This window comes from Gossypium arboreum, chromosome 11 (assembly GCF_025698485.1).
Source record: "Gossypium arboreum isolate Shixiya-1 chromosome 11, ASM2569848v2, whole genome shotgun sequence".
NCBI classification, from domain to species: domain Eukaryota; kingdom Viridiplantae; phylum Streptophyta; class Magnoliopsida; order Malvales; family Malvaceae; genus Gossypium; species Gossypium arboreum.
The window spans coordinates 125,617,642-125,678,589 of record NC_069080.1 but is presented as its reverse complement, the minus strand read 5'-3'; the positions used below and the strand labels follow the sequence as shown (position 1 = coordinate 125,678,589).

The window sequence follows — 60,948 nt, the reverse complement described above, 5'->3', positions numbered from 1 at the left end:
ATTCATTCACCATCCCTTAAGGCTCAAGAAATCAAGGCCATAAACATGAGATTTGAAAATTTATTGAAATATTACGTAAAACTTAGTACAAAAGAGTAACATAACATACCATGACTTATTGAGGTGTTAAGATTGATATAACACCTCAAGCATAATATGACACATAAAAGTGACACAAACATACACTATCGATTATTGAGTTGTTAGGGTTTAAATAACATCTTAAACACAATATAACATAGAAGAGCAACACAAAAACAAAATGGACCGCTAGATGATATAGGTTCTTAATTCCTCAATAAGAGACTGAGATTGGATCAATGAGCAAAGAAGTTATCCCATCTTTTGTATTTTTTCCAACATGTGTGTACCCATCTTCATTCTTGTAAAGGAAATCGATGACCTTTGTAAGATTGAGAATTCGTGTAAGAACTGGCCCTGGAACAACTTTGGATATCTCACTAAATATCAATTCCTGGTTTATATTTTTCCAAGCATTCTCCACTTGCTTCTTCAGTTCACTACATGTTTCTTTTTCTGAAACTGCATGTTCTCTCATGTAGCATTCAACAGCCAACGCACAATGCCCTCTCTCTTGCTTAAACTATATATTTATATGAGTTTTATTCATTAAATATAAATGTTTGAAAATACTCTTGCAAAATTTGGAAAGAAAGTACCTTGTGTGAAGCAACATCATACATAAGACGAGCTACAATGGTAGAAGCATAAATGATTTTAGGGTTGTTAGATGCCCAATTAAAAATCTCAAGTGTCACAAAATCTCCCATTCCAATAAAAGATGTGACTGTTGACATGATATAACCAGCAGATACAACTGCATTTCTCATATACTCCTCCATTGTTGGTACATAGTTTTCATTATACCATTTTGCCTTCACAAAGTAAGATTCGCACAGTTGTTTAAACTATGAAGAAGAAGAAGAAGTCATTACCTTTATATCATAATAAAATTTCAAGTTTAGAGTACATAAGTACCAACTTATAATCCTTCAAAAATAATTTTTTTTTATAAAATGGTATATATATATTTAGGGATAACAAAATAACCCAAACCCATATGTTTGGATCCAATCCTATAAAGCATATTTTCTTTTAATTAAAATTTTAGAGTTCGTGCAGAGATAAGGTTTTGGTTAAACTTGCATCTTCGTTCTATCTTAAAAAATTACCAAAAATACCTACTTCTTTTTAATTTCATAACCAATTTTATATATTTTAATTATATTTTTTGAACTTCTATAATGTTTTAACTTTTTTTATTTTCTTAGTTAGATATTTTAAATTTTTATATGATTTTATAATAAGCATTTCATTTGATATTGTAAAATGTAATATAACATAAAAATTATTTAATATTTTGGGATGAGTTGGGTAAAGTTGAGAAACTTTCTTTTTGTTGGATATAAAATTTCAAATAAAATCATGTTTGGGATGGTGTAAAGGCAAGAGGTATAAAAATTGAATGGGTTAAGGTGAATAGTACTTCTACTCTTTCCATCATTGCCAACTCTACTTATATTTGACATTTTCCTCATATAATATATGTCAACAATTGAAAGCTAAGCATCAGGTGCCTTCTGGATTACTTCAGCCGATTATGATACCAGAATGGAAATGGGACCAAGTCACGATAGACTTTGTATCGGGTTTACAGTTGACACCGAGCAAGAAGGATGCAATCTGGGTTATTATTGATAGATTGTCAAAATCTGCTCATTTTATTTCGGTCCGTACAGATTACTCACTTGATAAGCTAGCGGAATTGTATATTTCTTAGATTGTGCGGTTGCATGGAGTACCTGTTTCTATTGTATGGGATAGGGATCCGAGATTTACATTTCAGTTTTAGAATAAACTGCAAGATGCGCTAGGTACTAGACTACATTTTAGCACTGTTTTTCATCCCCAGACAGACGGTCAATCTGAACGTGTTATTCAGGTACTTGAGGATATGTTGAGATGTTGCATCCTCAAGTTTAAAGGTTCATGGGATCGATATTTGCCTTAGGTTGAATTTGTATACATCAATAGTTTTCAGTTGAGTATTAAGATGGCACCTTACGAAGCTTTGTACGATTGTAAATGTCGTACACCTTTGTATTGGAATGAGCTCAGTGAAATCAAGATTCACGAGGTCGATTTAATCAAGGAAATGGAGTAGAAAGTGAAAGTGATTCGTTAAAGTTTAAAAGCAGCATTAGATCGTCAAAAATCGTATACGAATTTGAAACGTAAAGATATAGAATTTCAAATCGGTGATAAAGTGTTTTTAAAGGTTTCACCGTGGAAGAAAGTGATCAGATTCGATCGTAAAGGCAAACTAAGTTCGAGATTCATCGGACAATTTGAGGTTATTGAACGTATCGAACCAGTTGCGTATAGATTGTTGTTGCCACCTGAACTAGAGAAGATTCACAATGTCTTTCACGTTTCGATGCTTCGACGATACGGATCCGACCCTTCACACGTAATTAGTCCATCTGAGATTGAGATTCAATCTGATTTGAGTTATGAAGAGGAGCCGATCCACATTCTAGCTCACGAGGTGAAAGAATTGAGAAATAAGAAAATTTCATTGGTGAAAGTGCTTTGGCATAAACATGGAGTCGAGGAAGCAACGTGGGAACTTGAGGATACGATGAAAGAACGTTATCCAAATCTATTTACCGGTAAGATTTTCGGGGACGAAAATCCCTAAATAGGGAGAGAGTTGTAATAGCCTGATTTTGACCTTAATCAGATAGGTGGTTTCGGACCACGAATCTGAGTGAGAAAAATAATTAAATATTATTTTTTGTGTTCTGAATACGTGAATTAGTTGTGTGAAAATTTTCGTTTTTAAATTTCAACGTTTAAGTATCTGATCCGATAAATAGGACTTAATCGCGTAAAGCAAATACTTTGTGGTTGATTGTGTAATGGTCAAATTATGAATGTTTAATTTTATGGAGTGGTTAAGTTGCAATTGTGCCATTTAGTTTAGTGTGGGACGGCATTAGCTATTGAAAACAATTAAATTAATTGATATTTATATGGCATATTAGTTAATGGTTAAATAAATGAATTCATATTAAAATAAAATAGAAAGCCACTTTGCATGTTCATCTTCAAGCCGTGATTAACAAAGAAAAAAAAAAAAAGAAACAAGCTTCATATATTCGGTCATTTCCCAAGCAAATTAAGGTCAGTTTTCAACTTAGTTTTCATTAAATTTTGTGATTTTGAGTTGGTTGTTAAGTTACATTTAAAGCCGAAGTGTTAATTTTTGAATTTATAGCTATATGTTCATTCGGCCATGAAGGGATGTTGTTAGATTTTGTTTTGGAAGTTAGAAATTTAAAGTATGTGTGGTGGATGAACGTCTTTTAGGTTGTGATTTTAATTGCTTTTGTGATTTAAGGCTAAATTGTGAATTATTTTGTTTTAGAGGGGCTAATGTAAAAATTTCGTAATTATATGATTTTATTTGTTTAGTAAGTTAAATGGATAAATTGATTAAATGAGTTCAATTTATCTTTAAATTAAGCTCAAGATCAAAAGAGGCCTAACTCGGATCGGGGAAAAGCGAGGCTAGCTGAGTAGCCAAAACGATCGTACGAAATTATTGAGGTAAGTTCTTAAGTCACAAAATGAACTTGATTATAAGTAGAAATAAATTTAATTGTTGAATCGAAAAATATGATGTCATATAAGCAAATGCCGAATGAAGATTTGAGGATAATTTGTTCAAATGATAGTTTTATAAGTTGTTGATTGTGGCTTAAATCTTTGAACTTTCTGTCTATGTTAATTATGTTAGCCGAATGTATAAGACATTAAGGAAACATATTGGTTGTGGTTCATTGATGTTTTGGGGTATGTAAGAGTATCAAAATTTGCATGAACAAATGAGTAATATAATGTGATATCTAAGTGTTTGTATGAATTACATATGTTTGAGCTATATAGGCTCGTGCCTGGCAGGCCTATGGCCGGTGAAAAATAAATTAGGCTAATGGCCTAATAAGTTACTACTATGGAATGTATTCAGGCTTATGCCTAGCAAGCATATTGCTGGTGAACATATATCAGACTTTGGTCTAGCAGGCCTTGTGTCGGTGTGAGATTCAGGTTTATACCTAGCAGGTTAATGCCGGTGAATTAAATTCAATTTGATGAGGAATTTAAGTAAGTAAAAATTCGACCCTATGGTTTTATATGTGTTCGGTCACATTGTAGTTTATAAAAGGTGTTACTTTGGATATGGATCATTTAGTCATGATGATATGAAAAATGTGATGTTTATTTGAATTTGTATATTTGCTTGTATAGGTGAAAATCTATATGTGATGCAAAAGCCTTTCTTCTTAATATTTGGCTATTTATGTGTATGCAAAAGGTGACATAGCGTAAGTATTGACAAATTTAGGAGTTGAATATTTGACTATAGATGCATAAGGGAGTGATTTGTTAAGCTATCTTTCGCATTGATGGAAAATGGTTATGAATTATAAAAATATTCGGCCAATTGAGGTATATGCATAATCTATGAAATGAAGTTATGTGTTATAAGAGATATTCATTAATAGTATAGCTTTGAGGATAATTAAGTTGAGTATTGCGATATGTGACTTGTGACATTTGTTCTATTTAAATTATGTGAGTTGTTTATTCGGTATTATATTGATTATAGAGTTGGACTTTGAACTAGGATTCTAGATGCAAGAACAAATTGGGTAAATGAATGGAAATCACATTCAGCAAGGACATAACAATTTCTAATAATCCAATTTCAATTCTTATATCTATCATTTATTCAAACTTAGTACAAAACATAGCTTAAGGACTTACTAAGCATATGAAACGCTTACTTTAAATTTTATGTTTCTCTGTTTTATAGATTCTTGAAATCAATTGAAAGCTCGGGAATCGTCAGCATCTCATCACACTATCGACTAATTTAGTATTTTATGTTTTAAGCTAAACTTATGGCATGTATAGGCTGAATAACATTTTGAGATGTTATATTTTGTTCCAGTACTTGTAAAAGCCATGCGAATATGGCTTGTCTATTTAGTTAAGTGCGATTTCAGGTTTTGATCACTTTTATGGATGTTATAATTTTGAAGTTGGATGTTTAATCTATGTCTTATTTTTTTAAAAAATGAGAATCTAATTTTACATGTTCTTATGTATTTAGCCGGATAGATGGTTATTGAATAGGTTTTGGTTGCGTATCTCGTTACTTTAGATTTAGTTGGTGCATTAATGCAATAGTTAAAACTAGTTGCACTGTATTATGCATATATGTTATTTGTAGTGTAGTTATGCAAGATGAATTATGTTTGATACTTTGATATATATATATATATATATATATATATATATATATGAAACGATTATGTGTATAGAATGATTGAAAATAGATGAAATGAACCTTAGTATTAAGCACTAATTGCATTCGGCTAAACTCGTGTAATTGATCCAAATGATAAATTTGATTAAGTTTTTTTTTTGAACAGATGCTTTTATATGTAAAAGAGTTAGAGAAGGTTATATTTCTATTAAATGAGTTCTTATGGTGGCTTTTAAGTTGTGAACTATTTGGTAATACCTTGTAATCCTTCCGGCAACGGTTACGGGTTCGGGTGTTACACCTAATTCAATTTATTTTTGCCTAATTTATGAAGACTTAAACATTAAATAATTTCACATGTTTTTATATATACCAAACTAACATTGTAACGCCCCAATTTTCGGGAATTCTGTGAATGTTGACAAAATTTCATGCTTTGATTTTGTCATTTGTGAGTGAAATTATGAAATAGGACCTATGTGAAAATGTTTGAAAATGCTATAGGCTAAATTGAAGTGGCCAAATAAATAGGAGTGCAAAATAGGAGGATTTGCATGACAAACCTCCCATTTTACATGAAGTGGCCAACCATCATGTTGTTGTAGACAAAATGTACACTTGATATCCATAATTTATGGTACAAATTGATACAAATTGATAATAGGTTAGGTAAATGTTCCATGATAATGGGTTAGGTAAATGTTTCATGATAATAGGTTAGGTAAATGTTCCATGATAATGGGTTAGGTAAATGTTTCATGATAATGGGTTAGGTAAATGTTTCATGATAAGAATATCATGTCTTTTGTATTAAAGAATTAAATGGATGAAATATGAAGTTTTATTAAAAGAAAAAGGGGTGAAAAGAACAAAGTTTTGTCTATCTTTGTTCATCATAGCTGAAAGTTAGAGAAGAGAAAGGAGAGGAGAAAGCTCTTGAGTATTCGGTCATTAGGAGAAGGAAAATTTAAGGTAAGTTCTTGGTACCTTGCTTCTATTTTGAGGTTCATGAGTTCTTCTTGATTCTACCTTAACTCTTGAAGTATATTTTGATTTTAGTTGTGTTGTGAGCATTTAGTCATGAATTAAAATGAAGGAAATGGTTGTTGTTTCATGTTCTTTTGATGAAAAATGGAAGATAGGTGAAGTTGAGCCAAACAAATGAGCATGCATGTGCCTTAGATGTTAAAGGAAAAATCAGCTAACATGTTGTGCTTTAAAATGATGAAATGGAGATTATACTTAAGTAAAATCATAGATATGTGATGATTGATTGGTGATATACATGTTTAAATAACATGCATGCAAGGTATGTGTGAAAGAGTGATTTGGTAATAAATCTGCTTGGGACAGCAGCAGTAACGTGACTTTGGAAAATCACCATAAATTGTGGGAGATGAATTAGAAGCTGAATAAATTATGTAATTAAAGCTTACTGAGTCTAGTTTCTAATGAAATAAACAAGAACATATTTTGAATTCTATACAATGATAAAGTTGATTCGTAATGAAGAGTGGTCAGATTAGTCAAACAGTGAAACATGGGAAACTTTGAGAAAAATCTGGTATTGATTGGCTAAACCAAAAATTCTGAAAATTTTATGGATAGAATATATATGCATCTATTTTCAGGGGAAATTAACGGAACTTGATTTGGAGTTTCGTAGCTCCAGTTATAAATGATTTAGTGACTGTTGCTCAGGAAGACAGCTTGTAGTGAAATTATGATTATGTGGTAAACATTGACAAAAATTTGTTAATGAGTTGCTTATTGATTTCTTATAAGCTTACTATGATCTGTAGGTGTGGTTGGCCGAATATTGTAAGGGGTTAATACGTAGTTTGTATTTGAATAGTTAGATTAACGTGTTAGTAATCCAATTGTAGGCGGTTCGTGTGTGGATCTCGTCAGCATATCGTCGCAAACAGGTGTGTAACTAACACCCTCTTTCTTAGTCTGGATCGGCAAAAGTCGAAAAGCCGAAATGCCGAAATGCCGAAAACCGGTATTTTGTAGATTTGCGAGTGTGCGAATGCTCGTAAGGTAAATCGATTAATGTTTTTGGTAAGCTGCAAAATTTGGACCGCAAAGTGCATGATTTCGTACATCGATATTTTTGGGCTTAATGGGCCAAAATTGGAATGATGGGCCAACGGCCCAATTCGTAAGAACCCTCGATGCGTGATTCGTTAGTACGTGAAAAGTAGGAATATGCATGAAAAACCCTAAAATAGATAAATTATGAAATACCTTTAAAAGTGGAAAATTTACGCTTTTACCCTAGTAGATAAATTACCGAAATACCTCTAGGGTTAAATTGACCTAAATGCATGTTTGATGTTGTTATTTATCGCATGCCATGTTGTTATTATCTGATGCATGGACCGGGATATTGACGGAGGAAGTACTGAAAGTGGCTTGTCCACGTCTTGGAGGCTTTGCCTCAATTTATCGTTAACTCGAGCAAAGAAGGTCAAGAATGTGGAGTGTTAATGGTGGGTTGAGCTATTCCCCACATGGAGTGTATGGCTGGTACGGGTGGAGTGTAGTGGTTGGTGGGTTGAGTAGTCTCCCAAATGGGCTTGCATATGTTTATTGATGTTGCATGTATTTTGAAATGGGCCTATGGGCCATCTTTATTATCTGAATAAGGGCTAAGGCCCGCTTTATTGTAATCTGAAAAGGGCTCGCCCAAGACCACTCATACCCAAATGGGCTTGCATATGTTATTGATGTTGCATGTATTTTGAAATGGGCCTATGGGCCATACTGTTATCTGAATAAGGGCTAAGGCCCGTTTATTGTAATCTGAAAAGGGCTCGCCCAGACCACTGCTACCAAAATGGGCTTGCATATGTTATTGATGTTGCATGTATTTTGAAATGGGCCTATGGGCCATATTATTATCTGAATAAGGGCTAAGGCCCGGTTTATTGTAATTTGAAAAGGGCTCGCCTAGTACCACTTTACTGAATGGGCTTAGGCCCAATAGGCTTGAGTGACTTGGGCTTTGAATGGGTTTTCCTTACACACCGAGTTTCCCCAAACTCACCCTTTTATTTTCATCCACGCAGAAATCCCCAACCATAGTGGGCTTGGAGTCGTGAGGGAATTCGAGTGGCCACCCGCTCGAAAGTTTGATTTTCTTCGGTGAACTGGACATCCTTTTAATTACGTTTGAGGTTTTGGGCTTTTAAATGTAATAAGGCCGCTTATTTATTTTTGATGGTTTTAATATGTATTACTAAGATAGGTAATACTTATTTTAACTGTTGAAATTGGATAGCTTTAGGCGCTTTTCAAAAACAACAGTTGATTTCAAAATAAAACGACAACAAGCAAAGCTTCCGAATGAAAGTATTTTCCAAAATTAATCACTTTTCCTAAAAATGACTTAATCGAATCGGTTTCTAGAAATATCCATGACGTTAAGGTGTGGCAATGGCGGTATGCATGTCTAGGATTGGATCCGAGGGAGCTTGGTATTAAGCAATCCGATGGACTCACCACCTCTTTTCTCGATTTCCTACCGGTGCACACTTCCATTCACTTTAACCCTTAATGAATTAATCTTTGAACATCAAGTACGATTTTCGGACTTAGAATGGAAATTTTTTACGTTTTTGATGTGGCATGCCGGATCCAGCTATAACTTCTGGGCCGGGTTAGGGGTGCTACAAACATTATATTTATAACCTCATTTACAAACAATTCATAAAATAACTATTATTTAGACACCCTTGGTACATGCCAACACATTTCAAAAGGATAAACATCACCATGTTTGAGTTCGAGATCGTTGTTGGATGTTGAATCGGTGATCAAAATTAAATACTTAACCTACGCACGGAAAACAAAACCATACGCTGAAATATAAACATATATTAATATTTAAGTATTACAACAACTATATCATATTTCATTTGTTTCACAAATATCTCAATTCTCATACTTGCTATATAAATAGCTTTTCACAATTTATTTCACATTTCATTATACACTTGCATTATCCATTCCTTTTTCATTTCATGAGTATATAACTCATATATTCCATATATTTGCAACATATTTCACATTCTATTTTCAATTCACTATTTCACTTCCATTTCTCATACCATGTCATTTCAATATCAATTATAAAACCTTATTATTCATTTACCCCTATTAACACTGTTGAAACCATTTTATTTTGAAAAATGGGGATCGACATTTAAAAATGAAATATGGAGTCGCCACCGATTCATTTTATTTTAGATGTGATCGGATCATCTTGTAAAATATTTTATTAAAATATCGATTTTGGTCTACGAAATTCAAGAAAAATAGGTTCGGGAGTCGGTTATGTACGAGGAAGGATTAGCACCCTCGTAACGCCCAAAATTGGTACCTAATTGATTAATTAATGTCCTAATGTCAAAAATTTGAAAAGATTTTAAAATACAACTCCTTTTAAAAAAATATTTTAATAACTCGAATTGGATGTTAGGATTCTCTTATCTCGAAGGAATAAAATGTCATATCCAGCACGTTAGGATACAACATTTCAATCCCTCGATACCAAGATCATCTTATGATTTCCAAAACTTATGCATTGAAATTTAAAAGGATATTTGGTTATTTGGTTAACAGAAAATTGAAACTCAGCACGTTAGGGCACGATTTCTCGAATTTCCAAATACGAAATATTGCCTTGTTTTGAGAAGCTTTCAAATAAGCGATTATAAAAACCGACTCAAAATATATTTGTTTGGTTTACTTAAGGATAAAAGACAATCGATATTGGGCAAAAGTTGGAATTATAATCACGATGCAATAACAAGTAATAAAAGCATAATTACAAGCATGGAATAATAATACATGGCAATAATAATATACAAATGAATAATAATCATATGAAAATACGAAGGAGCCAAATTAAAGCACATACGATGGCAACACCTCATACACTATACAAATATTAACATTAATACTCGAAGGTTAATGAATTAAAATACAATTTTAAAAGAAATACCAAGTAAATTAACACAATGTAACAAATTTTAAAATAAATAAAGAATAAATAATATGAAAGAAGGAAATTTGAAATCATCAATATACTGAACAATGATTTCATGTAAAAATTTTAAAAGCAAGTAATATGTGTGAAAGTTTAAAATAGATACAAGTAAGAAGTAGAAATAAAAAAGTAATATATTAAATAGTAATACATGAATGAATTTTGAGATAAATATAAGGTAAGCAGAAAATCAAAATACATAATATACAAAATAATAGAAATCTATCTAAATAAATAATATACATAAAATAAAAACTTATTATAAATATATATAGAAATAATAATATATAAAAATATTGGAAATAAACAAATATACTTAAAAGAGATAAATTATATATAAACATAAATAGATTTAAAAGAAAATATATAAACATAAATAGATTTAAAAGGAAATATACACATAAAATACTACTAAATCAACAATATATACAAAAATAATGTATAACATAAAATGTATAAAATTATTTAAAATAAATATCAAATAAATTTTTAAAACAAAAAGATATGTATAAAGGAAAATTTTAAAATAAGAAATTTATATAATAGAACAATTTTAAAACATTATACAAATGAAAGAAATAGCAAATTAAAACAATATAGAAGTAATAAAATAGTTTAAAAACCATGTTAAGATAATTTTAAAAATGAATAATAAAATTAAAAAATAAAATAATTACAAAGAGTAAAAACATAAAAAAACTCAATTGAAATAAAACAAAATAAAATGGATAATCCATAAATAAATAAATCATTAAAATAGAATTAGGATTAAAACACAATACGCACAAACGAGTGGGGATTAAAAACGTAATTATCCCAAGCTCTTGAACGCAGCGTTTAAATAAGGATTAAATTGAAATGACGCACAAATCCCAGGGCAAATTTAAAAAACAAATAAAACATAATCGTGACTGAATTAAAGGTCAGCACAAGAGGGGAGGGACTCATCGCGAAAATATCCCTTTACCGTAGAAACACGTGGATCTTGAGGGCATCAAATCGGATGAGGTAGGAGAAGGTCTATACGACGTCGTTTTAAGGCCACTGAATTAGGCCTTAAACGACGTCGTTTCATGTCGCTTATAAAAGGGAAAAAAAAACCTAAAAATGAAACACTTAATCGTTTCAAAAAAAATGAAAGAAAACCCTAAATGCTCTCCTTCCATTCGTTCTTGCCATCTGACCACCATTTCACCATTGTAATCGGTGGATGGTGACGTGCGGAGATCCCTTTATCTCTGTTAAAGCCAAGACTCGAGGCCCATTTCAACCCCAAAATCTCATCTCAAACTCTGATTTCGACGAAGGAGATAAGGACTCCGATGGCGCATTCATGAAGGTAAACCCCTCTCTTTTCCTTTTTATTTTCTCATGTGAAAGAACTACATGCAGGACCAAAGAGAAAAAAAAATCAAAAAGCGAAGAAATGGAATCTGAGGTCACCTTCTAAATGTTTGATTGCTTTTTGATTTCGTATTCAATATGCGTCCGTTCTTTTTTTAGTATACAATCGGCCTCCTTTTTTATAGCCGAATAGAAATTAAAAATATAAATACAAATTTTCCCCATTTTTTTCTGCTATTGCTTTGCTGTATTCTGTTAATCCTTTCTTCTCGCAGGTTCGACTGACGTGGAAGTGTACGGAGGCTGTACGAAGGCAGCGCATGGGGTGTACGGAGGTTGCTTGGTGATTACTGCGGCGCTTAACAAAAAGGGAAACTCTAGGGTTTCTGCTTCTGAAAAAATTTGGGCCATTGGGCTTGTTTTCGTTACTGGGCCACTGTAATTTGGTCTGTTTGAGGATTTTGGTTTTAATTTTTAGGGCCTGGTATATTTCTGGGCTAAGTTTTATTATTTGGGCTTGTAAGAAATGGACTTTAGTCTAATAAATTTGGACCTTTTATTGTTTTTTTTTTATTTTGGTTTTTAATTTTTGGGTTTATTTATTTACTGTAAATAATTCTAAGGGCTCGGGTAAAATGGGCCTTCTACAAACACGACTCAGACTCGAATGGATATACGGATCCAATTAAAACATACCAGTTTGGCGCTCAGTGTCTCATCAGATAATTCAAAGTAATAAATTGACACCCAATGTCTCACCAGCTAAACCAAAGTAATTTGGCACCCAGTGCCTCATTGAATTAATCCGAGGTAGTAAATTGACACCTAGTGTCTCATCGACTCAAAGTCAAATAAATCCCTGAACTCTTCCAATCCTATGGCATGTCATCTATATCCTACTCAGCCCGATATAGTTAATAGGGTTTAATTTCATAATTCAAAAACAATCAATATCCAATATCAATTTTTCATATAATCACATATACATATAAATTCAATTCAATACCAAAATGCCAAATACTCACCTCAATCACTTACCATAAACATTTAATTAAAATACAACAATTAATAAGTAAGTTCGAATCATAGAAATACAAACCGAAAATTCTGAGCTATTCCTCGTCGACTTTATTTTTTCCCATTTTAGTCGAGGATTCCGGTACAACGTTAGCTATGGAATTAAAACAATTAAAATTCATCAATACAACACAATTCAATCTCATATTTAATATTCCAATTTTTACTTAATATTTTCCAAAATTCCAATTTAGTCCCTAAACTGAAACTAACTTTATTTCTTTACATTTAATTCTTTATTTTTATACAACTTCCAATTTAGACTAAATTTAACTCCTATTTTTACTTAAATCCCTAAAATTTGAATTTTCACAATTTAGTCCCTAATACTCAAAATTTACAATTTATTCTACGCTTTAATCATTTTCATTTCTAACTTAAAATCTATCAATTTAATCCCTAATTCTAAAATTATTCAACATAGACAACACTTAAAAACTCAATAATTTCTAAAATTTCGACATGAGTCGAGTAGTATTTAATATTGGGATTCCAAAAACATAAAAATTATAAGAAAAATGGATAAAATTGACTAACCAATTGAACTTTGAACAATTGAAATCCCTAGCTTTGTGTCTTTATCCTTCCTTCTTTCTCTTTTTCTTTTTCTTTCTTTCCTTTCTGTTTTCGTTTTTCGGCTTGGCTTTCTTTTCTTTTCTTTTTTATTCATTCTTTTATTACTTTTTTATATAATATATATAAATACTTAATACTTAATGTTTTTATATTATATATATATATATATATATATATATATATATATATTAACTTAAATTTTATAAATATCTATCTTATGGCGCCTCATTTATAAGCAATGACATAATTATTTCTTTGGTCCCTTTTAATTTTTTAATTTATAATTAACTTTTATCCTATAAACAATTTAGTTCTTTTACCTAATTACTCTTATTCAAGCAAATTCACCTAACCAAAATCTAATTAACCACACAACTAGCTTTCTAAATATTTTTAATAAATTTTTACGAGTCCGATTTACGGTAACGGAGTCTCAGAAATGCATTTTTCGACACCCGTGACTATCGGGTCATTACATAAAATCTAATGCGTATAATATTTTTTGGCTAAAATATGTCATAAGTCCTTATACTTTTCATGAACTTTTAATTTAGTTTCTATCTTTTTATTTTTAGGAATTTAGTTTCTCTACTTTTCTTATTTAAAATTTTAGGTTCAACTATTGATACTTTTAAAATTATTTTGTTAAATTCAAATTTATTACTACCTATATATTTCAGTTACATAGCTACCAAGTGAGTTTTTTTAATTTATTTCAAAAGTCATACCAAAAATTAACCATAAAAAGTTAACAATGTTAACAATTGAATCTGAATTTTGAAATTTAAAAAGTAAAGGAACCGAATTCCTAAAAAATAAAAGTGTAGGGCCTAAATTCTAATTTATGAAGAGTACAGAGACTTATGTAATATTTAACCTAATTTTTATTGAAAGTTTAAAGGAAAAGGTTTAAAATCTGTTGTTGTTGGCGTCTCATATTTTAAGTATTTTCTTGTCGACTTTTTATCATTAGAAAATCAAGCAGTTTGATGATTCTGGATTGAAACGAACTACAAATTCTTACATCAAGAGGTTCGACAAATTAGTATGGTTCATTTTTTCAACAATCCTTAAATAGTGGTATCCAACGTGTCTAGAATTTAAATGGTTTAAATATGCTAAAGTTGTATGTATTCTTTTAAAATTTAAATTTAACTTTTATATTTTAATTTTATGACATTGAATCCTGTAGATTTATTTTATTTAAAATTTTAGTGCCTCCATCTAATTTTTCCGTTAAAGTATCAAAGATAAAATAATTTTTTAGCCCTCAATATTTATAATTTTTGTTAAGGTTAAAAAGTTATTTTACTTTTGACACCGTTAACTTTCATGACAAAATTAAATGAAAGAACTAAAATTTTAAATAAAAAATATAGAGACTTAATGTCTCAAAATTAAAATATAGAGATTAAATTTTAAATTTTAAAAGAATCAGAAACCTTTCACATATTTAAGCCAATTTAAATTCCATACTTTTTTTTTTACCAGATTTGGTTTTAAAAAACTAAGTCATACCACAATGAACATCGAAACTGTGCTCTCTTAGCAGGCGAAATCGAACAGCAGTAGTGTAAAGATCATCACCATTAATCTCAATATGATTGCAATGATGATGGTATATAATTTGCAAGGTCTCTTCTATCTCTTTCTCGAAATGGTAAGTCACACCTAAGCGTTGGACTGCATCCTTTTGGAACGATTTATCCATGTTTGCCACTAACATTCTCCTCACTTCTTGCTTCAATTCTTCGTACTCTTGTTGAGTTCCAGCATCCATATCCTATTCACATGTAAAGCTTTATATTAATTTTAAATTATTCACGCGCATCTATCCGACACACTGAAATGAGAACAGATGTATGTCTCTTCAATTACGAAAATAGTTTTTAAAAATTGAATACATTTGTATGAAATACATATTAGCACATACATCAAATGGAGGTATATGATGTCACACAAACACAAATTGAAAATGATTATCATACGTCCGAACATATCATTTGAGAAGGAGAAGAGAGGAAAATGTCCCCCAAAAGCTAGGTTTAAAATTGGCCAAATGACGATTTTCCTTGGAGGTGTTACCATCTTGAGATGGAGCAGGATTCGTAGAAATTGGAGAAGACATTTTGTTTAGTATGGTAAAAGCTGTTTTTTGTGTGATCCAAATGCTTTTATGAGTAGCTTGTATTTATAGGTACCATCCTTTGAGGTTTTTCACCTTACTGCATATCTTTTGAGTTTTGTTTAGCATGGTAAAAGAGAATGTTTTACTAACTAAAGTTATTAATCAGCAATTACAGCGTCTTCACGTTGTTTTAATGAATGAAAAGTATCGCTTTTATTATAGACATTTAATCTTATACTATTAAAAAAATCAAATAAATTTAAATTATAATCGAACTAACATTAATTGTATAAGAATGCTTGGAAATTGCTATTTCTCATTGCAGTTTAATTCCAATAAGCTATTGAGATAGGCATTCATTCAACACTTGAAACTGCTTTCTCATCTCAGATTGTTCCCTACTCTGTTTTCTCGACCATCCGTCCTCTCCAACACCATTTCTTCTCTCTTTCTTTGTTACCCTTTAAAATAGTCCAAATTCAATTATTGAAACGTTGTGGCTGAAATTGTCTCGATGCGTAATTTACGATGACGGCTTTTTAACACGTCTGAAAGTAGGAGAAAGTGACAAAAGACAGCTGTAGCAATAGAGACCAGTTCGTTTCAAGTGTTTCCTCAACTAAAAGATTGCTTCCTACTCTGTTTTCTCGACTATCCGTCCTCTCCAACACCCTTTTTCTTTTTCCTCTTTCTTTGTTACCCTTTAACATAGTCCAAATTCAGTCATTGAAAATCTGTGGCTGAAAGTGTCTCGATGTGTAATTTAAAATAAAGACCAGTTCTTTTCTAGGGAAAGAAAATCATGGTCTTTTCAAGCTGAAAGTGTCCACCCCAACACGGTTTTCTCTTTCTTTGTTACCCTGTAAAATAGTTCAAATTCTATTATTAATCCTTGTAGTTTGTTTAAGTTGCGAATTTAATCAATTTCAGTTTTTATACTTTTCGAATTTTAAAATATTAATCCTGATTAAATAGTAGCAACTAAATCTATATGGTTAAATTCTGCTATTAATTTTGTACTATGCGTAAAGATGTAAATTTAGTCTATATTTTCCAACTGGATTATTCTTAGTTGTTATATTTTTAAATTTCGAAGTTTAAATTTTAATGCAAACTACAATTGCCAAATCCATAAATTGATTTTTTTTATGAGTAATATGTAGAAATAACAAGTTGACATAACTTAATGAATTTTGATAGTAACATAACTTAATTTAATAAATTTAATGGCTATCATTCGGCCAGGACTAAAATTTTAAATTTTAAAAAAATACAAAGCAACAGTATAGAAATAGTAGACATGTTTAACATGCATTTTTATCAACAGTAGCAGAAGACATGTTTATCATGTATTCGGTTTATTAGTAAAGTAAACATGTTGTTCAAACAATCAGTATTTCAATAATTCGTGTAACAACAATTTATCAATAATTCAATCGTACACAACATGTACTTAATCACATATCATGCATTCAGTAGTTTTAAACGAGTAATGATAGAAATTTATCGGCAATTCAGACATTGGAGGCATGTATAAACCACATAGCATACTTATGTAATAGTAATTGAATCAATCCATCATGGATTCTAGCATTAATCTTAAAATTAAGGGCTTAATTGAATAAAATAAATCACTAAAATCAATTCGAGAACCACTTAAAGATTAATCTGCACAAAACATAAAATTTAGTTTAAAATTTAAAAAACAAGGGCACATGGCTGTGTGGGTCACACGCCCGTGTGGAATGGCTCTGGTCGTGTGGCTAGACCGTGTGGAGGGGTCCAGGCCATGTGAGAAGCAAAAATTTTAGAGTTTTAGTGGCACATGATCGTGTGAGAGGCCGTGTGGTCTACATGGGAGGGCCACGTGCTCGTGAGGAAGGTTGTGTGGTTTGTTCTAGTCTCAGTTTTGTCTTGATTTCCTCATAAAAAAACACCCACCTATTATTGGAAGACTGAACGACGTCCCTCTCGTTCAAATCTTGTCTGGAATACCTGAATCGGGTTGTTCAAACGACATTTACACAAGAATTAATGACGGATTTCAAGATTAAACAAGGTTAACCAAAGAATTCGAAAAAAATCATGATAGATTGAATTCGAAATGAAAGTTTAACTAGACACGACACTGTTTCAGAAATTGAGTTCTAAAAATTGGATCAACTAAACTTACCGAAATTGGATGAAAAGACAGATTATTGACGATAATTTTTAACGATTGATAGAAAATAGATTAACAGTATTTGATTTGATTTGGGATTTGCAAAATTATTTTCAGCCAAGGATGAACAATTTTATGGAGAGAAAAGAGAAAATAGGAGAAAAAGATGAATATAAAGGGGAGAGAAAAGAAATCTCATTTAGGGTTTGAAAAAGGAATTTAACTCAAATTATGATTTTCAAATTTTGAAGGGGCTGGATAGCAATTTACCCCTACTGTCGAAATTAAAAGGAAAAATTTTAAGGGTGGCGTGACTTTAACCAAGGAAACAAGGAAAAAATTGCAAAGCCTGAGCTGCTACCCACGCTTGATTTATTTTTACCATATTTAATATATATACTAGATTGAGTTTGCTCCTTAGTTGTCAAAAATAAAAAAATAAAAGAAAATAGGAAGAAGTGTAAATAGAACCTTGAACCTCTAAGAGTATCCTAAACACTTAACTATCAAGTCTAACCATTTTCTTGATTAACCCCCTAAATTTTGGGTGTTACATTAAGTCTTTATATGAGGTGTTTTCCCTTGGATGCTTAGTAAAATAGGTCTTTACCAATTTTTTTCTCACCCAAAATAACATGTTATTAAAATCCAAGAAATGGTACCTAACCAATAGGTTAGTGATAGACAAAACAAGACGAACTCCTCACACACCCAAAACTTAGAATAAAGAAACACGACTACACAATAAGTCCCTAACAAGACATCATCCCCAAGCCAAACACCATAACAAGCAAAACCCAAACCATAACAACCATGCAAAATCCTAACAGTCTCTTACGCAATCACATGTTGCTATATTGTAAGTCAAGGCTCATTCACCAATCATCCATGTTGATATACTGTAAGGATTAACCCTTTGTAACACAATAACACAACTACCACTCATGATCCCTGGCAGTGAAACTTCATAAAAAAATCATTTGAGACCAAATCAGAACCGAACCAAAAGAACAACCATAAAACCCATTTAAATAACAATGCCTTGATTCATTCATCAACCCTTAAGTCTCAAGAAATCATGAGATTGATATAACACCTTAAACATAATATGACATGTAAAAGTGATACAAACATACATATGAATTATTGAGACGTTAGGATTTAAATAACATCTTAAACACAATATAACATATAAAAGCAACATAAACATGAAATGGATCGCTAGATGACAGAGATTCTTAATTCCTCAATAAGAGACTGAGATTGGATCAATGATCAAAGAAGTTATCCCTTCTTTTGTATTTTTCCCAACATGTGTGCACTCATCTCCATTCTTGTAAATGAACTTGGTGACCCTTGTAAAATTGAGTATTCGTGTAAGAACTGGCCTTGGAACAACTTTGGATATCTCACTGTAACGCCCCAATTTTTGGGAATCCTGTGAATGTTGGCATAGGTTTAATTATGTTAGTGGGCCTCTAGAAAGCCCAAACTTAAGAAAAAGGGGGTGAAATTATGAAATAGAACCTATGTGAAAATGTTTGAAAATGCTATAGGCTAAATTGAAGTGGCCAAATAAATAGGAGTGCATAAGAAAAAGGGGGTGAAAGATAAAACCCGACAATTTTAGTTAATTTTTGTTCCATAAGAAAAAGGGGGTGAAATTATGAAATAGAACCTATGTGAAAATGTTTGAAAATGCTATAGGCTAAATTGAAGTGGCCAAATAAATAGGAGTGCAAAATAGGAGGATTTGCATGACAAACCTCCCATTTTACATGAAGTGGCCAGCCATCATGTTGTTGTAGACAAAATGTGCACTTGATATCCATAATTTATGGTACAAATTGATACAAATTGATCATGGGTTAGGTAAATGTTCCATGATAATGGGTTAGGTAAATGTTTCATGATAATGGGTTAGGTAAATGTTCCATGATGGGAATTTCATGTCTTTTGTATTAAAGAATTAAATGGATGAAATATGAAGTTTTATTAAAAGAAAAAGGGGTGAAAAGAACAAAGTTTTGTCCATCTTTGTTCATCATAGCTGAAAGTTAGAGAAGAGAAAGGAAAGGAGAAAGCTCTTGAGTATTCGGTCATTAGGAGGAGGAAAATTGAAGGTAAGTTCTTGGTACCTTGCTTCTATTTTGAGGTTCATGAGTTCTTCTTGATTCTACCTTAACTCTTAAAGTATATTTTGATTTTTAGTTGTGTTGTGAGCATTTAGTCATGAATTAAAATGAAGGAAATGGTTGTTGTTTCATGTTCTTTTGATGAAAAATGGAAGATAGGTGAAGTTGAGCCAAACAAATGAGCATGCATGTGCCTTAGATGCTAAAGGGAAAAATCGGCTAACATGTTGTGCTTTAAAATGATGAAATGGAGATTATACTTAAGTAAAATCATAGATATGTGATGATTGATTGGTGTTATACATGTTTAAATAACATGCATGCAAGGTATGTGTGAAAGAGTGATTTGGTAATAAATCTGCTTGGGACAGCAGCAGTAACGTGACTTTGGAAAATCACCATAAATTGTGGGAGATGAATTAGAAGCTGAATAAATTATGTAATTAAAGCTTACTGAGTCTAGTTTCTAATGAAATAAACAAGAACATATTTTGAATTCTATACAATGATAAATTTGATTCGTAATGAAGAGTGGTCAGATTAGTCAAACAGTGAAACATGGGAAACTTTGAGAAAAATCTGGTATTGATTGGCTAAACCAAAAATTCTGAAAATTTTATGGATAGAATATATATGCGTCTATTTTCAGGGGAAATTAACGGAACTTGATTTGGAGTTTCGTAGCTCCAGTTATAAATGATTTAGTGACTGTTGCTCAGGAAGACAGCTTGCAGTGAAATTATGATTATGTGGTAAACATTGACAAAAATTTGTTAATGAGTTGCTTATTGATTTCTTATAAGCTTACTATGATCTGTAGGTGTGGTTGGCGAATATTGTAAGGGGTTAATCGTAGTTTGTATTTGAATAGTTAGATTAACGTGTTAGTAATCCAATTGTAGGCGGTTCGTGTGTGGATCTCGTCAAGATATCGTCGCAAATGTGTGTGTAACTAACACCCTCTTTCTTAGTCTAGATCGGCAAAAGTCGAAAAGCGAAATGCCAAAATCGGTATTTTGTAGATTTGCGAGTGTGCAAATGCTCGTGAGGTAAATCGATTAATGTTTTTGGTAAGCTGCAATGTTTGGACCGCAAAGTGCATGATTTACGTGCCCTCGATATTTTTGGGCTTAATGGGCCAAAATCGGAATGATGGGCCAACTGCCCAATTTGGTAAGAACCCTCGATGCGTGATTCTCGTTAGTACGTGAAAAGTAGGAATATGCATGAAAAACCCTAAAATAAATAAATTACTGAAATACCTTTAAAAGTGGAAAATTTACGTTTACCCCTAGGAGGTAAATTACCAAAATACCCCTAGGGTTAAATTGACTTAAATGCATGTTTGATTGTTGTTATTTATCTGCATGCCATGTTGTTATTATCGATGCATGGGATTGGGATATTGACGGAGGAAGTACTGAAAGTGGCTTGTCCACGTCTTTGGAGGCTTTGCCTCAATTCTTCGATAATCGAGCAAAGAATGCTTTAAATCGTGAGTGTTAATGGGTGGGTTGAGCTATCCCACATGGAGTGTATGGCTGGTACGGGTGGAGTGTAGTGGTTGGTGGGTTGAGTAGTCTCCCAAATGGGCTTGCATATGTTATTGATGTTGCATGTATTTTGAAATGGGCCTATGGGCCATATTATTATCTGAATAAGGGCTAAGGCCCGGTTTATTGTAATCTGAAAGGGCTCGCCCAGACCACTGATTACTGAATGGGCTTAGGCCCAATGGGCTTGAGTGACTTGGGCTTTGAATGGGTTTTCTTTACACACCGAGTTTCCCCAAACTCACCCTTTTATTTTCATCCACGCAGAAATCCCCAACCATAGTGGGCTTGGAGTCATGAGGGAATTGGAGTGGCCACCCGCTCAAAGTTTGGTTTTCTTCGTGAACTAGACATCCTATTATTTACGTTGAGGTTTGGGTTTTAAATGTAATAAGGCCGCTTAATTGTTTTTGATGGTTTTAATATGTATTACTAAGATAGGTATTACTTATTTTAACTGTTGAAATTGGATAGCTTTAGGCGCTTTTCAAAAACAATAGTTGATTTCAAAATAACACGACAACAAGCAAAGCTTCCGCAATGAAAGTATTTTCCAAAATTAATCACTTTTCCTAAAATGACTTAATCAAATCGGTTTCCTAGAAATATCCATGACGTTAAGGTGTGGCAATGGCGGTATGCATGTCTAGGATTGGATCCGAAGGGAGCTTGGTACTTAGCAATCCGATGGACTCACCACCTCTTTCCGGTTTCCTACCGGTGCATGCTTCCATTCACTTTAACCCTTAATGAATTAATCTTTTGAACATCAAGTACGATTTTCTGGACTTAGAATGGAAATTTTTTTTAACGTTTTTGATGTGGCATGCCAGATCCGACCATAACTTCTGGGCTGGGTTTGGGGTGCTACACTCACTAAATATCAATTCCTGGTTTATATCTTTCCAAGCATTGTCCACTCTCTTCTTCAATTCACTACATGCTGCTTCTTTGGAAACCACATGTTCTCTCATGTAGCATTCAACAGCCGATGCAGAGTGTCCTCTCTCTTGCTCAATCTATATATTTATATTAGTTTTATTCATCAAACATAAGTTATTGAAAATACTCTTTGTAAAATTCCAAGAAAAAAGATACCTTGTGTGAAGTAACATCATTCATGAGACGAATAGCAATGGAAGCAGCATCAATGACTTTAGGATTGTTAGATGCCCAATTAAAAATCTCAGGCATCACAAAATCTTCCATCCCAACAAAAGATGTGACAGTTAACATGATATAACCAGCAGATAAAACTTCGTTCCTCATATACTCCTCCATTGTTGGTACGTAATTTTGATTGTACCATTTGGCATCGACAAAAAAAGATTCACACAATTGTAATTTTGATTGTACCATTTTAAGAACCGTTACCAATATTAATTTTCTATTAAATTCTCTAATCTTGTATTTTAAATTCAAAAAATATCACTTGATTACCAGAAACAATAATAAACTAGATTTAACGTGAAAAATAGGAAGGAAAATGGACTCACCAGAAGGAACACCAAATCCATTCTCTCAGCAATCGGAATTAAAGAGAAGTAGTCTCGAGAGTTTGGTCATCTTTATAGTCATGCTCATAAATATTGAGCAATACTTCCTTTATCTCTCTTTCAAAATGGTAACTCACACCCAACCGCTTGATTGTATCAATTAAACGCAATTTGTAGAGTAACTCATCATCCATCACTACCTTAATCATCCTCCTTACTTCTTCTTTCAGTCCTTCATGCTATAGTTTAGTTTTATCATCCACGTTCTACAAAATTGTAGAATTAAACTGAACAATTTTAGACATGAAGCATATATTTATTTACTCATGTGCAAACACTTGTGTATATGTGATTTAAGCTAAACAATATATTAGACATGACATGATTAACGACTGATTAGAAACCAAAAATACAAATGCACTAAAGATAGGTGAATTATTATAAGATATTTACATATCTAAAACTCTTAACCGTTGATGGACATGAAAGGAAAATATCCCCCCAAACGTTAGGATGAAACTTTGTTGGTGTTCTGGGACACTTTATCCGGATGAAGTATGAACTTCAATCTGAACTTAAGCAACAATGTAATGTATCCGGATGAAGAATAAAGAAAACTTGAGAATCAGGTCTGGAGTTTTTAAGCAAAACAAAAACAGAATTGAAAAGCAAAGAAAATAAGCAAAGGAAATGGAGAGGATATTGAATGAAAAAGATGATGATTTTTCATTAATTAAACATTGGCAAACTGCCATTACATATATCAAACCTGAGATGATCATTACAAGTCAAAATGCTACCTAAACATTTACTTAACACCACTTAAAACATTGAAAATTGCTAAACTAGCTTGCACAAGTTGCTTTGCTGAATTTTTAGTCAATCAACATCTAAAATAGATCAAAAGGATTACCAACTAAGTTCTAAAAGAACTAAGTTTCAAACTATGAATTTAAGGTAACCAAAATGAGTTGAAATAGGACAGCATCAGTAAGCTTCTGCTTCTGTCTATTGGTCTCAAGCTGCATGGCCACCTTTTCTGGTTCAAGATGCATACTTCATCCGGCAATAATACAACAGTTAGATCTCTTTTCTTTACAGCTGCATGCATGGCTCGGGTTGCTTCTTGACACTTTGGCTTCTTCACATGTTGCATGCAGGCCAACTTCAACACTCCTCCTTGGTTCACTAAATCATTTTTCTCATCTCTTTTTGCTTCCAAATCTCTTCGAAGGTCCTCGACCATTTGCTTCAACTCCGATTTTCAATTCTTCATTTCATTCAATCTTTTGGATGACTTTTGTTTCTTTCTCTCAAACTGCAATTCCAGTTTTTCCTTCTGGATATGAAGGGATTCCAGCTGCTGGTGCAATGTGTTTACCTCATCCATTAAACTTTGTACTTAATTTGATGCTTCATCACCTTCAAATGCCAAATTTTCTTCCAACAGAGCCTTCTTAGCTAGCAACGTCTCCTTCTCTGATAGTAGATTATTTACCTGAGTAGTCAAGTTCTTCATACCAGACAATGATTCACTGTTATCATCCTCAAGTTTCTTCGTGAGAATAAAAAATTCTTTTTCTCTCTTTTCTAACATTATTTCGAGTTCTGAAATGTGGGATTTGAGTCTTATATTTTGTTCTCCCAGTTGTTTTGCTTCACTTGCTTTGTTCTCTAGCTGCTCTGCCGCATCTCTGTTAGTTGCTTGTAATGATTTCAACTCAAGTTCCAAGCTAGTTACATGTGCCTTTAATTCTTTTATCTGAGCAGATGATTGATTCCCATGCATATCATGCACCTCTTTGAGTGTCAAAAGTTTCCTTTCTTTCTCAACTGAATTAGTGAAATTTTCAACCAAATCTTCTTTAGTTAGTTGAGCCATTGACTTGTAGTTGGCATGGCTAAGCCTCTTGTGACACAGCTTGGATTCATCTGCAGCAGTTGTGTAGGTACTATCTGGACTCTTATTCCAGTCCACAATAAAACTTTTTTCTGTCATAGCTACTGTCATGAGCTTGGATCCACTAGGATTACTAATCAGACATTCTTTGCCTTTGAATACAACTGAATAGCCCTTCTCAAACAGTTGAGCAATGCTAAACAAATTTCTATCAATTTCAGGTACTAACATGACATTTGTAACAAGTTTGGTACCTGTAGGAGTGTTTATCAGCACATCTCCTTTGCCTTCAGCTTTGATGAAGTGTCCATTTCTAACCTTCACATTTGTTTTGAAGCTTCTGTCAATTGACTTAAAAATGCCAGCATCAGGGTTCATGTGGTTTGTGTAACCACTATCTATCAACCATCCATTTGTGGCTTTTCCTTTAGCAGCTGAGCAAGAAACTGCAAAAACTTGTTCTTCTTGGTCATTGTCTTCTTCTACTACTTGAGCTTCAGCTCTTGACTGCTGGGGTTGGTTGTGTCTTAGTCTGCCCTTGTTTTTGCAAACCCTTTCTACATGACCCATCTTCTTGCAGAATCTGCATTGCACATCAGGTGTAGCACCCCAAACTCGACCCAGACGTTAAGGCCGAATCCGACGTGCCACTTTGAAGTCAAAAACCCGTGTTCCCTTTTTAGTGTTTTAAAAAAAAGCCGAATTTTGTCAAACTAACCAAGTGAATGGAAGCTGGGCACCAGGTAGGTATCCATAACAGAGGAGGTGAGCCATGAAGACTGCTTAAGTACCAAGCTCTCCGATTGGATCCAATCCTAGACATGTCCACATCCATTGCCACACTTGGTTATAACAAATTGAAATTTCTTTGAGTGGTTATCTTTGGTAAATTGAATATTCGTGTCATCGTGTTATTTAAAAAAATATCGTTTTAAAATCGTGCCCTAAGTCTAGCCCATTTGAATTGTTATTATCCATCAATTTAAGGTTGTTTAAAATAATATAATCCCAGAAAATCAAAGAAGAAAATAAAGTTAAAGTGGCCTTATTACAATCCAAAACTTTAAATAGTAATTAAAAATAACTTAAGAAAACCAGTCTCTTTTCAAACCCAAAAGTGTTCACAATGGCCACTCAATCCCTCCTACTCCAAGTCACCCACATCAAGACTCACCGCAAGGTTAAAGAAGGGTGAGTTTAGGGAAACTCAATGTGTAAGAAAAACCCATTCAAAGCCCAAGTCACTCAAGCCCATTGGGCCTAAGCCCATTCAAGAAAGCAGTGGTCTTGGGCCGAGCCCTTTTGAGACACAATAAACTAGGCCTTAGCCCTTATTCAGATAATGATATGGCCCATAGGCCCATTTCAAAATACATGCAACATCAAGAAACATATGCAAGCCCATTTGGGAGACTACTCAACCCACCAACCACTACACTCCACCGTACCACCCATACACTCCATGTGGGGAATAGCTCAACCCACCCAAATTTAACACTCCACATTCAGCCTTGCTCAGATTATCAATAAATTGAGGCAAAGCCTCCAAGACGTGGACAAGCCACTTTCAGTACTTCCTCCGTCAATATCCCAGTCCCATGCATCGATAATAACAACATGGCATGCAATAAATAACAACAATCAAACATGCATTTAGGTCAATTTAACCCTAGGGTATTTGGTAATTTATCTCCTAGGGTAAACCGTAAATTTTCCACTTTTAAAGGTATTTCAATAATTTATCTATTTTAGGGTTTTTCATGCATATTCCTACTTTTCACGTACTAACGAATCACGTACTGAGGGTTCTTACCGAATTGGGCCCGTTAGCCCATCATTCCAATTTTGGCCCATTAAGCCCAAAAATATCGAGGCACGTAAATCATGCACTTTGCAGTCCAAACATTGCAGCTTACCAAAAACATTAATCGATTTACCTCATAGGCATTGAACGCCAGAAATCTACAAAATACCGATTTTCGGCATTTTGGCTTTTCGCTTTTGCCGATCTAGACTAAGAAAGAGGGTGTTAGTTACACACATTTGCGATGATATGTTGACGAGATCCACACACGAACCGCCTACAATTGGATTACTAACACGTTAATCTAACTATTCAAATACAAACTACATATTAACCCCTTACAATATTCGCCAACCACACCTACAGATCATAGTAAGCTTATAAGAAATCAATAAGCAACTCATTAACAAATTTTGTCAATGTTTACCACATAATCATAATTTCACTGCAAGCTGTCTTCCTGAGTAACAGTCACTAAATCATTTATAACTGGAGCTACGAAACTCCAAATTAAGTGCCGTTAATTTTCCTGAAAATAGACTCATATATCTTCTATCCATAAAATTTTCAGAATTTTGGTTTAGCCAATCAATATCAGATTTTTCTCAAAGTTTCCCATGTTTCACTGTTTGACTAATCTGACCACTCTTCATTACGAATCAAATTTCTCATTGTACAGAATTCAAAATATGTTCTAGTTTATTTCATTTGAAACTAGACTCATTAATATTTAATTACATAATTTATTCAGCTTCTAATTCATCTCCCACAATTTATGGTGATTTTCCAAAGTCATGTTACTGCTGCTGTCCCAAGCAGATTTATTACCAAATCACTCTTTCATACACCTATCTTGCATGCATGTTATTTAAACATGTATATCACCAATCAATCATCACATATCTATGATTTTTACTTAAGCATAATCTCCATTTCATCATTTTAAAGCACATCATGTTAGCCGATTTTTCCCTTTAGCATCTAAGGCACATGTATGCTCATTTGTTTGGCTCAACTTCACCTATCTTCCATTTTTCATCAAAAGAACATGAAACAACAACCATTTCCTTCATTTTAATTCATGACTAAATGCTCACAACACAACTAAAAATCAAAATATACTTCAAGAGTTAAGGTAGAATCAAGAAGAACTCATGAACCTCAAAATAGAAGCAAGGTACCAAGAACTTACCTTCAATTTTCCTCCTCCTAATGACCGAATACTCAAGAGCTTTCTCCTCTCCTTTCTCTTCTCTAACTTTCAGCTATGATGAATAAAGATGGACAAAACTTTGTTCTTTTCACCCCTTTTTCTTTTAATAAAACTTCATATTTCATCCATTTAATTCTTTAATACAAAAGACATGAAATTCTTATCATGAAACATTTACCTAACCCATTATCATGAAACATTTACCTAACCCATTATCATGGAACATTTACCTAACCTAGTATCATGGAACATTTACCTAACCTATTATCATGAAACATTTACCTAACCTATTATCAATTTGTATCAATTTGTACCATAAATTATAGATATCAAGTGTACATTTTGTCTACAACAACATGATGGCTAGCCACTTCATGTAAAATGGGAGGTTTGTCATGCAAATCCTCCTATTTTGCACTCCTATTTATTTGGCCATTTCAATTTAGCCTATAGCATTTTCAAACATTTTCACATAGGTCTTATTTCATAATTTCACTCCCTTTTTCTTATGGAACAAAAATTAACTAAAATTGTCGGGTTCTATCTTAAGCTTGGGCCTTCTAGAGGCCCACTAACATAATTAAACCTATGCCAACATTCACAGAATCCCCAAAAATTGGGGCGTTACATCAGGCCTAAACCAACATACTTCACCTGGGTGACTTACCCTTCTGCAGTGTGGACAGGGTGGATATCTTCCTGCACCATCTGTTTTAGGTTCATGTGACCAGGTATTCTTGTCTTTGTAGGCAGAGGTGCTCGAGGCAGACTTGGCTTTGGCTTGAAAGGCATCTTCTTGGTGCTCCTCTGATCTGCTGGCCCTCCTTTGATCTTATGCATATAGAGCATTGAACAGCTCTGTTAAAGAGATGCTGGTAAGGTCTCTTGAATCTTCAAGAGATGAGATTTTTGCCTCATACATTTCAGGCAAGGTTGAGATCACCTTCTCCACTATCCTTGCTTCATTAAACTGTTCACCAAGGAGCCTTATACTGTTACAGCCATAATTCTGTCTGAATACTGCTTGATAGTTTCTTCCTCCTTCATTTTCAAGTTCTCGAAGTCTCTTCTTAAGTTTAGAAGCTGTTGTTGCCTTGTTCTTTCAGTACCTTGAAACTCCTCCTTCAATCTATCCCAGGCCTATTTTGGTGTCTCACAAGCCATAATCCTTGTGAAGATCACATCTGACACAGAGTTTTGAATGTATGATATGGCTTTGTGCCTCTTGGTCCTTTCATCAGCATGCTGCCTCATTTGAGCCACTGTTGGATTGGCTCTAAGAGGTGCTGGTTCAAAATCTGAGTTGACAACCTCCCACAAATCGAATGCCTGTAGGTAGGTCTTCATTTTCACTACCCAAATGTGGTAGCCCTCTCCTTTGAACACTGGTGGTGGTGCTGGTGAGAATCCTGATGAAGACATGGTTCTATAGGTCCACTAAGAATTTGGCTGTAGATACCAATTGTTGGTGTTTTGGGACACTTTATCCAGATGAAGTATGAACTTCAGTCTGAACTTAAGCAACAATGTAATATATCTGGATGAAGAATGAAGAAAACTTGAGAATCAGGTCTGGAGTTTTTAAGCAAAACAAAAACAGAATTGAAAAGCAAAGAAAATAAGCAAAGGAAATGGAGAGGATATTGAATGAAAAAGATGATGATTTTTCATTAATTAAACATTGGAAAACTGCCATTACATATATCAGACATGAGATGATCATTACAAGTCAAAATGCTACCTAAACATTTACCTAACACCACTTAAAACATTGAAAATTGCTAAACTAGCTTGCACAAGTTGCTTTGCTGAATTTTCAATCAATCAACATCTAAAATAGATCAAAAGGATTACCAACTAAGTTCTAAAAGAACTAAGTTACAAACTATGAATTTAAGGTAACCAAAATGAGTTGAAATAGGACAGACATCGAGAAGCTTCGCTTCGTCTATTGGTCTCAAGTCGCATGGCCACCTTTTCTGGTTCAAGATGCATACTTCATCTGGTAATAATACAACAGTTTGATCTCTTTTCTTTACAGCTGCATGCATGGCTCGGGCTGCTTCTTGACACTTTGGCTTCTTCACATGCTGCTTCTTCACATGCTTCTTGGTTGAGGGACGTTTCTAGTTGGACATGGATCGATGAATTGAAGAAGGAAGCTGTGATGAAGACATTTCGTTAGATAGTGATTATGTATGTTGGAAACACTGCGAAATGGGATGAATTGGTGTGTGACAAAGAGCTCCAATGTTGAAGTATTTATAGTACTTTCTTAGCATGTCAAAATCCTATATTTACCTATACATCTTGAAATTGAACCCCAGGGTTCGATAAAAATCATTTTGCATAATGCCTTATTAATTACTTTTTTTAAAAATTCCAAAACATAGAAAGTTATTAAAATTATTTAAAAATTTTGTAAAAATAAAAATATATATTATAAATTTTTTTAAAATTCAAAAATATTAAAAATGATTTAATTATTGATTTGACAGCCACATGTATATTCATGTTAGCGAAGTTGACGTTTGTTAACTTTTCCATCTATTTTGTGATGATTTGACAAAAAAATATAAATTCGAGGGTTAAAGAGAGGTAAAAGATTAAATGAAGGACTAAAAATACTTTTTTTTTCGGTAACGTTGGAGGGCTAAATAAGTCATTATACCAAATTAATTCAATCAATTAAAAATATAACTAAACTATAAACAAAACAACTTATTTATGAAATTGAATCACAAGTGAAGTAATAAATAATTTGCATTCAAGTTTTAAGTTGATATTGACATTATTGCTAGTGTAAAAGGATGTGGGTTCGAGTCAGTTAAAGCAAGTTATTCTCCTTTTTTAAGGGTTAGTAAGAGATTATAGGTAGTTCTAAGCATTATACCAAAATTTAAATTAAATTATAAATAAAAAATGTTAAAATATTAAATATCTATATAATCATCATTTAAATTAATTTTTAAGAAATGTTGTAAAAATTAGGCATAATGACTTTTTTGCCCTCCAACTTTACAGAAACGTCATTTTAGCCATTTATTTAATTTTTCGCCTATTTTAGCCATTGAACTTGATTTTTTTGTTAAATCAACCCAAAATGAATGGACAAGTTAACATTTGTTAACTTTATTGATATGACATACACGTTGATGACATGTCAACATTTAATTAATTTTTAAAGTTTAAATAATATTTTAAATTTTTTATTATAAATTTTATACTTATAAAATAATTTCAGTGATTTTAATTTTTAAAAAATTTATAATTTTTTGAATTTTAAAATTAATTAAATGTTGATATGTTATTTATGTGTCAATCCACGTGTATGCCACATCAACAAAGTTAAAAATGTTAACTTTTTCATCTATTTTGGGGTGATTTGACAAAAAACGTAAGTTTAAGGGTTAAAATAAATTTTTTTTAAAGTCGGAGGGCCAAATAAGTCATTATGCCTAAAAAGGAAATATGTTTTAAATTAGAAACGTTTAAAATTTGAATATATTTTTATAGATAATTCTAAAATTTATTTTTTAATTTATAATTATTTTTAAAGTGGTTTAAAACTATTAGAAAATAATTAAATTTGTTTCAATTAAAAATGTAAAACTTTAATATAATTTTAAAAATAATTTTAAATAATCAAAACATTTTAAATGTTAAAACTATTTAAAATTTATTTTAACTTTGTGAATTTTAAAAATATTTTTAAGGTATAAAGATAAATTTAATCCTAACGTTTATTCATTTTTTCCTTTTAGCTCTTATTTTTTCTTTTAGATTACTTTGGTTCCTCAATGTTTAAAATGTGAACTTGCTTTCCTTTGGATGGAAAAATTGATTGAATTGTTCAAATTTTAACGACATTTGCAACTTGTGTGGTAATTTATATATACTTCATTATAACATACATAATTTTTTCTAAAAAATTAAGAACTTTTATTTTTTGAATTTTTGTGAATTATACGTAGATTACCATGCGAGTGGTCATATTAATGTTATTAAAATGTTAACAATAATTCATTTAATTTTTCCGTTCAAAAGAAAGCAAATTGACTAAAATTTAAAGGTCGAGGCAAAAAGATCCAAAAAGAAAAAAAGAAAAAAGAAGAAGGTCCATTGTGACAAAATATATAAACATTAAGAGCAAAATTTATTATTATGCTTATTTTTACTTAAATATGTTTAAAACATTTTTTCCAAATATGTTAAGGGAAAAATATTTATATTTATGAATATGTTTTGAATAAAAATATGTTTTTCGAATTTTTAAAAGTAAAATATATATGAACTATTCAAAATCATATAAAATAATTATCTTTAAATTTTAGCAATATTATAAATTACGTAATTATTCGATAATTTTTAAAACTAATATTTTTTAAACTTCATTATAAAAGAATAATTAGATATTTTTCATTCATATACACAATCAATCTGGTATCGCAAAATCTGGTATCGCAAATAAACAAACCAATATATATATTACAAGGCGTAAGATTAATATTGATATGAATGGTTTAAAATGACGATATTTGACACCAGGGGCGAAGCCAGAATAAATTTTTAGGAGGGGCTGGATAAAATTTTAATTTTTTATAATTTATATCTTTATAATTTGTAAAGGATTAAATCGAATTTTTATAATTTTAGGGGGGCCAAAGTGCAATTTTACCTTTACTAATTTAAATTTTTTTAAAAATTTTAAGGGCCAAAAGAGCAAATTTACATTTTAGGGGGACCAGGGCCCATGCCAGCCCCCTGGCTTCGTCCCTATTTGACACTCTAAATGAATATTGTGTGTATTGTAAAAATTATTTTTAATTTAATACACTTTTATTAATTTAATTTTAAATAAAAATAAAATCATATTTTTAAAAGAAAAATGTCTAAAATTTTTAAAAAATTAAAAGGCCTAAATAGTAATTTTACATTTTAGGGAGTGGGCCCTTGCTAGCCCCCTAAATTCGCCTCTGCCATCACCATCACTCCAAATTTGTGAATTTATCACATTTAGTTTACGGTTTAAGTGTAGGTGAAATCTATCGATGTTTGTGGAAACGCAACCGCTCGTAGATAATAGCTGTCAAAGGGATTGTAAATGCATAATAAAAATGTTGCAGTTAGGATTTGCTATCACTGTGGGTACATTGGAAGACCATCGCAGATAAAACCTACTATCGTTGTGAGTACACACCAACATATAATTGCAGATATATTGCCGATTTTCCTCCTATCATATCAACCCACCCATGCGATGCATTACAATCATTTCCAAACATTCAAACATTTCACTATTCTATCTCGTAACAAGTCAGTAGCAATCATGAATATATTAATCATTCAATATATCAACAATTTAGGGCATACGATTTATTTCGTCAGACATTTATATACATAACACATAGATTATTCATGAATCAAACAGTCATCCCGAAATGACTAAAAACCATATATATTTACCCAATCAAGGGACCTAATTTCCTAATCTAGTTCTCTAAATAGCATTCAAACCTATTTAGGGACTGATTTGAATGAAATATTAAAGTTCATGACAAAACTGTAAGTTTTAAACTTCAGGTGCCACACAGTTGTGTTTCGAAGCCCCAGGTCGTGTGCAGTTCGAACAAGTGAGTTGTAGGGGCTACACAACCATGTGGGATAGCCATGTGTGGGGTCTCAAACTGTGTGAAAGACGAAGGTGCGAGGGATTTTAGGGAGACATGACTGTGTGTGTGATCGTGTGATCCACACGGGTAGGCTACATGCCCGTGTGGATGGGGCAAATTCAGATTTTAATCGGTTTAATTGTAAAAGAACACACATCTGACTTTTTTAGGGTCTCGAGTGATGATCCTTCATTCAAACTTGATCCAATCACCTACAATAGGTCTTCCAATCGACCCAAAACGCTAAGATTAATGACAATGTTCAAGATTTTTCATCTAAAATTAGCTATGAGAATACTTAATATTCTTGACGCGATTGAAACGAATTTGACGGTATTACGACGATTTGGTATGAAAATTGAATCGATTAAAACTTGATTTAATCTTGAGATTTCAACGAAATATTTAGCAAAGTAAAATATTTTTTTTTTGTAAAAAAGGGGTTGAAGAGAAAATAGGGAAGAAATAGAGAGGATTAAGGTTTTATTTTTGAGTTAAAATAGAATAGGAAGTCCTAGTGCGGTTAGGAAAGGATTTAATAGTTGAGGTTTGGAAAATTTGAGGGGTTATTTGGAAAACGGCTCATTTTGGCCGAAATTAAAAAAAAAAAGGTTTGGAGGAAACAACGTGGATAAAACTTAGGACAAGGTGGAAATTTAGGTAATGCTTTGGCTATTAGGCTAATACCCATTTTATGGTTGAATTCCACCCCATTTAATAGATAAGCTATTCTAAGTTTGTTCCTTAAAGTGCAGAAAAATAAAAGGGGCAAGGAAAAGTGTGGGGTTTAAACCTTGAAACTAAGAACTTCACATCAAGCTCTTAATCACTAATAATAAGATTTATTCCATAATGAATTTAAGAAATTTTTAACCCTATACTTTCAAGATGTGACAAAAATTATGTAAATAATAGGCATAATGACTTTTAACCCTATACTTTCAGAATGTTATAAAAATTATGTAAATATTAGGCATCATGACTTTTTTCCTTCAACTATATAAAAAATTATTTTAGCTTTAAATTTAATTTTTAGTTTCCTTTAGCCCTTGAAATTTGTCAAATCACCCAAAAAATAGATGGAAGAATTATTATTTGTGAACTTTGATAATGTGACAAACATGTGAATTGTCATGTGGATGATATGTCAACATTTAATTAATTTTTTAAATTTAAAAATTATTATACTATTTCAATAATTTTAATGATTTTTATTTTTTAAAATATAATTTTTAAAATTTTAAAAATTAATTAAATGTTAACGTGTCATTAACGTGGTAATCCATATGTATTCCATGTCTGCAAAGTTAAAAAAAATTTAACTTTTTTTATTCATTTTGGGGTGATTTGACAAAATGATGCAAGCTTAAGGCTCAAAAAAGTAAAAAATTAAATGAAGGGTTAAAAAATGATTTTGTCCTTTTAGCTCTGTTTTTTTTTTCTTTTGGATCACTTTGGTTCCTCAACCTTTAACATGTGAAATTGCTTTCCTTTGGATGGAAAATTTGATTGAACTGTTCAAATTTTAACGACATTTGCAACTTGTGTGGCGATTTATATATACTTCATTGTAACATAGATAATTTTTTTCTAAAAAAATTAAGAACTTTTTATTTTTTGAATTTTTGTGAATTATACGTGGATTACCATGTGAGTGGTCATGTTAATATTATTAAAACTTTTAGTTTTTCCATTCAAAAAAAAAAGCAAATTGACTACAATTTAAAGGTTGAGGCAAAAAATCCAAAAAAGAAGAAGAATATGTTTATTATTATGCTTATTTTTACTTAAATATGTTTAAATCATTTTTTCAAATATGTTAAGGGAAAAATATTTATATTTATAAATATGTTTTCAATAAAATATGTTTTTCAGAACTTTTAAAACTAAAATATATATAAACTATTCAAAACCATATAAAATAATTATCTTTAAATTTTAGCAATATTATAAATTACTTGAATAAAAATTTATTCTATAATTTTTAAAACTAATATTATTTTAAAACTTCATTATAAAAAATAATTAGATATTTTTTATTCGTATACACAATCAATCTGGCATCGCAAATAAACAAACTAATGTATATATATTACAACGGGTAGGATTAATGTTGAAGTGAAAAGTTTAAAATAACGATATTTCAGACTCTAAATGAATATTGCATGTATTATCAAAACTATTTTTAAATTTAATACACTTTTATTAATTTAATTTCAAACAAAAATAAAATGTCTCTAGAAGAATTTTATCTTTTTACAATTTAAAATAGTTCTGCTTCGTATTGTTTACAAAGCTACTTTTTAATGAAATTCGTAAAGTTATTCTATAATTAATAAAGTTCAAAATAAATTTAAATTAGTTTTTCTAGTTTTTACAATCGTATATATTATATATATTACAAATTATATATTATATTATATTATGTTATGTTATAAGGTCTAAGACCCAAGCTTGATATGTACAACTTATTTAATTGACAAAAGGATTCTTACACTCCAAAATATAGGGAGTTAATGATAATAGATAAAATAAATAGATAAGGCTAAATGGTCAAATATTTATTGTCCTCCCTAAAGACCATATCTTTTCTTTTTTTATTTTCAACAACATAGAGTAAAAGCACCAACTAAAATATATACAATTATGAGTAAACTCATAACCTTCTAATACAATTGTATATCGATCAATTTCTCAGGTCTATTCACGAATATGACAGCCTTACAATCGAGCATAGGTGTAAAACCTAAATTTTGCCTGGGCTCAAAATCATTCAATCTATTTTTTTACAAAACAAAAACCAAACTCAATTACAAACCCAACAAGCAAAGGCCTAAATAACCTAACCCTAGCAGCCCAAATTAATAAACAAAAAAATAAAAAAAGGAAAACCCTAGTTGCTAGCCGCCACTGCCACTGCTGCCTCTATCATGTCAGTACCGCCACTATCATCTCCACCACCCGTGTTAGCACTACCCATCCACCTGCAAGGATTAAAAGAAGAAATGACAACAAATAATAAAGGGAAATCATGTAAAATGACTATATAAGCCAAGCAATAACCAATGTAGTTTTTTGGACACACATCGAATACAAAAAAGAGATTCAAACATACAAACAGTGGATATTGAGTACAAAAAAGAAACAAACAGTTAAAGAAAAACAAAGTTCAAAAGGACCTAAGGTTATTTTTTTATTTATTCTTTTCATTTTCTTTATTTTTCTCCTTTTCAAATTTTTTTATATACGTATATATCAAAAAAGGTATAAAAAAGGAAAAACTTACCTATTTTTTTTCAATCGCCGAAAAAGGGAAATTTTGATTTTTCTGGTCGCTGACGACCGGCGGCAATTGTGGCTGCCGATGGCCGGTCCAATGATCGGAAATTGCAAAGGGGGAGAGAGTTTGAGAGAAAGCATCCTCTCTCTTTTTTTTTTAAATGAAGAGAGAATGAAGTCCCTTTTGTTATTTTTGCTATTTTATTAATTAATTTAATGTTATTATTACTATAATTATATTTTCTTTTATGCTTATTATTATTATATTATTATATCATTAATTTTATATTACTATTACTATTATTATTGTATTTCCTTTTGTATTTATTTACCAACTATTTTTAAATACATTTATTTCATTTTATCATTTTATTACTTATTTATTTATATCCTTCTATATAGATTGAAAACTTTAGACTTTTATTATATTATTCTTAATATCATTGTCATTATTATTAATATTATGATTTTTAATTTATGTTACACTATATTTATTTATTTGTTTGTTTAGTATTAGTTTTGGATTCCAAATTTTAGGTTTTTAATTATTATTTTTTTTCTATTTTGGCTCTTTTATTTTATTTCCATCCTTTATATTGTCATTGACATTAACATACTTATTACTTTGTTATGCATGCAAACACCACAACCTATTTTACATTTCACCATAAAACCGCATTACATTTTACACGATGCATTAAAAATTTTTGTTTTTAAAATAAGCAATGCTCCGTGTTTTTATAAAATTCGAAAGGTCATTCCCTAACTTACGAGGTTTCAATTTTCTCGATAAATTCGAACAAATTTTTTTTAAAATCCCGGGAATTATGAAAAGATCGTGTTCTAACTTACAGAATATGATTTCTTTTTAAAACCGAGATAATCAAACATCTTCCAAAATAATTTCCGGTGTTTATTCTCATTTCAGGGATTTAATATATTGTGTCCTAACTTACAGGACATAATTTTTTTCTCGATTAACGTGAAATACGCCCTTTTCTCAAAATAATTTTTTAATTAAATAATATTTTAACAAAGGATCGTATTTTTAAAATCTTTTCAAATTTTCAATTTTCGACACTAAAGACACCAAGTAATCAACTAGGTACCAATTTTGGGTGTATCGAGGGTGCTAATCCTTCCTCGTGCCTAACCGATTCCCAAACCCGTTTTCTAGATTTTGTAGACCAAAATCATCGTTTTAATAAATCGAACTTCTTATTAAAATGATCAAATTGCGAGGTGATCCGATCACACCTCATAAAAAAATTGGTGGCGACTCCCACGTTCGTTTTCATTTTCAAAATCAAAGTTGACCCCTTTTTAAAAAAAATAGTTTCGACAATAGGTATATAGGACAACATATAAACTTGACAACAATAACACGTCATTAAATTTCAGATTTCAAGTTCGATTTAGGTAAATATCCTATTCCATCGCCACGCTCTATATCTGGGAGTTCTCTCGAACTCCCACCACCATCACTCTAAATCTGTGGATTTATCACATTCGGTTTACGATTTAAGTGCAGGTAAAATCTATTAGTGTATGTGGAAATGCAACCGCTCGTAGATAATAACTATTAAAGGGATTGTAAATATATAATAAAAACATTGTAGTTAGGATTTGGTATCATTGTGAGTACACTGCAAGACCATCGCAGATGGAATCTACTATCACTGTGGGTATACAATAACATGGAATTGCAGATATATTACCGGTTCTTCCTCCGATCATATCAACCCATCCATGCAGTGCATTACAATCAATTCCAAACATCCAAAGCATTTCAATATTCTACCTCATAACAAGCCAGTAGCAATCATGAATATAGTAATCATTCAATATATCAACAATTTAGGGCATACGATTTATTTTGTCAGACATTTATATACATAACGGATAGATAATTCATGAAACAAATAGTCATCTAGGAACGATTAAAAACCATATAAATTTACTCAATCGGGGACCTGATTTCCTAATCTAGTTCTCTAAATAACATTGAAACCTATTTAGGGACTGGTTTGAATGAAATTTTAAAATTTATGACAAAACTATAGGTTTTAAACATCATGAGCCACACGGTCATATGACCGGATCGGACCGTGTTCGAAGCCCCAGGTCGTGTGCGGTTTGAGCAAGTAAGCTGCAGGAGTCACACAACCATATGGGATGGTTGTGTGTGGGGTCTCAGACAGTGTGAAAGATGAAGGTGCGAGGGATTTCAAGGAGATATGGCCGTGTGTGTGATCGTGTGGACTGGGCAGATTCGATTTTTACTTGATTTAGTCGTAAAAGAACACACATCTGACTTTTTCGAGGTCTCGAGTGATGATCCTTCATTCAAACTTGATCTGATCACCTACATTGGGTCTTCCAATCAACCCAAAACGCTAATATTAATGACAACGTTCAAGATTTATCATCTAATCAATATTTTTTGAGTTAATTCATAAAAGATTCGTATTTGGTGTGAAAGATCGATAAGAACTAGATGTATTCCAAATCTCAAGGGTTTAACGAAATTAGGTATAAGAATACTTACTATTCTTGACACGATTGAAACGAAATTAAGGGCATTACAATGATTGGATATGCAAATTGAATCGATTAAATCTTGATTAAATCTCGAGATTTCAAAGAAATTTTTAGCAAAATCAAAGAGTTTTTTTTTTTGTAAAAGGGGGATAAAGAGAAAATAGGGAATAAATAGAGAGGATTAGGGTTCAATTTTGAGTTAAAATAGAATAGGAAGTCCTAGTGGGGTTAGGATAGTTGGGGTTTGGAAAACTTGAAGGGTTATTTGGCAAATGGCTCCTTTTGGCCGAAATTCAAAAAAGAGTTTGGAGGAAACGACGTGGATAAAACTTAGGTCAATAATATATAGGCTATTCTAAGTTAGTTCCTTAACGTGCAGAAAAATAAAAAAAGGAAAGGAAAAATGTAGGGTTTAAACCTTGATTTTTAGAACTTCACACCAACCTCTTAAACATTAATATTAAGATTTATTTCATAATGAATTTAAGAAAATTTTAACCCTATACTTTCAGGATGTTACAAAAACTATGTAAATATTAAGCATGATGATTTTTAACCCTATACATTCAAGATGTTACAAAAAATATGTAAATATTAGGTATAATGACTTTTTTCCCCTCCATTTGTAACGCTCCAATTTTTGGGAATTCTATGAATGTTGGCATAGGTTTAATTATGTTAGTGGGCCTCTAGAAGGCCCAAGCTTAAGATAGAACCCGGTAATTTTAGTTAATTTTTGTTCCATAAGAAAAAGGGAGTGAACTTATGAAATAGGACCTATGTGAAAATGTTTGAAAATGCTATAGGCTAAATTGAAGTGGCCAAATAAATAGGAGTGCAAAATAGGAGGATTTGCATGACAAACCTCCCATTTTACATGAAGTGGCTAGCCATCATGTTGTTGTAGACAAAATGTACACTTGATATCCATAATTTATGGTACAAATTGATACAAATTGATAATAGGTTAGGTAAATGTTCCATGATAATGGGTTAGGTAAATGTTTCATGATAATGGGTTAGGTAAATGTTTCATGATAAGAATTTCATGTCTTTTGTATTAAAGAATTAAATGGATGAAATATGAAGTTTTATTAAAAGAAAAAGGGGTGAAAAGAACAAAGTTTTGTCCATCTTTGTTCATCATAGCTGAAAGTTAGAGAAGAGAAAGGAGAGGAGAAAGCTCTTGAGTATTTGGTAATTAGGAGGAGGAAAATTGAAGGTAAGTTCTTGGTACCTTGCTTCTATTTTGAGGTTCATGAGTTCTTCTTGATTCTACCTTAACCCTTGAAGTATATTTTGATTTTTAGTTGTGTTGTGAGCATTTAGTCATGAATTAAAATGAAGGAAATGGTTGTTGTTTCATGTTCTTTTGATGAAAAAAATGGAAGATAGGTGAAGTTGAGCCAAACAAATGAGCATGCATGTGCCTTAGATGCTAAAGGGAAAAATCGGCTAACATGTTGTGCTTTAAAATGATGAAATGGAGATTATGCTTAAGTAAAAATCATAGATATGTGATGATTGATTGGTGATATACATGTTTAAATAACATGCATGCAAGATAGGTGTATGAAAGAGTGATTTGGTAATAAATTTGCTTGGGACAACAGCAGTAATGTGACTTTGGAAAATCACCATAAATTGTGGGAGATGAATTAGAAGCTGAATAAATTATGTAATTAAATCTTAATGAGTGTAGTTTCAAATGAAATAAACTAGAACATATTTTGAATTCTGTACAATGTGAAATTTGATTTGAAATGAAGAGTGGTCAGATTAGTCAAACAGTGAAAGACGGGAAACTTTAAGAAAAATCTGGTATTGATTGGCCATACCAAAAATCCTGAAAATTTTATGGATAGAAGATATATGAGTCTATTTTCAGGGAAAATTAACGGCACTTGATTTGGAGTTTTGTAGCTCCCGTTATAAATGATTTAGTGACTGTTGCTCAGGAAGACAGCTTGCTGTGAAATTATGATTATGTGGTAAACATTGACAAAAATTTGTTAATGAGTTGCTTATTGATTTCTTATAAGCTTACTATGATCTGTAGGTGTGGTTGGCCGAATATCGTAAGGGGTTAATACGTAGTTTGTATTTGAATAGTTAGATTAACATGTTAGTAATCCAATTGAAGGCGGTTCATGTGTGGATCTCATCAGCATATCGTCGCAAACAGGTGTGTAACTAACACCCTCTTTCTTAGTCTAGATCGGCAAAAGCAGAAAAGCCGAAATGCCGAAAACCGGTATTTTGTAGATTTGCGAGTGTGCGAATGCTCGTGAGGTAAATCGATTAATGTTTTTGGTAAGCTGCAATGTTTGGACTGCAAAGTGCATGATTTACGTGCCCTCGATATTTTTGGGCTTAATGGGCCAAAATTGGAATGATGGGCCAATCAGCCCAATTTGGTAAGAACCCTCAGTAGTGATTACATTAGTACGTGAAAGGTAGGAATATGCATGAAAAACCCTAAAATAGATAAATTACTGAAATACCTTTAAAAGTGGAAAATTTACGCTTTACCCCTAGGAGATAAATTACCAAATACCCTTAGGGTTAAATTGACCTAAATGCATGTTTGATCGTTGTTATTTATTGCATGCCATGTTGTTATTATCGATGCATGGGATTGGGATATTGACGGAGGAAGTATTGAAAGTGGCTTGTCCACGTCTTGGAGGCTTTGCCTCAATTTATCGTTAATCGAGCGAAGAATCTTTTAATCAGGAGTGTTAGGTTTGGGTGGGTTGAGCTATCCCACATGGAGTGTATGGCTGGTACGGGTGGAGTGTAGTGGTTGGTGGGTTGAGTAGTCTCCCAAATGGGCTTGCATATGTTTACTGATGTTGCATGTATTTTGAAATGGGCCTATGGGCCATCTTTTATCTGAATAAGGGCTAAGGCCCGGTTTATTGTAATCTGAAAAGGGCTCGCCCATACCACTGTTATTGAATGGGCTTAGGCCCAATGGGCTTGAGCTGACTTGGGCTTTGAATGGGTTTTCCTTACACACTGAGTTTCCCCAAACTCACCCTTTTATTTTCATCCACGCAGAAATCCCCAACCATAGTGGGCTTGGAGTCGTGAGGGAATTGAGAGGCCACTTGCTCGAAAGTTTGATTTTCTTCGGTGATCTGGAAATCCTTTTAATTACATTTGAGGTTTTGGGCTTTTAAATGTAATAAGGCCGCTTATTTATTTTTGATGGTTTTAATATGTATTACTAAGATAGGTAATACTTATTTTAACTGTTGAAATTGGATAGCTTTAGGCGCGCGTTTCAAAAACAACAGTTGATTTCAAAATAACACGACAACAAGCAAAGCTTCCGCAATGAAAGTATTTTCCAAAATTAATCACTTTTCCTAAAAATGACTTAATCGAATCGGTTTCCTAGAAATATCCATGACGTTAAGGTGTGGCAATGGCGGTATGCATGTCTAGGATTGGATCCGAAGGAGCTTGGTACTTAGCGATCCGATGGACTCACCACCTCTTTTCGGTTTCCTACCGGTGCACACTTCCATTCACTTTAACCCTTAATGAATTAATCTTTTGAACATCAAGTACGATTTTCTGGACTTAGAATAGAAATTTTTTTTTACGTTTTTGATGTGGCATGCCGGATCCGGCCATAACTTCTGGGCTGGGTTTGGGGTGCTACATTTAGTGGTATCAGAGCCTAGGTTGCAACAACTCGACTGTGGAATGGGTTTACAAAAATAAATATTTTCAAAAGCAAAAATTTTACAAAGAATACGAAAAACTTAATTTTCAAAATTTAGATCTTTAGAAGGTGGCATTCCGAATCTCCGGCTCAAGTCTGTAAGTATTCTAAATTTTTCTGAATATTTTCCTGAATTATCTGTCTGTACTGAAATCCTGCTAGGATACTCTAGATAGGATGATACTGAAACCATAGGAAAATCTGATAAGAGACTGAAACTGTAGCTAGACTTCAATTCTGTGAAAACAAACTCTGAACTACTGTCTGATTCATAAAACATCTGTAATAAACACTGGAATATTGAATTAATGCATAAAAATTCATAATCAAGATAATACGATATGAGTACAAGAGTCGTTCGTGGAAGAGGCCGTGGACGGAGCCGAGAAAGTGCTCGAGCGAGATCTTCGTTTTCGAGACATATACCGGCGGTGGATGCACCGGTACCACCGACAACAGAGGTAGAGTCTCATGACCGCGGTGCCGAGGATGATGCCCTTACACAGGTAATGCTTCGTGTTCTGGAAAGGGTTGCCCGAGCAAGTTCGGGCAACAAAATTCAGGGATCTATTTCTGAATGACTTCGGGACTAACGGAATAGAGATCTTTAAGGGCGTGTCTGGTATAGCCCCGGATGTGGCGGAATATTGGTTGGAGGCCATAGAACGGATTATGGACGACTTGGACTGCTCTGAGGAGATTGTAAGTGGGGTATCTATACTAAGTCCCTTGGGTCACTCGGTTAAGGTAGACAAACTGTATAGGAATGTACCCTTAGAAACTCAAGGCAAGGTTTTTCCTAGAGATCTGATGGAGTTACCGTTCGGAGAGTTTGACCTTATTCTGAGGATGGATTGGCTGGTTAAGCATAAGGCGACTCTGGATTGTGCTGCTAAACGAATGGTGTTAAGAACTACAAAGGATGAGGAGGTTATGGTGATAGGTGAGAGAATGGATTATTTGTCCAATGTGGTGTCAGCATTAAGAGGCGAAAAGTGGATTCGAAAAGGTTGTGAGGCCTAATTGGTATTTGTAAGTTAGTCGAAAGAGGAGGGATTGACAGTGGATAAGGTTAGGACCGTAAAGGAGTTCCAAGATGTTTTTTCGGAGGAGCTTCCAGGATTGCCTCCGAATCGAGAAGTTGAGTTTGGAATAGACTTGTTGCCTGGAATGGCGCCTGTGTCTATCGCACCGTATAGGATGGCACTGAAGGAGTTAGTAGAGTTAAATGCTCAAATTCAAGAGTTGTTGGATAGGGGCTTTATTAGGCCAAGCGTGTCTTCATGGGGAGCACCAGTGCTATTCGACAAAAAGAAGGATGATACGATGCGGATGTGCATTGATTATCGCCAGTTGAACAAACTGACGATTAAGAATAAGTATCCACTGCCAAGGATTGACGATCTATTCGACCAGCTTAGAGGAGCTTCTGTATTTTCCAAGATCGACCTTCGATCTGGATATCATCAGTTAAGGGTCAAGGAGGCAGATATCCAAAAGACGACATTCAGGACTCGGTATGGTCATTACAAGTTTCTGGTTATGCCATTTGGACTAACGAACGCTCCTGCAGCGTTTATAGATCTGATGAATCGTGTGTTCCAACCATTTTTGGATCAGTTCGTAGTCGTCTTTATTGACGATATCCTGGTATATTCTGAAACTGAAACGAAACATGATGAGCATCTCCGATAGTGTCTTGTAAGTATTAAGGAGAAGGAACTCTTTGAAGTTCAAAAGTGTGAATTTTGGTTGAGGGAGGTAACCTTCTTAGGACATGTGGTCTCTGCCGGAGGGATTAAGGTGGACCCTTGAAAGATTGAAGCAATTTTGGAATGGAAGCCACCTAGGATGGTGTCAGAAATTGAAAGTTTCCTAGGGTTGGCAGGATACTACAGAAGGTTTGTGGAAGGTTTTTCTGTGATGGCAGCCCCTCTGACAAAACTCATAAGGAAAGGGGTACCGTTTGTATGGACTGAGACCCAGCAGGAGGCTTTTGAGAAGTTGAAGAAAGTTCTGACTGAAGCACTTGTGTTAATTTAGCTGGAGTCTGGGAATGATTTTACTGTGTACAGTGACGCATCACACGTGAGTTTGGGCTACGTGTTAATGCAAGAGGGTAAGGTGGTTGCATATGCATCACGATAGCTTAAGCCTCATGAGGGAAACTATTTGACTCATGATTTAGAGTTGGCAGCAGTGATATTTGCACTTAAGATTTGGAGACATTACTTGTACGGAGAAAGGTGTATTATATACACTGACCATAAGAGTCTTAAGTATTTGTTGACTCAGAAGGAGCTGAACCTTAGGCAAAGGAGATGGATTGAGTTGCTTAAGGATTATGACTGCTCGATCGAGTATCACCCAAGCAAGGCCAATGTGGTAGCCGATGCTCTAAGTCGTAGAGTCAGATTCGATCCGAGAGCAATGTTTGCTCGTCTGAGTCTCAGATGATGATGGAAGTCTGTTGGTGAGTTGCGTGAGGCCAACTGGTGGATCGATTAAGGAAAAATAGTTGAACGATGAGTCTTTGGTCGCTCGTTTTCAACAAGTTAAGGAAGGAAACTTCTAAGTTTGGAAGCCGAAGAGACGATGCAACAAAGAATACCCTCATCTGTTTGGATTAGGTAAATTTCGAGGATGAAATTTCTTTAAGGAGGGTAGAGTTGTAACGCCCAATTTTCGGAATTCGTGAATGTTGGCATAGGTTTAATTATGTTAGTGGGCCTCTAGAAGGCCCAAGCTTAAGATAGAACCCGTAATTTTAGTTAATTTTGTTCCATAAGAAAAAGGGAGTGAAATTATGAAATAGGACCTATGTGAAAATGTTTGAAAATGCTATAGGCTAAATTGAAGTGGCCAAATAAATAGGAGTGCAAAATAGGAGGATTTGCATGACAAACCTTCCATTTTACATGAAGTGGCCAGCCATCATGTTGTTGTAGACAAAATGTACACTTGATATCCATAATTTATGGTACAAATTGATACAAATTGATAATAGGTTAGGTAAATGTTCCATGATAATGGGTTAGGTAAATGTTTCATGATAATGGGTTAGGTAACTGTTTCATGATAAGAATTTCATGTCTTTTGTATTAAAGAATTAAATGGATGAAATATGAAGTTTTATTAAAAGAAAAAGGGGTGAAAAGAACAAAGTTTTGTCCATCTTTGTTCATCATAGCTGAAAGTTAGAGAAGAGAAAGGAGAGGAGAAAGCTCTTGAGTATTCGGTCATTAGGAGGAGGAAAATTGAAGGTAAGTTCTTGGTACCTTGCTTCTATTTTGAGGTTCATGAGTTCTTCTTGATTCTACCTTAACCCTTGAAGTATATTTTGATTTTTAGTTGTGTTGTGAGCATTTAGTCATGAATTAAAATGAAGGAAATGGTTGTTGTTTCATGTTCTTTTGATGAAAAAAATGGAAGATAGGTGAAGTTGAGCCAAACAAATGAGCATGCATGTGCCTTAGATGCTAAAGGGAAAAATCGGCTAACATGTTGTGCTTTAAAATGATGAAATGGAGATTATGCTTAAGTAAAAATCATAGATATGTGATGATTGATTAGTGATATACATGTTTAAATAACATGCATGCAAGATAGGTGTATGAAAGAGTGATTTGGTAATAAATCTGCTTGGGACAGCAGCAGTAACATGACTTTGGAAAATCACCATAAATTGTGGGAGATGAATTAGAAGCTGAATAAATTATGTAATTAAAGCTTAATGAGTCTAGTTACAAATGAAATAAACTAGAACATATTTTGAATTCTGTACAATGTGAAATTTGATTTGTAATGAAGAGTGGTCAGATTAGTCAAACAGTGAAACACAGGAAACTTTAAGAAAAATCTGGTATTGATTGGCCATACCAAAAATCCTGAAAATTTTATGGATAGAAGATATATGAGTCTATTTTTAGGGAAAATTAACGGCACTTGATTTGGAGTTTCGTAGCTCCAGTTATAAATGATTTAGTAACTGTTGCTCAGGAAGACAGCTTGCAGTGAAATTATGATTATGTGGTAAACATTAACAAAAATTTGTTAATGAGTTGCTTATTGATTTCTTATAAGCTTACTATGATCTGTAGGTGTGGTTGGCCGAATATCGTAAGGGGTTAATACGTAGTTTGTATTTGAATAGTTAGATTAACGTGTTAGTAATCCAATTGAAGGCGGTTCGTGTGTGGATCTCATCAAGATATCGTCGCAAATGTGTGTAACTAACACCTCTTTCTTAGTCTAGATCGGCAAAAGCGAAAAGCGAAATGCCGAAAACCGGTATTTTGTAGATTTGCGAGTGTGCGAATGCTCGTGAGGTAAATCGATTAATGTTTTTGGTAAGCTGCAATGTTTGGACTGCAAAGTGCATGTTTTCTGTGCCCTCGATATTTTTGGGCTTAATGGGCCAAAATTGGAATGATGGGCCAACTGCCCAATTCGGTAAGAACCCTCAGTAGTGATTCCATTAGTACGTGAAAGGTAGGAATATGCATGAAAACCCTAAAATAGATAAATTACTGAAATACCTTTAAAAGTGGAAAATTTACAATTTTTACCCTTTGGAGATAAATTACCGAAATACCCCTAGGGTTAAATTGACCTAAATGCATGTTTGATTTGTTGTTATTTATCGCATGCCATGTTGTTATTATCTCGATGCATGGGATTGGGATATTGACGGAGGAAGTACTGAAAGTGGCTTGTCCATGTACTTGGAGGCTTTACCTCAATTTATCGTTAATCGAGCAAAGAATGCAAGAATCTGTGGAGTGTTAAAATGGGTGGGTTGAGCTATCCCACATGGAGTGTATGGCTGGTACGGTGAAGTGTAGTGGTTGGTGGGTTGAGTAGTCTCCCAAATGGGCTTGCATATGTTTACTGATGTTGCATGTATTTTGAAATGGGCCTATGGGCCATACTGTTATCTGAATAAGGGGCTAAGGCCCAGTTTATTGTAATCTGAAAAGGGCTCTGGCCCAGTACCACTGTTACCTGAATGGGCTTAGGCCCAATGGGCTTGAGCTGACTTGGGCTTTGAATGGGTTTTCCTTACACACTGAGTTTCCCCAAACTCACCCCTTTTATTTTCATCCACGCAGGAAATCCCCAACCATAGTGGGCTTGGAGCTGTGAGGGAATTCGGAGTGGCCACCTGTTCTGAAAGTTTGATTTTCTTCTGGTGAACTGGACATCCTTTTAATTACGTTTGAGGTTTTGGGCTTTTAAATGTAATAAGGCTGCTTATTTATTTTTGATGGTTTTAATATGTATTACTAAGATAGGTAATACTTATTTTAACTGTTGAAATTGGATGGCTTTAGGCGCTTTCAAAAACAATAGTTGATTTCAAAATAACACGACAACAAGCAAAGCTTCCGCAATGAAAGTATTTTCCAAAATTAATCACTTTTCCTAAAAGTGACTTAATCGAATCGGTTTCCTAGAAATATCCATGACGTTAAAGTGTGGCAATGGCGGTATGCATGTCTAGGATTGGATCCGAAGGAGCTTGGTACTTAAGCAATCCGATGGACTCACCACCTCTTTCCGGTTTCCTACCGGTGCATGACTTCCATTCACTTTAACCCTTAATGAATTAATCTTTTGAACATCAAGTACGATTTTCGGACTTAGAATGAATTTTTTTTTTTTTACGTTTTTGATGTGGCATGCCGAATCCGGCCATAACTTCTGGGCCGGGTTTGGGGTGCTACACCATTGGTATGAAAAAAGTTATTTTAGCTTTCCATATAATTTTTAGCTTTCTTTAGCCCTTGAAATTTGTCAGGTCACCTAAAAATAGATTAAAGAATTAGCATTTGTAAACTTTGATAATGTGACAAACATGTGAATTGCCATATGGATGATATGTCAACATTTAATTAATTTTCTAAATTTAAAAATTATTATACTATTTCAATTATTTTAATGATTTTTTATTTTTTTAAAAATTATAATTTTAAAAGTTTAAAAATTAATTAAATTCTGATGTGACATTCACGTGACAGTCCATATGTATTTCATGTCTGCAAAGTTAAAAAAATGTTAACTTTTCTATCCATTTATGGGTGAGTTGACAAAAAACACAAACTTAAGGGCTAAAAGCAAAATTTTAAATGAAGGACTAAAAATAATTATTTTAATAAAATTGGAGGGCCAAATAAATTATTATTCTTATAAAGTAAATATTTTTAAATTAGAACACTTTAAAAATTTAAAGATGTTTTTATAGATAATTTTATTAATTATTTTTTCAATTTACAATTGTTTAAAAGGGTTTTAAACTGTTAAAAAATTAAATTTGTTTCAATTAAAATTTAAAACCTTTAATATAATTTTAAATAATCAAAACATTTTAAAAGTTATTTTAACTTAATTTTTAAAAATATTTTAAGACATAAAGATAAATTTAATTTTAAACATTTATTCATTTTTTTCCTTTGAATGGAAAAGTAATTAAACTATTAAAATTTAAATGATATTTATAACTTGTGTGATAGTTTATATATACTTTACTGTAATATAAATAATGACATTTTTTCATTTCTTTATTTTACAGATATCTTTCATTATTTATTGTATAAAATTTGTTTTGCCCAACAAAAAGAATTCGTGGAACATGTTAGTGTTAGTATTGTCATATTGCATTTAAAGTGTTAAATAAATTTGTAACATCAAAATAAATAAATAAAAACTTTAAGAAACTGAACTCAATATCAAGCTAGTCATCGGAAAATGTCATTGGAAATTTTGATAGCATCTAGTGATCGGGAAACTAGTGAAGGGGACTTTAATAAAGATCGTATCACAAAGAAAGTTCGTTTCAAAGAGATGACCGAGGATGCTATTGAAAATATGGTGGTCGATCTGAGTTACAAGGCTGTGGTCTCTTGGAAGGATAAACTCCTGGGGGAATATTGGATGTGCTATCGTTAGGCTCTTGTATTATCAATGACGAAGATTCGGTCTTTGTTGAGGGTGATATTTTAAGATCCAACGTCTATAGAATCCCGACCATCGCTTTTCTGATCGTATCAAGAAATGGCTTGTTAAAGACACGACAACCATTGTTGTTGTAAAGTTGTTGGGACGAAATATAAGTTATGGAGTTTTGCATAGTCGGATCTCCAATTTGTGGAGGCCCTTTCAACCCTTTCAACTTATGGATGTCGAAACCGAGTATTACCTGGTTAGGTTTCAAAGCAAATTCAACTATGTTATGGTGTTGGCTTCAGGGCCATGAGTTGTTTTCGACCATTACCTAATTATTGTTCAACCTTGGACAGTTGATTTCAACCCGTTGAAGCCGTTTCCAAACATGGTCCTGGCTTGGATCCACTTTTCGGGCATGCCGGGTTTTCTCTATAAACGACAAGTTTTAGAAGAAATTAGTAGCTTGATAGGTAAAGTACCCCACTTGGATGTTAAAACGGACAGTGGTGCAAGAGGACAGTTCCCAATGATGGCTATTTTTATCGACTTGGAGAAGCCAATCGTTTCGTAGATCCTGGAATTTGGATGTAAAACAACATGTTCTAATACTTATAAAAAACATAAAAAGAAAAATAGAAAATATAAATTTATTAGGTGGAAACCAGGAAATAAAAAATATACTGGTAATAATAAGAAAAAGAAAAAATTTGTTAGGAAAAAAACTTCTAAAAAAATCTAAAAAATAGATATGTAAATGTTTTATTTGTGATGAAGAAGGCCATATAGCACCAAACTGTCCTAATAAAGGAAAAAGTGCTAAAAAGATGATTAAAAGTCTTGAAGAACAAGATTTAGAAATTTGTTATGAAGAGGAAATAAATCCTGAAGAAATATTATATGAGTTAATATCAGAAACAGAATCTGATTCAGATGAAGAAGAATATATATTTATGTTTAATGTAGGAAGTAGTTTTAAAAATCAATTAGAAGAAATTCCTAAGTCTGAACAACAAGACATAAAATTAGGAAATTTGATTGGAGAAGAAAAAGACTTTTCTGATGAAATGATAGAAAAAATAAATAAAAATCACATTTCTAAAGAAGAAATATATAAAATATCTAAGTTTAAAATATGGAGTCAAAGACATATAGAAAAGATTAGTGGCAACACAGTCGCTAAGGATACTAGAGGAGGATTAACAGAAATTCCATTATTTACTAAAGAAAAAATTAAGAGGATTAAAAAGAAATACCCTCAAGTTAGATATATACATTTAGGTATAATTCATTGATAAACAATATTTCTTTATATCTAAACAAATTCCATAGGTTCGGGACTTCTATATTTTCATCCTTATCTATTGAAGTATTTTCTTCATCGATTTATAACTAGTTACATTTAAATCTTCTTGATTATCGTAATTACTAGAACTAGTACTTTCGTAGTATCATAATTTAACATATAGTGATAATTAAACCGAGTAAATAGATCTTTATGTTTTCATAAAGTTCTTCTATTAATTTTAAGTATTCTATTCTTTCATTTTTATCAAGACTTTTAGTAAATTTGACTTTCCAATGTTCTATTAATTCTTTATAAGATTGGAAATCATATTTTGTTGAGTAATATTTTTCTTCTCTGCTTTTTCAGATTTTTATTTCTATTAATAGTAGAAGATGATTCTTCCAAGAAGTTTCTTCTTCTTCATCGATAAAGGTTAAATTATATTACTATTACCATAATATAAGGGACCTAAATCTATATCCGATTCCATATTATTATTATTAATAACCTGATCTAATTTATTATTGACTTCGATAAAATTTCTTTAGATTTGTTGTTCAAATCTAATTCTTTAATATCTCCCATGTAATTTACTTTTTCTTCTATATTACTGATTTTATTATATAATTTATTATAATATATAGAGGTTATATCCATTAAGCTATTAAATCCTTTACTAAGGGCGAAATATTATTTTCTTGTTTAGAATCTATATGCATAATATGATTGCAGTGTTTTATCTTTATATATTAATAAAATAGGAGACTATTTTATTACACATAGAATATACATTAAAATTTTTAAATTCATGAGTCTTTAAATTCATTAATATGATACATAGAATAATACAATGAGTATTATGCGGAAGATGGATTTTTATTAAAAGGAAAGGAAAGATTTTTACAAGGAAAGATTGTTTACAGAGAGAATACTGAAAGTAAAAGGAAAGATTTCTAAACTATTTTTCGATGCCTTGTTTAGGCTCTTTACATTGCTATTTATAGTAAAATTTCTAAACTCTATTTGATTTTTCTTCAATCCCGCACAGTGTTTCTGATAAGGATGAATTTGTTGTTGCCTCCACGTATAGAAGGTAATAGATTTTTATAATAATTACAATGACATATGTAAGGCCCAAATTTTGCCCGGGGCCCAATAAAACCAAACCCAAATTAAACCTAGCCCATTACCCAGTTACAAGCCCAAACCCAATTTTGGCCCAACCTAATCCCATTACACTAGCCCAACCCAAACACACAAAAAATAAATAAATAAATAAATAAAACTTGGCCACCTACTCCACCACCCTTTTTGGCCACCCACCTTGGCCACCTACTCCACCACCCTTGTTGGCCACCTAAACCACCCACCTTGGCCACCTAAACCACCCCAACCACTCCACTTGCTTACAAAAAATTTATTTGTAAAATTTGGCTATAAAAGCCATTCAAGACTATGTTAGAGGAGGAGTTTTTTTTGTTTTTTGAGGTGTTTTTTTTTGTTTTTTTGGAAAGAAGGTGGTTTTTGTTTCTTAGAAAGGCTAGTTTTTGGAGATTAATCAAAGATCAAAGCAAAAGAGGTTTCTTTTGTCTATTCTCATCTTTAGTTCTTTGTTTGTTTATTGTTTTCCTTTCAATTTTATTTTGTTTTTTATACGAAAGTAAAAATAAAATAAGAAGCTTACCCATATTTTCATTACCAAAAAGGTTTTTTGAGGTCCGTACCATGTACTGCGGTGGCGCCGATGACGGCCCGTGGGGGTCCATGACCGAAGCAAAGCCGGACCAACGGCCGGATTTAGAAAAGAGGGAGAAAGAGAGTTGAGAGCTTTGTTTTATTATTTTATTATTTTTACTATTATTTATATTATTATTATTATTTCTCATGTATATATTATTATTTATATTATTATTATATTATATATGCCCTCTCCATATTTATTTATATTATTACTATCATTATTGTTACTTCTATTATTTTTTATTTCTAACTACAATCATTATATATATATGTATTATTGTTTGTATTATTATTATTATCATCACCCTATTGTTATTACTTTACTTTTGTATTCTAATATATTATTAATATTACTCATATTTTCATTATTTTTGCTATTACTATTATTATATATTAGTGTATATTTTATGTATATACATATATATATTTATATATAGTATTATTTTTATTACTTTAATTTAATATTTTTATTATATTTGCTTTTTGTATTTCTATATTTATTATTATTATATAGTAGTGTGTATTTCTATTATATACATATATATATATTTATATATAGTATTATTGTTTACTTTACTTTAATATTATTCTTATTATCATTATATCCAACCCAATAATAATTCTTTCATAAAGTAATATTCCGTATTTGGTAATTCGAGACAATCGTGCCCTAACTTATTGGGTTTCGATTTTTCTCCTTTAACCTAAATAACGGAATACTCTTTTAAATCGCGACATGAGTTTTGAAAAATGCTTATTCTCGGAGATACGAGGTGTTGTGCCCTAACTTCTGGGTATGGCATTTTGTTACCTCGAAATAAGATTTTTGCAAGTAAAGGCAATATTCGGTGTTTGGGAATTCGAGGAAACGTGCCTAACTTACTGGGTTTCGATTTTCCTCGTTCACCTTAACTAACTGAATAACCTTTTGAAATACACAATTTTTATATAAAAGGCAAGTTCGCTCGAAAATTCAAGATGTCGTGTCCTAACTTACTGGATGTGACATTTTATATTGTGAGACGAGAAGGTCATTAACATTTGAGCATTTTCTTTATAAAGAGGGATCGTATTTTAAATTCTTTCAAGTTTTCAAATTTTCGACACTAAGACACTAATTAATCAACTAGGTGCCAATTTTGGGCGACGAGGGTGCTAATCCTTCCTCGTATGCGTAACCGACTCCGAACTCATTTTCGATTTTCAGAGACCAAAATTATCGTTTTAGTAAATCTTAACTTTTATTAAAATGATTAACTTAAGGTGATCCGATCACACCTAAAAAGATTGGTGGCGACTCTGTTTTTTTTTTTCTCCAAGTCGATACGCTTTTTCAAAAAATGGTTACGACAACTTGGCGACTCTAATCGGGAGTTTTATAAGAGAGTCAAGGCACAAGTTGATTAACTTTTGTCTTTTTCAAAATTGAGAATTTGGTTTTGATATACGATCACTTCATTGCGTTTCACCCGTTTTTCGTACTGTTTTCATCATTTTATTCCTATTTTCTTTAATCGTTTCAAGTTTTTATGCATATATCTTCTCGCATTGCATTGTATGACCGTTGTGGTCACACCCTTAAGTGGGAGTGAGAAACTACGCCTTCGTGAGGTTTTCACCTCCGTGCAGGATAGTGGATCACTTTCGGAATACATCCGTATCTATGGTTTTGTGAGATTTTCATCTCCGTGTAGCCATAGAGAAATGTATTCTCCTGAATTGAACTCGATTCAAATGAGCCTATAATGGGTGAAGATCGAGGAATCTGCTGGTTCAGGGACCCTTACTCTAGAACCAAACCACATATAGAGAGACTTAGGAGCCTACCCTAGGTAGAGCCACTCCGAACCCCTAGTGGTCACCCGAATTGCTTTATTTGTTATTTATTTATCCTGTACTAACGTGTTTTATTTTTGTTTTGTTTATAATTGCATTACATTACATCATCCTAGGAAGGAGGTGTTGATTCATATTTGATTGCTAAATAGAACAGTTTGTCATAAGAAAACAAATTTTTTGATAAAGAGGATTATAATACGGTTGTCTAAATATGATCCAAGTGAACACATGAAAGAAGACTGATAGCCCGTGAAGAAATACAAGACTTCGCTTCATTGCCTGAAGACAGAAACTGACAAAGATTATTCAAGAGCCATCACATCTTGACCTTCTTAAAGGAGCTGACAAGTATCACAGTAATAAGTGAGCAACGAGTCGCAGCCTGGATCGAGCAAAAAGGGAGTTAATATAGACATCTCTTGGAGAATTCGTCAGACTCGACCACAAGATCTGGATATGAAGAGGAAGATAGGTGTCTTCACTTGGAATACAAGAGAAAAGCCATATATGTAGTCCGTTTTATGTAAAAGAATTTGCTTTCTAGAAGAGTTGTTCTAATGAAATTAAATTTAGAATCAATGCATTCCTCTTTTTTTTTGCGTTCATGCATTTGCATTACATTACATCAAAGAAAAGAATGTGTTGATTCAAAATTCAATTCCTAAATAGAATAGTTTGTCATAAGGAAACGAATTTCTTGATAAAGTAGATTATAGTGCGATCGCCTGAATATAGTCCAAGTAAACACGATGAGAGAAAGCTGGTAGTTCACGGAGGAATACATGATGTAATTGCCAGAGATTCAAGCCAACAAAGGCATGACAAGAGAAAGCCTAAGTCCACGAAGGAATACATGACTTGATTTAATTGCCAACGAAGATTATTCAAGAGCCGCACTTTTGATGAGTATCATGGAGATAAGTGAGCAAGAGATCGAGGCTCAGATTAAGCAGCAAGGAACTAGTAAAGGCATCTTTTAGAGAATTTACAAGGTTCGACCATGAAGAAAAGATCAGCGTTTACTTGGGATATGAAGGGCAATACTGCATATGTAATCTATTTTCATGTAAAGAAATATGTTTTCTAGAAAAGTTATTCTAATGGAATTGAATTCAAGATCAACATCTTCCTTTCTTTTGCATTCATTCTATACATTTGCATTACATTGCAACATTTGCATTAAACTTTCACTAAAGAACCCTGATTAAACAAAATTATTTCAGTTAATCTGGAAACCAACGAGAATCAAGCAACCGAACACAGCCACTATACCCGCCGTAAAACCAAAGCAATGGACCAGAGATTAGAAAGGATAGAACAAATGCAAAGGGAGATGCAAGAACAATTACAAGCGCAGATGCAAGAGCAATTGGCTAAGATACAGCAAGATATGAGGGACCATATGTTGGAGTCCCAGAAAAGCATGATGGATCAATTAACTCGTCTATTGGCTGGCGGATTAGAAAAGGGGAAAAGCCCTTTGATCAATGCAGGAGAAGATAATGAAAATCCTACCTACCCTCTGGGTTTCGCCCCAACAGACGTTCAGACACAACCTGACATGTACCCAAGAAGGCTATCGGTCACAATTAGGCCCCAACTATTTCAGGCAGGTGTTTCAACACCGATGAATTATCAGGCCGGCTCGGGCTCTAATCCGGGAGACAACCCAACTAATCCTGTGGTCATCAATCTTGATGAAGTAACAGAAGTAGAAAAGACAAGGGTAGAACTCCCGAGAGAGCTTGAAGAAAGGTGTAGATGGTTGGAAGAAAAATTTAAAGAAATGGAAAGCACTAACTATCGTGGTGGAATCGATGCTAAGGAATTAAGTTTGGTTCCGGACCTGGTACTCCCTCCCAAGTTCAAAACTCTGGAATTTGAAAAATACAACAGGACTAGCTGTCCCGAAGCTCACATCACTATGTTCTGCAGACGAATGGCAGGCCAATGTCAATAATGACCAGCTATTAATTCACTGCTTCCAAGAAAGTCTGGTTGGGGCCGCTTCTAGATGGTACAACCAGCTGAGTCGCGCCCAGATCAGTTCATGGAAAGGTTTAGCACAAGCCTTCATGAAGCAGTACGGTCATGTGGTAGACATAGCCCCTGATAGAATCACTTTACAGAATATGGAGAAAAAGCATAATGAGAGCTTCAGGCAGTATGCACAACGGTGGAGGGAAATAGCGATGCAAGTCCAACCACCTCTTTTGGAGAAGGAAACGACCATGCTCTTCATTAATACTTTGAAGGCCCCATTCATCACCCATATGATTGGGAATACTACCAAAAGCTTTTCTGATATGGTAATGGCAGGCGAGATGATTGAGAATGCCATAAGAGGTGGCAAGATTGAAGTTGAAGAAACTACCAAGAGATCAGTCCCAAAGAAAAAGGAGAATGAAGTGAACAGTATGAGCTCATACAATAGAGATCACTCAAGGTCAATAACTGTCAATCAACCAAAGGTGACTACGAGGGGGCAACAAGGTTCGACAAAGCAGGAATCAAATGTAAGGCAAAATTTTGAAAAGCTCCAATTTACGCCAATCCCAATGTCATATAAGGAGTTATATCAAAGTTTATTTGATTCACACGTGGTGTCCCCATATTATATAAAGCCGTTGCAACCCCCATACCCCAAATGGTATGATTCAAACGCTCAATGTGATTATCATGCAGGAGTATCGGGGCATTCAATAGAAAACTGTACTGCCTTCAAGAAGATGGTTGAAAGACTCCTCGAGATGGGGATTGTGAAGTTTGATGATACCCCTGGTACAAAGAGTCCGTTACCAAATCACGATGATAAGAGCAAATTATTAAAGGACTCTGTCAAAGATGGAAAAATAAGAAGAGGATTAGTAGCATTGGATCCTGAGTAGAGAAACTTGTGAGGCATTCGTCCTTACAAACCTGGAAATGTTTTGAATGATTAGTCTGTAGAGGAACCTCTTGTAGTTTTTAGAGCTAATCTAGAGTAATATTCAAAACACGCTTGTTGCTTTAAGCCTGGAAGCAATTAAACCCCTTTTGTGAAATAGGCTTGTATCCTAAGTCTTTATTTCAATAAAATGCATCTTTTTGAGCAAATATTCTTTGATTTCATCTCATACGGTACAAATAATTGTTCTTAGATTCTTTTGTTCTTTGGAATTTATTTCAAAATTCATTTATTCTTCATTCATGATCATACCATACAAATAATCATCCTTAGAATCATTTATTTCTTTGGAATCGCCTTGATGAGTCCCCGATATCAATGATGTGAGTAACGCTATTGTCATTGACTCGAGTCTCCTTTTGAGCGAAATATGGGCCTAAAGGGATCTCAACACTCAAGATGATAGAGATGTAGACTACTCTCTAATTTGTTAAGGATGGTAGAGTAAGATGAAAACAGATCCTTTCTTACAAAAAGACAAGAGAGTGAGGCCTAGGACAAGAGAAAGAGGCAAACATTGGAGTCTGCATTACCACAAAGGCAAAGCGAGACGTCATTGAGTCACTTCCTAGAATTTAAAGATTTTTTGCACGATCATATCAAGATACGCCTGGCTACTAAGACAGGAGGATGTTGCGAGGTTTTGAATGACATATGCTAATGGTTTTACGATGGCGGGCTAATCATGAGATTTGGGTTCTGCTGGCCCACCATAGAAAGGGATTGCATCAGTATGCTGTAAATGCCAAATTTATAGAGAGAAAATTCAAGTGCCCCTTCATTCTTTCGACTTTCTCTATGTGGGGCATGGAGGTTATGGGCCTATCTCTTTGAAAGCTTCTAACCAGTACCGATTCGCCTTTGGGGTCGTCGTTTACCCCACGAAAAGGATAAAAGTTGTTTCAGATGCCAATGTCACTAGGTCGACAATTATCAAATTTCAAAAAAAGGGGTGCCAACACAGAGTGCCAGAAAATCATGTCTAACACAGCTGTACAATTTTAAAAGGTCGCAGTCTGTTTAAAGATTAGGCGTTATATAGCAATGGCAAAGGCAAAGGCAAAGGCAAAGGCAAAAAAAAAAAAAAAAAAACACAAAATTCTAAAAAAAAAAGCGGAAAAAAGAGAAGCTGTATGAAACCCATAAATGGAGCCTTGAGACTAAAAGGGATTCGAGTTGAAAACCCGAAAATGGTAGCTCAAATTTGGATCAAAGTGGGGCATACATTAGTCTTGCTATGCCTGAATTAACAATGAAGATGTATGTTACGTCTTGGGGCATCGACAAAGTACTCCGGATCCCCTAAACACATATTGAACTCAGAAAGGTCCTCAAGAAGTTGGTACAGAGAAGCTCAGGCTGCGATATTTGGGGCATCTAGCTTTCATTTTGCCCATTTTGAATTTGTTATCTTTGATTCTTCTCAAGATATGTCCAAATAAATTTTCTTCTTATTGCATTGCTATCTTTGATTAAATCATTCGTTTTGAGTTGATTTCATTCTTATTGCATTTGCAATCTTTGATTAATTTATCCATTTCGAGCTATGCTCATAATCAATTTCCTTCTTGTTAATTGTTTTGATCTTTTTCAAGCATTTTGCATTGAAATAATGATTAATGGACTAATAACACTTTCACAAAAGAAGTTTTGCATATTACTCTGGAAGTTTCTAAATAATACAAGAACCTGAAACAGGACTATTGTTTAGAACTCACCAAGCCTAAGGGTTGGAAATATTATCTCTTTGGACTCTTTATTGATTGAACCAAAAGACAAGACATTTCGTCAGTGATATAACCTCGACAAATGACGAGTAATGTCAACCTAAGTGTAAAAGAGGGTCATTCTCAAGAAAAGAAATGATACTTTGCATTCATATACATCTGGTCATTACACCCAGGGAATAGTGTAACAGATCAAACTGATTGAAGATGATACAAATCCTATGCCTTTGAGTTACAGCGGACTGGATGGAAGAAACCAAATGTTATTCCTCTGAAATCGCAGTAGGAGGCACAAACTTCATGTCCCAAAAGGTACAGTGGAAGGGACTCTGAAATTACAGTGGGGCAAGCTTTCCGAGCAAAATGTGATTGTTTCTTTGACTTTTCTACCAAGAATACCAGCCGAAGAAAATGCCAGCGTAATACATCAGCGATAATGTCCTAATGAACAACGCACGATGATACCTTAAGCCCTTTTAAAAAGGGCTCATGACATTTCTACATTCATATAATAACACATCTGGTTAGGAACATTTGGTTCATTTCGATCATAGCATCCTAATCATTTTACATAAGCATAGATATATGGAACTGATTTTACAGGTGATGTCCCTAGAACCAGTGAATCCACAAGCCTTAAACCCCTAAGCAGTAGGGTAACAGGCTGAAGATTTACAGATCTTAACCCCCTAAGTAGTAGGGAAACAGATCGAAGACGAAGGGTCTTAAACCCCTAATGGGTAGGGTAACAGACCGAATTGCAGATCTTATCCCCCTAAGCAGTAGGGAAACAGATCGAAGATGATGGGCTTTAACCCCCTAAGCAGTAGGGTAACAAGCCAAATTTACAAGCCTTAACCCCCTAAGCAGTAGGGTAACAGGCTGAAGATTTACAGATCTTAACCCCTTAAGCAGTTGGGAAATAGATCGAAGATGATGGGCCTTAAACCCCTAAGTAGTAGGGTAACAGGCTGGAAATTACAAATTTCTTTTTCCTTGAAATGGCATTGGAGCGGCTAAAAGCCACAGCAGATCTCCTTGAAGTTTCAGAGGATCTTTTCTTCCTGAAATGGCGTTGGAGCGGCTAAAAGCCACAACAGATCTCCTTGAAGTTTCAGCAAACGTCTTCTTCCAGAAATGGCATTGGAGCGGCTAAAAGCTACAGCAGATCTCCTTGAAGTTCCAGTAGAAGAAGATCAAAACAAGTCTTATCTCCCTGAAGTTGCAGAGGAGCAGACTGAAGATAGCAGATCTAACATTCCTATGCTTACAGTGAAGCAGATCAAAGATTTTAGCATGGCATCCCTGTGCTTATAGGGAACAAGTTGAAAACATCAAATTTGGCATCCCTGTGCTTATAGGGAACAGATTGAAGATAGCAGATCTGACATTCCTGTGCTTATAGTGAAGTAGATCGAAAATTTCAGCATGGCAT

The 60,948-nt window shown here is 33.2% G+C and overlaps 2 long non-coding RNA genes across 4 annotated transcripts; one reads left to right on the top strand and one right to left on the bottom strand.

Annotated features, from left to right (window-relative positions):
- The first annotated feature begins 6,006 nt into the window (after positions 1 to 6,006).
- LOC128284130 (uncharacterized) lies at positions 6,007 to 48,340 on the top strand. Of its 3 annotated transcripts, none has more exons than XR_008274454.1 (3): positions 6,007 to 6,331; positions 7,246 to 7,402; positions 48,142 to 48,340. It is a non-coding gene; the product is annotated as an uncharacterized LOC128284130 (long non-coding RNA). The 3 variants fall into 3 exon arrangements; XR_008274456.1 differs by having other exon boundaries at positions 6,067 to 6,331; positions 7,246 to 7,287; XR_008274455.1 differs by lacking the exons at positions 6,007 to 6,331; positions 7,246 to 7,402 and adding an exon at positions 41,427 to 41,479.
- On the bottom strand, positions 36,035 to 36,933 carry LOC128284131 (uncharacterized). The gene is made up of 2 exons (XR_008274457.1): positions 36,761 to 36,933; positions 36,035 to 36,458 (listed from the first exon to the last, which is right to left on the bottom strand). It is a non-coding gene; the product is annotated as an uncharacterized LOC128284131 (long non-coding RNA).
- Positions 48,341 to 60,948: the final 12,608 nt, after the last annotated feature.